Consider the following 72,089-nt stretch of genomic DNA (forward strand, 5'->3'; position numbering starts at 1 on the left):
TGCTTGGTCTTTCTCATTTGTAAACTTATTTAGGATACCTCAGTGCTCTCCTGAAATAGAACCCAATTTTGCAACTGTTGTGTACATAGTAATCCTCACTCACCATAGTAGTTCCTTTGACTTCAGTTCAAATTTCATAGTAATCAGAAAGTGCCGAGCAGAAGTCTTCCATTTTTCGTATATGACAAATGTTCTCCTGCTAACTGCTCATCCTTCAAATATAGATGACTAAATGGCAACATGGAAATTGCTGCCAAACTCACTTTTTTCTGTTTCTTGTAAGTTTTATTTTGTTCAGGATGATTCACTGTTTCAGTAAGCAGCAGGTTGCATAATTTTGGGTACCTGATCTGTATGCTCATATTACTGAAGAGTCATCTTTATACATGGAGGCTGTACTAATTTATTATCTAGTGGTGAGAAATGGGGACTGGCACCCTGAGTTCTGCTTTGGACTCTGCCCCTAACCTGTAATAACCTTAGTCCCAGATTTGGACCTTAGCGTCCAAAATATGGGGGTTAGCATGAAAACCTCCAAGCTTAGTTACCAGCTTGGACCTGGTACCTGCTGCCACCACCCAAAAAATTAGAGTGTTTTGGGGCACTCTGGTCCCCCGGAAAAACCTTCCCTGGGGACCCCAAGACCCAAATCCCTTGAGTCTCACAACAAAGGGAAATAATCCTTTTTCCCTTCCCCCCTCCAGGTGCTCCTGGAGAGATACACAGACACAAGCTCTGTGAATCCAAACAGAGTGAATCTCCCTCTCTGTTCCCAATCCTGGAAACAAAAAGTACTTTCCTCTTCACCCAGAGGGAATGCAAAATCAGGCTAGCCACTTCAACACACACAGATCTCCCCTGATTTCTTCCTCCCACCAATTCCCTGGTGAGTACAGACTCAATTTCCCTGCAGTAAAGAAAAACTCCAACAGGTCTTAAAAGAAAGCTTTATATAAAAAAAGAAAGAAAAAATACAAATAGTCTCTCTGTATTAAGATGACACAATACAGGGCAATTTCTTAAAAGAATATTGAATAAACAGCCTTATTCAAAAAGAATACAAATCAAAGCACTCCAGCACTTATATTCATGCAAATACCAAAGAAAAGAAACCATATAACTTACTATCTGATTTCTTTGTCCTTACACTTAGAAACAGAAGACTAGAAAGTAGAACTACTTCTCCAGAGCTCAGAGAAAGCAGGCAGACAGAAAAACAAAGACACAGACACTCAATTCCCTCCACCCAAAGTTGAAAAAATCCAGTTTCCTGATTGGTCCTCTGGTCAGGTGCTTCAGGTGAAAGAGACATTAACCCTTAGCTATCTGTTTATGACATAACCCCATGCTTTACCTTGGTTACCTAACTAATTAGTGTCTCACTTTTCTCATCCGTAGTAACAGCCCCACTTACAAAGTGCTTTGAGATCACATATGAAAGTTTCAAGGGAAAAGTAATACATTATTACTGTTGATCTACTTATACACCATTAGAGTCACATACATACTAGAAGCAATAGATCATTTATACTGCTTAAGACACTGAAATAATCGGGGTGTACATTTCTTTTGTGACTAAAAAATCAGGGCCCAGCAGAATATTACTATGTATTCATCATGGATAGGGACTATTATTATTATTATTGATTTACTTACTTACACCCAGATGTATCAATCAAAATCAGAGCCCCACTATCCTAAATGCTATAGAAAGCTCAAACCAGCCAGACCTGCTCTCTCCTACAAAAAGCTTACAAACAAATACTGCTATTTAATGAGTCACTGAATAGTCTCTGTATCAGAGGGATAGCCATATTAGTCTGGATCTGTAAAAGCAGCAAAGAGTCCTGTGGCACCTTATAGACTAACAGACGTTTTGGAGCATGAGCTTTCGTGGGTGAATACCCACTTCGTCAGATGCATGAATAGTCTCTAATTGATCTCCCATTTCATCCAGTCACCTGAGATACCCCAGCCTTGAGTATCTATCTTCCCTGATCAGGATGACTAGACAAGAATCCCTTTGTAGCACATCAGTGCTGTCTGTAACTTGGACGTAGGCAATCAGCACTGTAGTTACAGCACATGTCAATAGTCAGGAATCAGATCCCTGGATTAGAATAAGATGCCAAGACACAGTCTTGTCAAGGGTCAGGACCAGGTTACCTGGCACAAAACAAGTCAGGAGCAGAACTAAGAACAAAAACGCCTGTCACAACCATGAACAAATGATCTGGACAACCATTGACCTGCTTCTGGGCTTAAGAGCTGGTCTGCTGACTCTTCTAACCAATTAGATGGCATAACCAACCAAGCAGCCTACTGAAGTCAGTTGCACTTGTTAGGTTGCTCAGAGACTATCTCTGCTGAAGGCCCTGCTATCTGACACATGCTACTCCTTATTCATGTCATGGTGGAATGGCATAAGGCATTTTCATCCAGAACTTGATCATGAAGTATGTTTCATTTGTAAAAGCAGCAAAGAATCCTGTGGCACCTTATAGACTAACACATTTTGGAGCATGAGCTTTCGTGAGTGAATACCCACTTCGTCAGATGCATGCATGGATGTATTCACCCACGAAAGCTCATGCTCCAAAGCGTCCGTTAGTCTATAAGGTGCCACGGGATTCTTGGCTGCTTTTACAGATCCAGACTAACACGGCTACCCCTCTGATACTGTGTTTCATTTCCATGAGATAAGAAGATACTCATCTGGAAAAAATACAGAAAGCTTGAAATGACATTGGTCTCCTAAAAATTCTCAAGGAATATGAGCCCATATAAAGGGAAAAGATCCATACATTACACTGAAAAGAATATTATCTCTGGAGGAAAATATGACAATCCATAATGTTTCAGAAGCAGATTTGTACCTGCCAGATTCAGATGAATCTGTGCAGCCTGAAAGATGGTAGAGTTTTTCACAGCAATCAGGAGACCACAATTAATAATAATTTCTTTTTTATTTTAATGTATTTTTTATTATAAAGGCAGTCATGTACAAGACAGAATAACTATGATACATATGGATTTTTTTTTATGTGAGGCCAGGAATTCAATTGAGTAACAAGCTGATCATATTTGGGAAAGCTGTCAGCCTGAACAACCACGGCAGATAGGCTCTGAGTAATGGTGTCAGATGTCCTAGTGTAGGTCCATATCAAAGGTTTGCAGGAACTCCTGTAACTGACTGGGCAAACAGTAGAGTTGATCAAAGGAGCCATATGCTAGTAAAACTGGTTACCTGATTGCTTGTGTAGAGTGTAGAGGCCAGGATTTCTGACTGAGGTATTAGCCTCTGGGAGCTTATTGTTGAAGTCAGTTCGGTATCTCAAACATCAAAATATAATTTAGCTATTATTGGAAAATCTGAGTTTATGATGTCAGTCAGCAAGCCAAAGCTGAGAGGTTGATCTCTATGTGAAACTGTACAGTGAGAGAAACTTACAGTAAACAGAAATCGTGTATGGTGAAATACATGGGCTCTTTTAAGAAAGGCTCGAGGAAAACTGAGTCTGAATGTAGAGAGGGGGAATGACTTAAGTATACTGGCCAAGACTTTCAAAATGTGGATGCCTGAAGTTAGTCTATGGGAGTTGTGAATGCTCAACGCACTTGAAAATCCAGATCACCTGTTTAGGGGCCTAACTTTAGGAACTCATTTCAGAAAACCTGAGTTCGCATGTTTACCTGGGTAAACTATTATTTTCTTGTTGTTTTTTTTTAACCTGTTGTGTGGTCTATTCCTGTATTTGCATTGTATCTTGTAAATAAATCCAGTTTTTATTAAAATGTGAACAACTGGAATAACTGTATGTAGTTTAACCTCACCTAATTATTTTATGCATTTTTAGTGCCTGACACTGTACTATCTTGGTGCCCTGCACACAGGTTAAAAAACAAAAGTCATCTGAGAAGATCTGAGTTTCCCCAATGACTTTTATGTACAGCGTCTGATGCTGCAAGATGCTGAATGCTTTACTGTGGTGCTCAGCACCCTCAACTCCCATATCATTTAAATAGGAGTTCAGAATGCTCAGCACCTTTCAAGGTGCTCAATGCTAGGATCAAGCACTAAATGGGGCTTTCTCGTTTATTTGTTCCGTAGGCTGCCATGATACTTTGTTTTATCTACTGAAGTCTCCATCTGTCTACAGTGATTGCCTCCCTCAAAAGCTGAGAATACAAAGTACCGGTAAGTGTTTTCTCAAACTGTCAAGGCCGTAATTTAAGTGGAGAGGTCAGCTGATAATTGTATTTGCAGGTACATAAAGTGTTTCCAATATAGTGTTTCCTGCACAATAGAGATGAGTGTAGTGGAATACCAAGGAGAGATCAAGAAGAGAGGGTATTTGTGACAAAGGCACAAGCATAATTCAACATACATTTTGTGTAGAAATTTATAATTTAAAAGACAGCTTTTCATTTTGGGACTTGTTTCAGGGGCATAGTGTTCCAGCAGCCATCTTGGGAAAGGTAAGAAATAGTTTCATAGCTTCACAAATGGGATCAATATGATCATTGAATGTGACCTGCTCCATAACACAGTCCATAGAACCTTACCCAGTAATTTCTACGTCAAGCCCATAGTTACTGGATAGCTATGATAGGGTTGCCAGGCGTATGTTTTTTGACTGGAATGCCCAGTCGAAAAGGGACCCTGGCGGCTCTGGTCAGCACCATTGACGGGGTCGTTAAAATTCCAGTCAGCAATGCAGTGGGCTAAGGCAGACTCCTTGCTGCCCTGGCTCCACGCAGCTCCCGGAAGTGGCCAGAACGTCCCTGTATCCTCCAAGCACAGGGGCAGTCAAGGAAGCCCCCACCTCAAACACCAGCTCCACAGCTCCCACTGGCCAGTAACTGTGGCCAATGGGAACTGTGGGGGCAGTGTCTGCAGGTGCAGGCACCTTGCAGAGCCGCCTGGCCACGCCTCTGACTAGGGGCAAAAGGGACATGCCAGCTGCGTCCAGGAACTGCATGGAGCCATGGCAGGAAAGGAGCCTGCTTTAGCCCCACTGTGCTACCGAGCAGGAGCTGCCTGAGGTAAGTGCCACCCAGCCGGAACCCCTTCCTGCACCCTGACTCCCTCCCAGACCCCACACCTCCACCATAACCCCCGTCCCTGAGCCCAGTCCCCACCCCCAAGTTCCTACCCCAATCCTGAGACCCCTTCCATGCCCAAACTCCCTCCCAGAGCCTGCACCCCAACCCCCTGTCCCAGCCCTGGGCCCCCTCCCACACTCCAAACCCCTCAGCCCCAGCCCAGAGCCCCCTCTTGTATCCCAAACCCCTCATCCCCAGCCTCACTCCAGAGCCCACAGATTCCATATCTTCTTCTTTTTCAAGATGGATTTGCAATAAGAACTGAGCTATCACACTTGATGGACAAACTTTGGAAGAATTGCCATCAAAGGCCAAATTTTCAAAAGTGATTTTGGGTACCTCAGTTTTTGGGTATGCAGGCCTGGTCTACACTATGCGTTTATATCGATTTTAACAGCGTTAAACCGATTTAACGCTGCACCCATCCACACAACGAGGCCCTTTATATCGATATAAAGGGCTCTTTAAACAGGTTTCTGTACTCCTCCCCGATGAGAGAAGTAGCACTGAAATCAATATTACCATATAGGATTAGGGTTAGTGTGGCCGCAAATTGACGGTATTGGCCTCCGGGCGGTATCCCACAGCGCACCATTGTGACCGCTCTGGAAGGCAATCTGAACTCCGATGCACTGGCCAGGTAGACAGGAAAAGCCCTACGAACTTTTGAATTTCATTTCCTGTTTGCCCAGCGTGGAGCTCTGATCAGCATGGGTGGCGATGCAGTCCCAAATCCAAAAAGAGTTCCAGCATGGACCGTACGGGAGATACTGGATCTGATCGCTATATGGGGAGACAAATCTGTTCTATCAGAGCCCCGTTACAGAAGACGAAATGCCAAAGCATTTGAAAAAAATCTCCAGGCTATGATACAAAGTCCACAGCACAGTGCTATGTGACAAGCGTAACGGAAAACCAAAGAATCAAATGGATGCTCATGGAGGAAGGGAGGGGGGACTGAGGACTCCAGCTATCCCACAGTCCCCGCAGTCTCTGAAAAGCATTTGCATTCTTGGCTGAGCTCCCAATGCCTGTAGGGTCAAACACATTGTCCGGGGTGGTTCAGGGTATATCTCGTCAATTTACTCCCCTCCCCCGGTGAAAGAAAAGGAAAAAAATCGTTTCTTGACTTTTTTCAGTGTCACTGTATGTCTACTGCATGCTGCTGGTAGACACGGTGCTGGGGCAGTGAACAGCAGCATCCTCTCCCCTCCCTTCCCTGGTGGCAGATAGTACAGTGCAGTAGGACTGGTAGCCGTCCTCGTCATCATCCCATGAGTGCTCCTGGCTGGCCTCAGGTGAGGTCAGCCGGGGGCACCTGTATATTACTTCATCACACAAATGGGGGGACCTTGCAATGGTAGCCCAGAAGGGTTGGAGGAGGAGGGAATCAACGGGTGGGGTTGTTGCAGGGACACCCCCTAGAATGGCACGCAGTTCATCATTTCTGTGGGATCTGACATGGAGTGGCTGTCCTCTCTGGTTTTCTGATACACTGGTTCTCTAGCACACTTGCCTCATATTCTAGGCAGGACTGACTCTATTTTTAGATACAACATAAAGGAGAGAATGACCCGAGGGGTCATTCCCATTTTTGTCTTTGCGCCCCCGGCCAACCTCAGCGAAGGTCAGCCAGGAGCACCCATGACAGCAGCAGACGGTACAGAACAACTGATAACCGTCATCTCATCGCCAATTTACAATGGCACAGCAGACGGTACAGAATGACTGGTAACCATCTCTGCTCTCATGCAAAGGCAAATGAATGCTGCTGTGTAGCGCTGCAGTACTGCCTCAGTCAGTGGCATCCAGTACACATATGGTGACAGAGACAAAAGGCAAAACGGGCTCCATGGTTGCCATGCTATTGCGTCTGCCAGTGCAATCCAGGGAAAAAGGGCACGAAATGATTGTCTGCCGTTGCTTTCACAGAGGAAGGAATGAGTGACGACATTTACCCAGATTCACCCGCGACACTGTTTTTGCACCGTCATACATTGGGATCTCAACCCAGAATTCCAATGGGCAGGGGCAACTGCAGGAACTATGGGATATCTACGGGATAGCTACTCACAGTGCAACGCTCCAGAAATCGACGCTAGCCTCAGTAGATGGACGCACACCACCGAATTATTGTGCTTTGTGTGGCCACGTGCACTCGACTTTATACAAATCTGTTTTACAAAACCGTTTTATGTAAAATCGGAATAATCCTGTAGTGTAGACGAACCTGCAATCTGATGCACTCAAAGCCTCATATGCTTGAGATACTGAGCACCTGCAGTTCTTTGTGATTATGATCTCTTGACTTAGAGCCTATCCTGTAGGGTACTGAACACTTCTTTGAGATGCTGATGACTCTCAACTCTCACGTAAATCAATGGGAGTTAAGGGCACTCAGCACGCCACAGGAGTGCTCAGTGCCTTGCAGGATGAAGCCCATAATGCCTATTGTTTTTGTAATAATTCTGTTTTTTCTCTGCCTAAGCCTCTCTGGCACAATGGTTCTAATGCTCTTCAACCTGCCTAGAAAGGTTTCCCCTAACCACACCAAGCTAGCAAAGTGATTATTTGTCAGTAATATACAAGATATTAAAGGTTTTAATTATGACATGACTAATAGAAACATAGGTCTTATTGTTATACACTGTTAATTTGGCAAGGCACTTCTGAAGACTGTTGTTTCAAGAAAGGGATTCCTGAACAAATACCTGGGAGCATGCAAACTGTATCCAAGGTCCAATCATCCACAGCCTACTATCAACTTGGAAGAGAAGTTCAGTCACCTGTGCTAATGGTGTTTGAATTGTGATTGATGATTACAGCTGGCCTTTTAATTGTAGAGCGTGAGTCCCTGAACAGTGATATGAGCCTGTGAGCTGATCTTACTACATCAGATGAGGGCAAAGCATTGGTTACATTTGACAAAACCAAAACAGATGGTGGAATTGTTGCTTGGAATGGAGAAATGTAGTGGCTTTGAACAACAGCTAAACCTGAACATTGGCCTCTCACAGACTCTGGCACACAGCTGCACAGCACATACCACAGTGACAAGCAGAGGGTGTGAAGCCTTTAATGAGCTAAACTATTCATGCCTTATCTTTAGCATGTTAATTAAACACTCATGCCCATTAATGTGATTGAACTGATTGAAATGTGAAGCTTTGAAGGAACTGTCATGTCATAAATCACTTGCAAATTACTAATCATCACTTTAATAACCAGTCAGACCTACTGACATGGATCAACTGTTCCTCTTTTCCATGGTGCACTGGCAATGGCATAATATATACTGGAGAACATGTAGCTGCAAAACAGCTGCTCAATATTATGCTTAATGGGCCAGATTTTCAGCTGGCCTTAAGCATTCATAGTTACAGCTAGGTTATTTGCTGTATTTCTTTGCCTAATAACAGAATTTGCAAGCACAAATATAGCAACTGTGCATGCAAATTTGTGCGGTTGTGATTAGGGACCATGTTTTGAAAAAGTATTGCACTGTGTCTACCATATTAATATAAACTAAAAGAACAAAATTGTGTTCTCTCTCTCTAACTAGGTCTTATATGTCCTCCCATGTGAGCACCCACCGAACAACAGAAATTTCTCTCTCTTTTCTCCTTCCCGGCCTGGAGGAGAAATGATTTCATTAATATATAGGCATATTTGTTTGTTGATACTTGCAAAAGTAGGTGTAGTATGTGTATTTGTAGAATTCATGGGTATGTGTTTACTGCAGAGTTAACTCAGGTTATCTACGCTCAAGTTACTTCTGTCCAGTAGCCTAGCTTGACTGAGATTCAAGCTGCTGTGTCCACACTGACACTCACTTGTGTGTATCATACAGAGTAATCATGTGAACAGCTGATGAGTTGTGCTAACTTGAGCTTAGTCATTCACCCTGGATGGGCCAGTCAACTTAATTAAAACATCAATGGTTTTTGTGTGTGGACAGGACTCAAGTTAATTTTGCAGTGAAAATAGTTCTTCCTCACAGGATTTAAGTCAAAGAAAGATGCTTTTGCATTTAGAGTCCTATGTTCATTCCTATTTCTTCTTTCATAGTCTAGATCCAGATCCTGTGAAAATTCTTCTCCATTCATGAGCCTTCCCTATTGGTTGACATTTTCATGGTTCCCATGGAACATAGCTGTTGCGGGATGTCATGCTCATGGCAGGAATAGCAAACGCTCAGGTAGTTAGGGCCAACCCTATGGAAGGTTCTGAATATCACGATAGAAGCACTGAACTGAACTCTGTATTGAATGGGGAGCCAGTGTAAAGAGCAGACCACCAGAGTGATGAGTTCAAATGATCTATGTTGTTAAGCAGATGTGCTTTTATGTTATGTACCATTTGGAACTTTATACCCAGGAACGAAATCTGTGGCTTCATTCCTGGATATAAGGTCTCTATCTCCCCCTCCTATGTGAACATGTTGGAAGAGAGGAAACTAATCAATAAATTATGCAGCTCTAAGACAGTCATTGTTTGGAAGACATACTACCACTTTCACAGCAGGACTAGATGCGGTAGGGCAGAGGCAGTGGGCAGCCTGAAAAAAGCTTTGAGAAGGGATCCACTGGAAACCCTCACATATGCTCTGCAGTATCTGGCCAGATGCATGCAGATACTCTCCCACTGTACTCCTCTAAAACAACCCAAGCACTGATAACATAGCTAGAGCTAGGGCCATGCTGCTCTTAGCTTCCAGGCCACAGCTGTGCTCTGTGACCCTCGGGGTTGGTCTACACTAGGGGAGGAGATCGATCTAAGATACACAACTTCAGCTACGTGAATAACGTAGCTGAAGTCAAAGTATCCTATATCGAGTTACCTACCATCCTCACGGCGCAGGATCGACATCCGTGGCTCCCCCTATCGACTCTGCTACCGCTGTTCACATTGGTGGAGTTCCGGAGTCGACAGGAGCGCGTTCGGGGATCGATATATCGCGTCTAGTTGAGAAGCGATATATCGATCCTCGAGAAATCGATTGCTACCTGCCGATATGGTCAGTAGTGAAGATGTGCCCTCGGTGTGGGAAGGGTCACAGAGCGCAGCAAGGAACTTAATGCTGTTCTATACAGCATGCAACTCTTTTAACATGGTCTTTATGCCGCATAGCCACAGGACTATGCCACATGGAGCAGCTAGCTATCCCCTGACCTCACCCCATGCTGCCTGGCCAAAGCCCTTTTCCTGTGTGTCCAGACTGCCACGGAGGGCCAGATACCATTTATGCAGAGGGCAGAGAGAGGGTAAATCATATGGTGATCCAACCTTTCTGCTCCACATAGGGAAATGGGTGTTGTTGCTAACAAGGGTTGTTGATGTGGCAAAGTGATGTGAGGGCAGTCATTTGGAGCTACAGGGCTTGATAAAAAATATATTCTCATTTTTAAGCCTCTTGTGTGACTTTGTACTTTTCTGAGCCTTTTCACATGTGAATTCTCTAATGGAAGCCTTGTGTACTTGGAAAGCTTATTCTGGTTACAAGTATACAGGGTGACAGGTAAATGATTACTTTTCCTCTATCACCACCTCTGAGCTGGGGATTTTCCACTACAGTGTCATTGCTTAGGGAAAGTTTTAAAATGGCAGCAGAATCTCAAACTGTCTGATTCTAGTGCTGATATAGTGCTGCTTGATTTGCTTGACTAAGGAAGTGCTGGCAAAAAATGCTACAGCTGGCAATTTGCTTGTCTCCCTGCATATTTTGGCTCCATATCAATGTTTTAAAGTTTTTTCCAGAGGTGTGCAGAATAATCTGAACAGCTGTCATGTGACCAAATGTGAATGTGATGAGAACATTTTACATATACAGCGTGATGCCACAACTTAGTGTGATATGTTATAAATAACTATCAATGTTAATGCACTAATAAAAACTATAATCTCATTTAAGAATAAAGAAGTATTTGATTCTTCATTCACACTGTATTAATATTTTATCCTGATATAGGGATCTGATCCAACAAACCCTTACATGAATAGTTCCAGCATTAGGATTGTAGGAAGGACCACTGGCATGAGTAAGTGGTTTCAGAGTTCAGCACCTAATTATCATCAAATATATAATATGAACTATTAACTTCACAACCAGTCACTGGCCTCAGGAGCTGATGTTCTCATGAAAAGCTAAATTGATGTAACTTACACATACTGCTTGCCTCATCAGTTCATAAATTACATCTCTTTAAACTTCCTTAGATTCACCTCTAAATTTGGCCTTGTAACCTCCATAGAGCTTGAAAAAAACTGCAGAAGAGACTTGTGCCTCACCTGTAATTTGTTTACTGTTACAGAAAGATAACATTAGTGACAGTAAGAGAAAGTAATGAAACCTAACAGTTTTCATTAACTGAAAACTTCAGTATATGAAGAAGAATCATTGTCATGAGAAAATGAGTGTGTTGAATCACTGAAGGATATATCAGACTGCATCTCCTTAAATCCATGATATTTCAGTTATAAATTTTCAAACCAAGTATTTTTTCTAAAAGCTCCACTTACTTTCTACTGTAAGGTGCAGGGAAGACTGAAATGGTATGCAGTGTTTGTTTATCTGTCTGCATTATCAGAAGAACATTTCTCAAAGGCATTGCAGGATCTTCAGCTTCAGCGTTGCTCCATTGGAGTCAATTTACACTAGCTGATGATCTGGCACATGATGTGTTATAATACACAGGCAACTTTGCAGCTGTGGAAAATTTGCTTTATTTTCTTAGGGCCATGTCTTGCCAGCATGCCACATGTGGAACTCCCACAAAAGCTAATGGGATTTCTGCATAACAACTGATAGCAAGATAGAACCCAACATTTGTAATAACTATGCAAGAATTTTAAAGGTAGTAATAAATATCCATATATGTTTTTGAACATTTTATTTACATAAATCTATTGTGCATTTATTTTCTATTTAGATTTTTAAAGATCACATTTTTATTTGTTCACTTTCTGAAGGTCTTCTGTTTTTAATTTTTTATTCTAATTTTTTTAATTAGCACTCAGTCTGTGTTTTTAACGTGTAGGTCTCAAAGTACTTTACACAGGTAAGCAAGAGTTATTATACTCTATTTACATATGAAGAAATGGAAGCACAGAGAAGTTTAAGCACATACATCTGAAAATGTTGGTCTAAAGGTAGAATCTTTAACTTAAAGGTAGAACCTATATCTAGTTGTCTGATTTTAAGAGGTGCTGTGCACCTGCACCTACCATTGAAGTTAATATAAATTTAAGAATCTAATTGTAGGATCCCAAGTTTCTAATAATGGACTAAATGACTTGCCCAGTATCACAGAGTAAGTCAATAGCAGAGCCAAGAATACAATTTCCATCTCATGACTATCAATCTAGTGCTCTATGACTTGACCACACTTCCTCCCTTTCTAGGCCCTTCTGTGAAACCATCATCCCTGTCTCCTAGAATTGACAGAAAATGAACAAAACTTTCTCTTGCAGCTGCAAAACTAAAAGAAAACAAATATACTGCCTAGTCCACCTTAGAAAACTATTTCTTACTTTTTAAAATATACCTATTACTAAAGAAAAAAGTTATAGATGATGTAATACTGTATTTACTATTATAGATACACTAGGCAGCCGGTGTATTTGACCTTTCACATCTTCTGAAGTTTGCTAGGGGATTCAGAGTGGGTTCGTTTTATTTTTACTTCCACTTTGTTTCTCTAAGAGGTTCAAAATAAATTACTCATATACTCTTTTGTGTCAACTTGTTCTCATTAAGTCATATTGTGCCATACGTTTTTAGATTAAAACTCCTCTTTGAAATCAGTGGTGAGTTCTGCCTAACAGTTGAGGGCACAGTTTGGACCAAGTTGCTCCATTTGGTCCTGAGCTGTTTGTTGTATTGGATATTCAAAACCCAAAATTCAAGCTGTGTTTGTGAATTCTCATTGGACACATAGATCTCATGCTAGTATTTCTGTTCCCTGATTGGACGAATGTAGCGTCAAGTTTTTCAATCAAGCTATTGTTCACAGAACCATCATGATAAACTCACCCACCTATAATCATTTTTCCACCCACTCTCAACCTATAACGAAGATGTAATCTGCACTCATGCATGTGTATAGTTTCAAATGTGTTATTCCCATCAAGCACTGTATTAAAATGAATATTTGGGCTGTAAAAATATCTTTATTTTCAGTTTAGGGGGATTTTGTACAACTTTCTTTGTTGTGGTTCATCCCCTGAGGTTTGCTTTAACGTTGGGGGTTGAAGTACATTTTATTAAGATGCTACATTGCTCAAAGATTTTTCTAGACATAAGGTACCATTCATAACCCAAAAGAGACTCAATTAACAAGGACACTGGTATATGTCACAAAACCTTTTTCATCTGTGTTAAAGTTAACTGTTTAGGTCATGTTGCTGCTGAATTGTCTCTTTCTATAGAATGAATAAAAGATATCTAGATAATAATTTCTTTGACCTTTCAAAGATAAGCATTTTGACCTTTAATTCATTAAATAGTTTTTCCCATTGCAAGAATGTCCCTAATACAATGGAAACAGTACATTTATGTCACAGACATAGTGTCTCCACCTTATGACTGCATAAGACTGCAGGATGGCTGTCAAACAGTAAGTGATTGGTTCATAATTTTCATTCTGTACAATTTGTCCTTTGTGCTCTGACGTCCAAGAATATCCATGCACCAATAGAACCAACAGTAGTTGTGCATCATTTAGCCCCTCTGTCTCTGCCATTTAGAGTAACAGTGCTACTTTTGATTTGTTTATTTTTGCATGAGGGTAAAAGTCCCATACAAACTGAAATACAGCACATTTGAGTTCAGCCTGGGAGTAAATTTCTCTGTCTTTCCCAGACAAATCAGAAAAAAAAAAATCTGATTTAACTGTCAGTTTCTCTCTCTCATCTGAAAACAAACCAAAGTCACCCAAGATAAAGTGGAAAATGAGGCAGTGATCAAAGTCAGGGAAACAGAAGAAAAGAGACTTCGGGGTGGTAGATAGAGCCACCTGTGGGGGATAGATGGCAGAAGAGCCAGATACAGTGGATTTCAGAGGGGATGAAGGAGCAGGAAGATGAGGAGGCTGGAGATAGCAGCAACAAATGAAGAGGAGCCCAACAATACTGAGGCAGCTATCAAATTGTGGGAAATGAGACCAGGAGGAGACAATGACAAATGTAAAGTCAAAGTCTCGTGGCTTCAACATGTCTAAGGAGATCATGGAGCGGGAGATAAAAGGTTGTAGATCAGGGTTGAGTCTTTAGGAGCTACAGCAGAGGGAGCAGATGAAATGAAACAGGGTGGGGGATAGCTAAAAGGTTGGCAAGAGTAAATCCTGAAATAAGAATATCACTGCTTCTGCTTCATGGCCTCCTTGTGCGCAGCATCCTGGAGCAGCTGGGTATCAACCTCATCTGCCTGCAGCTGGACATAGCAGACAATGGAGCCCTAGATTAAGTAGTTCTTGACAGACAGCATGTGGGGTACTTCTCCAGGTCAGTCACTCCAATGTCAGTATGATATTCAAGTACTGATCCACAGAGTGGAGGGCCCTGTATGCGTACACAGCAACTAGACACCCGTGACTGGCCTGTGCCAACTGACTTGGGCCCGCAGGGCTGTGAGGCTGTTTAATTGCTGTATAGACTTCCAGGCTGAGTCTGAAGCCCTAGCTGTCGGACCCTCCTACCCCACGAGCATGAGTCGACTGGCATGAGCCGGTTGCAGATTTTTCTTTGCTGCAGAGACATACCCACAGATACTCAGATCATTCTTTAGTTCTACTACCACATCCTTTCCAACCAAGAATTTGAAGAATGCATAGAAAAGTATCCCACCAGCTGGAAGTAGGAAGATGCATGGGGGAACTCTGAGAAAGGAAGAATGTGTGGGCCAGAAGAGCACAGAAGAGGAGAGGTTGGATGTAAAGGATGAGCCTAAATTGGGAGATATGGCCAGAGGCAAGAAAAAGAAGATAAAGATGAGTTTAGGATTTCTGATGATAGGAAAGGGGTGTAGTTCTATATTTACATTTATAAACACAGAATGGCTTTTTATAAAGTTTCTTATTCTTTAGAAAGAAAAAGTGCAGTAATGTAATTTCCATTCATGCAAAACAATCAGCATTTGGTATTTGTATGAATAACAAGTATGGAACAATTCTGAAAGACAATTAGAATTTACTAAGAAATGGCACTAGTTCAAAATGAAGCAGGTGACCCAATTCACTAACTCCTCCTCAACTTCCTGAAATTTTGCACATTTGATTTTATTCTGAAATAGAGTTTTTCTGGGAAGCAATGTAAATATCAGAAAAAGAGCTTTTAAATTATAATGTTTTGAAAATGGACCTTTTAAAAATATTTTTAACTTGTTTTGGCTCCTCATATCTAAAAAATCGTTTGGCCTAGAAACACCAGATTTGTTTTGCTTTCATGGCCTCGCTGAGGAGAAGTTTTTTTAGTCCTGCTGCAGGAGAGACGTCTTGCTTTGTTGGGACACATAAGATATGTGAGAGCAGGTCTGCCATGAACCTTATATGCCAGCCCATTTTTAAATTTTTGGCACTCATTAAAAAGCAGGAAAATTCCTACATCACATATTTTGCTAAAAAAAGAATTAAGAATGAAAATGTGTTTTAGTGGAGTCTATTTCTTTACAAAAATCCTACACCTTTCAAAAAAACTTAGACTGTCTAGAAATGAATGGCTAAGGGATCCCTGTAAGCCTTCACTGCCCAGTGTCACCTGACCTGATTTACACTGCCCACCCAGTGTTAATCTTGCAAGTACACACAAAAGTCAAAATAACAAATTGCTAGAAGATGATAAAATTCCATTTTTTATACAAGAGATCAATTTCCAGTAATCTCCTTCTGCATGTATTTTTTCAAATGTTAGGACAAAGTTAAGGTTGGGTGGCAATGTAAATCGTGAGCAAGGAGGATTTATGTAGTGGTGTGGAACTGATTGAATTCTGTAACTAGTCAATAAAAGTCTAATTTGGGGGATTCTTTTGAAAACATGCAGTTTTTATAAAGAGCATAATATTGCTGGACTTCACTGAAACACTTAACAATTGTTTCTATTTGTTTATGAATAATGTATGGCATTGAAAATATCTTCTTGTACAATTTCTCTTCACAGGGCCTAGTTCAAAGCTGATTATGTCTTTCCATTGGCTTCACTGAGATTTATATCACGCTCAGAGGCAAGGATTATCCTGCAAATCATGGGACCAAACAAGCTGCTGGACCACTTCTAAGAAGGCTTGAGACAAAACATCAGAGTACAATAATAATTTCATCATATATTCCTTTTCAACTGAGACAATTAAAAAAAGATTGTCTCTGACTCCAATTGATATACATTTTATTTGCTATTGTTAGTATTCAGAATATATATCATTCTTTCAAACGAGTGAGTTCTATTGGAATGTCTCCTAAAACATAATTAAAAGGCTTTTGATTAGAACATAGGGATATTAAAATTGCCATACTGGATCAGAAATAGATTCATCTAGTCCAGTATCTTGACTCACAGTGCCAAGAACCAGATGTTTCAGGAAAAGTGCAAGAAAACACAAGGTGGACAGTTATGGAATGATATCTTTACAGAGATCTTTGAGCTAGAGGATGTCTTCTGTCATGCAGCATAAGGGTTGGTATGCATTCTAATATATGTCAATCTTATCTAATGCAACGGTGGATATTCTCACAGTTGCACTATACATATCAATACCTAATTCTTGCTTGAATCCAACCAAACTCTTGGTCCACAAAACATCTAGTGCCCAGAGTTTCCACCAGCTAAATATGCATTCTTTTTACTGGTATTAAACGATACTTGAAATGTATTTGCTATGATTTAGGACAGGGGTTGCAACGTTTCAGAAGTGGTGTGCCAAGTCTTCATTTATTACTCTAATGTAAGGTTTCGCATGCCAGTAACACATTTTAACGTTTTTAGAAGGTCTCTTTCTATAAGTCTATAATATATAAGTAAACTATTGTTGTATGTAAAGTAAGTAAGGTTTTTAAAATGGTTAAGAAACTTCATTTAAAATTAAATTAAAATGCAGAGCCCCCCCGGACCAGTGGCCAGGACTCGGGCAGTGTGAGTGCCACTGAAAATCAGCTTGTGTGCAGCCTTTGGCATGTCTGCCATAGGTTGCCTATCCCTAATTTAGGATTTAATACAACCCCAACATTAGATGCAACCAAAAGATGTGTAGTTGGTTTACTATTTGCCCATATCCTCTCTAAGAGAGATTTGAGCATTCTGGTTATTGTACATTCAATATAGGCTATTATTCAAAGAGTATAAGAAAATGGGCTATAATTTCCATAGACATAAAGGCCATAGTAGCATATGAACTGAACATTTGTCTGATTAAGTCTCATTTGGGATATTTGTATTGATTTCTTAATATTCAACAATTTCTCCATTATATTGCAATGTAGGTTCTAGTCCCCTGGACTCTAGCAAATGCAGCACAGCAGCTCCTTTGAGCAGCCTCAATAATAGTTTAGCAACGTAACACAGCAGTGGTAGAAGTTCCTTCTGCTTTCATAGCAAAGGTCCCCAAACTATGAACATTTGATAGAACAACTTCCTGAAAAAATTGTCCTTCTGTTGGAAAGAGGGAGAGAAGGGAAAACTCAAGTCTAGTGGCAGACTTCAAGTTAGAATTTAATATATCTGTTTGTAAAGTGATCAGATGCCATTGTGTAAAAACTTGGACAGATAAGAAGGCAGACAAACAGATATTAACTGTATAAATTTATTTTACATTTAGTGTGAGGTTGGATTTGTTACTTAGCACTTTGGAGGACAGGATTAGAATTCAAAACAATCTTGACAAATTAGAGAATTGGTCTGAAATCAACAAGATAAAATTCAATAAAGACAAATGCAAAATTCTACACTTAGGAAGGAAAAGCCAAATGCACAACCACAAAATGGGGAATAACAGTCTAGGTGGTAGCACTGCTGAAAAGGATCAGGGGATTACAGTGGATCACTGCAAAAAATGCAAATATCAATTTTGGGTATATTAGCAGGAGTGTCATATGTAAGACACAGGAGGTAATTGTTATGTTGTACTTGGCATTGGTGAGCCCTCAGCTGGAGCCAATTCTGGGCCCCGCACTTTAGGAGCAATATGGAAAAGTTAGAGAGAATCCAGAGGAAAGCAACAAAAATGAGAAAAGGTTTAGAAAACCTGATTTATGAGGAAAGGTTAAAAAAAACTGGACATGTTTAGTCTTGATAAAAGAAAACTGAGGGGGGACCTGATAGTCTTCAAATACGTGAAGGACTGTGATCAATTGTTTTCCATGTCCATTGAAGGTACGACAAGAAGTCATGGGCTTAATCTGCAGCACAGATTTAGGTTAGATATTAGGAAAAAAATTCTAACTACAAGAGTAATCAAACTCTGGACTAGACTTCCAGCAGAGGATGTGGAATCCTGTCATTGGGAGTTTTTAATAACAGGTTGGACAAGCAACCTATACTATTCCTGACATGCTACTTGGTCCTTTCACAGCACAGGGTGCTGGACTAGATGACCTCTCAAGATCCCTTCCAGCCCTACGTTTCTGATTCAAGGCTTTATTTGCTCCCACTGAATCCAATGTGAGTTTTGCTAATAATGTCAAAGGGAACAGGTTGGGGCCCATTTGGTGTATTACCCCATATGAGTATCATTATGATGATGATGACTATGACATTTTGAAATATACAGCTTTTCTAAAGATCCTGAGTGTCTTAAGCTTGAATCAGTGTGAGCTGACATTCCTAACAATGTGTTTTAGACAAGTCTTACAGGACACGCAGGAAAGAAGCAAGTGTGAAACGAGAGTCCCATTCTTTCCAATGTGTTTGTCCCCCAGTGCCTGCAAAATTCTATTTGAAAAAAATGAGGAAGTGCTTTTAATTAGAGCTGTCAAAAAAAATTAAACTGTCATCAAACTATCCGTTACATTTCTAAAACTAACAAAACAGTTCAATAGGTTTTGTTTGGAATTTGTCTTTGGGTTCACAGAGTATCCACTCAGATGTGCTTCTTCAGCCAGGGTAAAATTTCAGCCCTTGCCTTCCCTCTGCTCTGCACTGGATGCTTCCACCCTTTCCAAAGGTGTCTGTGATTCACTGGTATTGTGTGTACTTAATGAGTGAATCTCCTTGGGATGAATTATAAATGTAATAATTTTATGATTAGTTAAAGCTTCTGACCACTTGTGGAGCTTTGTTCTTTAGCGAGACCAGAGGAACACACCCTCAGCACAGAGACCATGAGTGGGCCAAATTCTGCACCCTTGCTCGGGGAGAAAATTAGTGACTGACTATCCTTAGGATCTGACTCATCTCTGTAGTGGTAATATCAGGCTGAGCATGCAGCTCTTGCTGGCTCTGTTCCACAAATATTGGTCCATTATTTTCAAATGAGGGAACAATAATATTTTTAGAGTTTTTCGAAACATTCATGATTAAATCTGAACCAGACAATGTTCACTTGGTTTTGTGACTAACAGATTTATTTGGGCATAAGCTTTCATGGGTAACCCCCCTACACTTTTTCAGATGCATGGAGTGAAAATTACAGAACTTTAATTTTCATTCCATGCATCTGAAGAAGTGGGTTTTTTACCCATGAAAGCTTATGCCCAAATAAATGTTAGTCTCTAAGGTGCCACTGGACTCCTCATTGTTTTTGTGGATATAGACTAGCACGGCTACCCCTCTGATACTTGGTTTTGTATTTCATTACAAACTCAAATTTGGGACTACTCTTCACTGGGAGGGATCGCTCAGATTTTCAAACCTTTTAACACTCCTGGATCAAGGTGTGAGTGAACCTTGGCCAAGTTATGATTTTGAGTAGGAATTTGGCTGAGTTTCCCTTTGAGGTTTTGTTTTAATACTCAGTGGGGTGCGAACCCCGCACAAACTGAAGTCAGAACAAATCTGGAACCCCTGCCAACCAAAACTGCTGAGTTTCACATAGCTCTAAATATTTTACAAGGACTGAAGCTTTGTTTGCTCTTGTTTGAAAGAACTGTTAGGATACTGCTCATAGTTTGCCTGACCTCTGCCTGTAATTGGGAAGATTTACTCCGAAGCATACCTGTAATTTTCCACTTCACACTCCATCTCAGCTATCCATTCAGTACAAACCATCCTTGTGAGTGTTGAGTATGCAAAGCCAAATCGTAGAAAAGGTTAGATTACAGCAGACCTGCGGGACAAATGCTGGTATTCTGCCATTTGGCCATTAATCAAAATGGTTACAAACAAACGCTACAACAGACCAACAGTAGCATTGATTTGTGCCCATATTCCACCCGACTATAGCATGGCTACATGCATGATCTCTTTATTCATATTACTCCCTCTAGAAGCAGGAATCATCTGCCTAGAGGGAAGGGATGTGTATGGTTGCCATTGCAAGGTATGGGGCACCAATGCACCACAGGCCTGCTGGAATATTGGCCATGCCTTGGTATCTCTCCTGTCCTGAGGCCACAGATCAGCTTCTCCACATTTTTTGGAAGGAATAGCAGAGTTACAAAAAGCTTTGAAGGTGGTGTCAAAAAGCTTGAATGTTATGCAATAACAGGTGGGGAACCAATGGAGGGATTCAGGAGAGGGAACATCATGATCAAATCAATGGATAAGAAAGATGACTTTTGGAGCTATATTTTGCATGGATGGTGGGAGGCAGTGGTATTCAGAATCAAAAAGGAGGCTGTTGCAGCAGTCAATGCAAGATCTAAGGAGGTGCTAAACAAGAGATCTGGATGTAAGAATGGAAAGAAAATAATGTATCTTGGAAATGCTGAGAAGGAAGAACAGATATGGGTTGGACGTGTTGGGCAAGAGAGAGGGAGGAGTACAGCCTTCCAGATCGCAGGCCTGAGTGCCAGGAAGGCTGATAATGTTCTCCACAGTGATAAAAAAGGGGAGAAGTGAGAAAATTTTGGAGGCACAATCGGGATTGGACTCATAGTTTCATCTCAATTAACAGGGATTTCCAAACACAGCCCCTACTCGTGTTAATGCGTGGATGAACAAATTAAAACAACAGACATTTTGACTATGGCAGTGGAGTATGCCGATTAGAAGGGGGGGATGTGATGGTGACTTTTCACTTTCCTGATCCTAAACCCTCTCTGTGCTGACATAACTGAATGCTGTTCTTCATTATGCCTGGTGTCAGTGTTTCCCAGGGGCCAGCACACTAGCCAGGGAGCAGGGCATAGGAATGCCACCTTAGCCAAATCCCCTTGTGGCCCCTGCACTGGCACCAGTCAGAGGGTAGGTAGTGTGGAAGCCACAATGCAGTCTCACCCAAAACCACATGATCTTCCCAGTGCCAGTTATGCAGGCTTGGGGGTCACACTAGTGGACCCAGATCCACTGCAGCAGTGGATCTGGGCCCACTAGTGTCGTTTGCAGAAAGGAGTTTGGATGAAGGTGGTGAAGGAGGGGTTTATGGTTTGACTGTTATATATTAGAACAATGTTTTTATTCTGTTCCTCTTCCAAATTTCTCCTTAAAAGGCACTTTCCCCAGGAATCCTTCCTGCCTTGGTCTCTTTACCTTCCCCTACCGGAACCATTTTCCCATGACTTGTCTAGTCCTATCTAGTTTAGATCATAAGTTCTTGGGGGCAGGGATTGGGTTTGACTCAATTGCTGCAATCCCGCAATCTGATCCACATGGACAGATCCTTGTGCCCAAGCAGAGCTGCAGCCCCACATACTTCCAACCGTGGAACTGGGCTGATGTTTGTAAAGTGCCATGTAAACATACAGGGCTTGTGGCATGTAGATGGTTTTATAAATAAATAAATACTATACTCACATGTATTAATAAACTCTTTCAGAAATATTCATGTTTGATATAGATGGAATTGCCAATTTTATCTGCACTGCTTATGGTAATTTTAATTTAAAATATAAATTTATAATTTCAGTAAAAAGGAGCCACTTGGTTCACATTATTAAAGCTAAAGACTTCTCATTAGAACTGTAATTTTTTTAGATTAAACTAGAAAGATTAGATTAGATTAAAAAAACAGATTACAATACTTATCTTTACTAAAGTAAAGGTTATACATTTCAGCTACCACAAACAATTGTGAAACTTCAGTATGTGTAGGGTTAAAGGCTGGAAATGGACTATAACTTGCAGTGGAAATTTCCACAGCATGCTTTATTGGCAGTGGAATGAGCCAGACCCAGCTGAAGGTGTGCACGTGTGTGGTCTCTTCATAAACACATCGGAATGCTGTGTCACATTATTTTTCCTTTCAGCTTTCTGACCAGCTTTTGTTTTCGGTCTTCCAGAGTTTTATGGGGTCACAGAGTACATAGCTACCCTGAAGTCTGCTGAAGTTGTGCTTGAATGAGGGCTGCAGGTTCACACTTCAGCCTGCTCTGATTTTTTCCTTATTGTTCTGATTCCACTGTCCTACAGCTCTTTGTCATTCATTCATTCATGGATTATTTTGGGGCTCTTGTTTTTGTACTGAGTATCACAGTTTGCACATGTCAAATTCCATACAAGTATAGATGTTAGATTGTAAATACTTTGGGGCAATTATTATGTCTGTATAAGCACCAAGCATAGTATTTTCACTAACTTATTATAATAATCATCCCAAAAATAAGGCCAAAAAAAGTAAAGCCAAGACACATCTGTCAGAGGCAGTTTAGAGCTTATAAGGTGTTGTTAGTGGTGTTAAATATGCAGGGTGGGATTTTCAGAAGTCCTGAGTTTTCAACAGGAGTATACTTAGCTCAGGTCAGAGGGAGTTTTACCATTGACTTCATGGAGAGTGCAGGTAAGCCCATGTTGGGTGCTTTTGAAAATCCCATTTAACTACCCATGTCCCCTCCAGGTCTGAGTTTCAATGGTTATTCTTCTCTGAGTGTGTGTATGTAACCAGGTCTACGTTGGTGTAATGGTGGAATAATGGTTTTGTTTATTTTGAAGAGAAATTTGAGTCAAAAATAAAATAATATAATATAAAGTGTGGAGACTCATACTAAACACAAATTTAATATAATACATTTCTATTTAGGTGAGAGTGTTGCTTTTTCTTATTTTTGTGCTGTTTTAAATTCATCATTTTTGTCCAGGAGATGGTCGAATGGCAAACCCTTATTCACTTTGATATGTCTATTGATGATGATCTTCACCCAGGGGAAATAATGGAATGATACCAATGATTCAAAGGGAAAAGAAAATGTGTATATTTAAGAGTTTAAATCTGTGTTTGGTCAGGGTTTAATTTTATGTAACAGCTGTAGGCTTTGGTTTACTATAACTAGTCGATAGAAGAAATAGTTTAAAGCAAAGTGGAATTTTAGGAAGCCATTCCCACTGTATTACAACACAGTTTAGTCGTAGATTCCTTCTCAGGCGCTGATCTTTCAAAGAGCTCTGTGCAAATGGACTCCTGCACCCGCACAGTTTGAGAGTCTAGGTAGCAAGAGGAGAGAGGAACTAAAACAAGACCTGTGGTTTATGGACAATATTTTTCTTTTGTGCCACCTGTTGATACATAATAATACTAAAATGCTGCTTTGAGCTTTTCACCTGGATATATAACATCTTAAGCAAAGAATTCAGAGGTAGGAGTAAACTGATTTTAAAAACAAAAAGGACAGCAAAAAAAAGATTACTTATCTGTGCAATAAGTGTTGTTCTTTACGATGTGCATGTATACATTCCGTTGTAGGGGTGTGTGTGCACTCAATACACTGGAGTTGAAGGCTTTTTGCTAGGAGTACCATTAGGTAGTGCATGCACCCCTGCCATCCTCATGCACTGACTCAAGGGCATAAATAGGGCATGACTACCAACTAATTATGCCCAAAATAGTGGGGAAGGTGGGAAGGTCATGGAATGCATACGTGCATAACATGTCAAAGAACAATAGTTACAGTACAAATTTCTCTTGTACATTTTTTCTCCTTTGAATGATTGTGTACATACATATTCCACTGTAGGAGATTCACCAGCAATTTTCTTACAGATGGTAGGACTTCAGACTGCAGCTCTGACTCACTGAAGTTGGCATCATCCTGGGGGCTTGAGTAACAGAGTTGTATCGGGAAAAAGTACATACAGACAACCACGTTGCTGCTTTACAAATGCCTACTATTGATATCAGAGTAGCAGCCGTGTTAGTCTGTATCCGCAAAAAGAACAGGAGTACTTGTAGCACCTTAGAGACTCACAATTTATTTGAGCATAAGCTTTCATGGGCTACAGCCCACTTCATCAGATGCGCAGAACGGAACATATAGTAAAAGGATATATACACACACAGAGAGAACATGAAAAGGTAGAAGTTGCCATACCAACTCTAACAGGCTAATTAATTAAGATGAGCTATTATCAGCAGGAGAAAAAAAACTTTTGTAGTGATAATCACGATGGCCTATTTCAGACAGTTGACAAGAAGGTGTGAGGATACTTAACATGGGAAAAGAGATTCAATTTGTATAACGACCCAGCCACTCCCAGTCTCTATTCAAGCCCAAGTTAATTGTATCTACTTTGCAAATTAATTCTAGTTCGGCAGTTTCTTGTTGGAATCTGTTTTTGAAGCTTTTCTGTTGCAAAATTGCCATCTTTAAGTCTGTTACTGAGTGACCAGAGAGGTTGAAGTGTTCTGCTACTGGTTTTTGAATGTTATGATTTCTGATGTCAGATTTGTGTGCATTTATTCTTTTGCATACAGACTGTACGGTTTGGCCAATGTACATGGCAGAGGGGCATTGCTGGCACATGAAGGCATATATCACATTGGTAGATGTGCAGGTGAACGAGCCCCTGATGGCTTGGCTGATGTGATTAGATCCTATGATGATGTCACTTGAATAGATATGTGGACAGAGTTGGCATCGTGCTTTGTTGCAAGGATAGGATCCTGGGTTAGTGTTTTTGTTGTGTGGTTTCTGGTGTGTATTTACTTCAGGTATGTTGCTCAAGAAGGCTGAGGAAGTGGAAAGAGCTGTAAGGGAATGGGCTGTTATTCCCAGAGGAGGAGAAACCTTTGCTAGAGAATAGCAGAGCTTGATATAGTCAGAAATCGAATATGATACATACTGGGCTATAACCAGTTGCTCTTTAATCCTTTCACAGAAGGCAAGAAAAAGCCTAGGAGATGACCTGAAAGACTGTGTGCAGTCCTGGTAAAAGAACTGAGCTTTCTGAATATCTAAAGTGCAGGAGTGGATAGGCGCCGACTCCGTGGGTGCTCCAGGGTGGGAGCACCCATGGGAAAAAATTAGTGGGTGCTCTGCATCCACCGGCAGCCAAGCATCTCCCTCCCTTCCTCTCCCCAAGCACACTGCATCTCTGCTCCTCCACCTACCTCCCAGCATTTCCTGCCCAGCTGCCACCATACAGCAGTTTGCACACTCGGAGAGTAGTGTGGGAGAAGGAGCAGGAACATGGCATGATCGGGGAGATGGCAGGGAAGAGGTGGGGCCAGGGTGGGGATTTGGGGAAGGAGTTGGAATGGGAGTGGGGAAGGGTTGGGAAGAGGCAGGGTAGGAGTGGGGCCTCATGGAAGGGGTGGAGTGGAGGCAGGGCCGGAGGGTCGAGCATCCAGGGGAAAATAGGGGAAGTTGGCGCCTATGCAGGAGTGGATTTACCATGAAACAAACCATGCACTGGCACTGGGCCCTCCAGTGATGAGAGCTCCAAAATGCAGGGGAACCTGCCCCCGAGTCCTGGCCCGTGGCGCAGCATGCCCCTGGCTGGGTGGGGAGGCAGCTCCCTGTGCTGCCCTTGCCCTGGGCAGTGCATGGACACCTGCTGCCCCCCTCCCCACAAGGGGTGCACAGAGATGTGCCAGCAGCAGGGCTACAGCAGCTCTCTGCCCGCTCTGCCTCTCTCCCTCTGTGCTGCTTCATTCCCAGAAGTGGCCGGCATGTCCCGAGGCCGGGGACGGGGGTGCGTGTTTACATGTGCTGCCCCCGCCCTGAGCACTGACTCCACAGCTCCCATTAGCTGGGAACTAAAGCCAATGGAAGCTGCAAGGACAATGACCGTGGGCAGCAGCACACGGAGACCCCTGCCCTTTCCCACATAGGAGCTGCTGCCAGAGGGGGGTGGTGTGCCGGTCACTTTGGGAGCCGTGCCTCCTGAGGAAAGTGCTGCCCCTGTCCCACCTCCCACACCCCAAACCCCTGCCCCAGCCCAGAGCCTGCACCCCTCACCCCACATCCTTCCAGAGCCCACACCCCTCACCCAGCACCAAACTTCCTTCCAGAGCCTGCCCCCTACACCTCCTCCTGCACCCCAACCCTCTTCCCCAATCAAGGTACCTCACTTTATTTTCATTTACTTCCCATTACTTATGATCTAGGAGGCAGATGAATAAAAAAAGAATGAAAAACAAGGAGGGGGAGGAGGATAAGAGAGAATGTTCTTTTTCTTGGCTGAGTCCCGAAGGGGTGAGGGCTAAAAATGAAGCTGCGCACAGGGCCCAACTAACTCTAAATCTGCCATTGCTAAAGTGTGAAGCTTCTTTTCAGCTTTTTTACAATGAGGTTTTGGAAAAAAAAACTCAAGAAAATGAATGGTCTGATTGAGGTGATATGCAGACACAATCTTAGGCATAAACTTAGGATGTGGCTAGGAAAGAAACTGTCTTTCTGAAATGTCATGGAGTATGGGTCAGCTAACAGTGCCTGGAGAGTGGACACCATTCACACAGAATTAACTGTTACCAAAAATGCTGTTTTAATTGATAGTGATAAGGAAGTTACTGCTAAAGATTTGAAGGAGGAACCTATTGAATATAGTTTTGTCCTGTTCAGGTACCAAGAGGGTACTGGATTGGAGACAGGAGGGTACATACAAATGAGACCCTTCAAAAATTAGTGCCAAGGAATGCAAAAAAGATAGAAAACCCATCTGCTGGCAGATGTTTTGTAGAGATTAGGCTAACTGCACTCTTATAGTTGATGTAGGTTAGGGTACCAGTACTGCCTCAGCCAGGCTGGGGATCTGAGAATTAAATTTGCTTTGTCTCTTTTTAGCTTCCTCAACTACCTCAAAATTAGAGGGACAGGCAGAAAAGCATACATCAGAAGACCTGATCAACAGAGGATGAAAGTATCTGTCAAAGAATCCAGTCTGTGACCTGCTCTGCATTTGTTGGTCAGGTTGGTTGCAAAGAGGTCTATTATAGGGTAACCCCACCGATGAAAGATCTGGTGGGGGGAGAGAGAGAGAGAGAGAGAGAGGGTGAGGGTGTGTACACACCACTTTTGATGGTCTACAATGTTCCTACTAAGAAAATCTGCAGTAGAATTCTTCACCCCTGGAGGTGAAACCTCTTTAGAAAGCCATTGTCCTTTATGCAGAAATTCCACAGATTTGTCAAAACTGAGTCAACCTTGCACCTTCCTGCTTGTTCAAATAAAACAGTGGTAGTGGTAGTGAGTGTTTGAACCATCTGGTTCCTGATGGTGAAAATGAATGTCTCACAAACTCTTTGAATGGCTCAAAACTCCAGTATGTTTAGATGGAATGAAACCTCCTGGGCATCCAAAGTGCCTGAGGTTGACCCAAGTGGGTTCCCCAACTGTGGTAGAGGCATCTGTTACCAGGATCATAACTGACTGTGGCGGCAAGAAGGGAACTTCCTTGCATACATTTTGAGGGGCCATCCACCAGTTCAGAGACTGAAGCACTAGGGCAGGCACACAAATGAGCACGGCCATAGAATGCCTGTTTGGACAATATGCCATGTGGAACCAAGCCTGAAGACACCTGAGGTGAAATCTGGCATTCTAAGTTACATATGCACACAAGAGCATTTGTCTTAACATCTGCAGACACAAGTGCACAGTTGTCCTTGGATTAGACTGGTGGGTTTTGGACAGAGAGACTATGGACTAGCATCTGTCTGTCAGAAGATAAGCCAGGGCAGTTGTACAGTCTATATTCGCTGCATGACATGACATTTATTCTTTGTAATATAAATCTGTCTACATTTAATTTTAGACAGACGAGGAAAGAGATGTCTGATGATTGGGATGTTTTGGATGTGGGACTTTGATCTTCCCCGAACCAGCCAATTGTCTAGGTAAGGAAATATTTATATCCCTGAATGGCATACATGAACTACTCTCAGGGTATGGCTACATTTGGAATTCCAAAGCGCTGCCCAGGCAGCGCTTTGAAGTGTGAGTGTAGTCAGAGCGGCAGCGCTGGGAGAGAGCTCTCCCAGCGCTGCATGTAAACCACATCCCTTACGGGTGTAGCGTGCAGCGCTGGGAGCCGCGCTCCCAGCACTGCTGCCCTGATTACACTGACGCTTTACAGCGCTGTATCTTGCAGCACTCAGGGGGGTGTTTTTTCACACCCCAGTTGCAGCGCTGTAAAGTGTGAGTGTAGCCAAGGCCTCTGAATACATTTAGTAACCACACTGATGGCAGAGGTTAAGACAAAAGGCAATACAGCATAGTGGTGGTGCACATTGCCTACTATGAATTACAGTTACTTTCTGTGGCCGGGATGGATTGCCTCATGCAAGTATGTGTCCTGCAGATCAAGGCAGCATACCAATCCCCCATCTCCAAAGAAAGGATAATAGATGCATTTATGACCATCCTGAACTGGATTGTCTTGATAAATCTGTTCAACTGTCTAAGTTGTGAATGGGTCAAAGATCACCTTTCTTTTTGGAAATCAGGAACTTGTGGGAATAGAAGCCTATCCTGTGTTGGTAAGAAACTTCCTCTATTGTTCTTCCATTAAAGACTGGAGAGGCTGTATTAATACAGCCTCATAGGGCAAGTCCCTGAAAAAGGACAGGGAATGTGGGTTGGGGAAGGGGAGGGAAGAGAACTAGATAACATATTCCTCTTCATCACCCAGCAGTCCAAAGAAATTTCTGTCCATGCACCGTAAAAGAAAAATAAGTGGTTTCCAAAGGGGATGTATGTCTAAAATTTGTAAATGATTTACAGTCGGTATGCAGTCCTTGGTTGTGATATCAAAACAACTGTTTTGAAGCCGTGGGCTGGTAAGAAGGGTCTGCTGTAGATGAAGCTGATGGAGGTGATGTCTAGGAGACTTAGATAGCCTTCTGGAGCGGTGGTTCCTAAACTTGTTCCACTGCTTGTTCACGGAAAGCCCATGGTGGGCCAGGCCAGTTTGTTTACCTGCTGCATCCATAGGTTTGGCTGATCGTGGCTTCCAGTGGCCATGGTTCACTGCTCCAGGCCAATGGGAGCTACTGGAAGCAGCAGCAGCAGCAGCAGCAGCAAGTACGTCCCTTGGCCTGCACTGCTTCCAGCAGCTCCCATTGGCCTGAAGCAGCAAATGGCCACGGGGAGCTGCGATCGGCCAAATCTGTGGACACGGCAGGTAAACAAACCAGCCCAGACTGCCAGGGGCTTTCCCTGCATAAGCGGCAGAACAAGTTTGGGAACCACTGTTCTAGAGACATGCTAAGGTCTCAAGAGTTAGAAAGGCCTGTACTGCACCTGTGGTTAGAACAGTTTCCTCTGTCACTAGTGGTGTAGACACCCAGCAAGCGAAGTGTTGCATAGGAATCTTTTAATGTGTGCATGGCATCATCAATCTTCTTGAAATAAGTGTAGCTCCCTCAACTGGCAAGTCTTCCATTGTATTTTGTAGTTCCCTTGGGATGCCAGTGGCTATGCTTGAAGAATGTCTTATCGAGATGGCTATCACCACTGAACGTGAAGTCATTTAAAATATGTCAATCACTGCATGGAGAGATATCCAGGCAGCATGATGTTAATGTCACTGAAGAATTATAGCATAAAGTACAATTTATAATGCCAGAGTAGAAAAGATTAACTAAGTTGTACCATAGTACCTATTATCCTAATCAGATTTTTAATATGAGAGGAAGGGTAGGTTTGCTTCAAGGGGACTGAGGCTGAGTATCTTTTTGAGAGGAGTTACCCATTATTTTATTATCCTTTAGAAACAGGAATATTATACATGCTGCAGGGAAAAATGTATTTCTTTTTTCCTAGTGAAACAAAGCTTAGCGAGATGCATTATTGCTTCACAGGAATCAGTGCGTGCACTCAGATAATTTCTCCATATTCCAGAATTAGTGCCTGGTCTTGGTTCAGGACTGAAATTATGAAACAAATGGATCCCATTATCATCAAATGTGACTTCTCCCACATTTCAAGTCTTTGGAATGTGGAAGAGAGGCCCTGGCTGGTAACAGTTACTAGATAGACTTATTAGCATTTGGTGTTATTTTAATAAATCTGCTGTGGTCTTCTGTGCTAAAGAGGTGTTTACGTGAACCACATACTCTTCCTCAGAATGATCAGGGAGCCCAATTTTCTATATATTCAATTTTCTGAACCTGTTTTCCATCAAAAAGTCAATGTGTCATCATGCATTTTGTTCAGAAAAGAAGAGTGGTGATTAATCTCTATTGCATCAATTCAATTGTCATTGTTGAAACTCATGCAGGAAGATCAGAAATATGTATTTAGATTTTGTAGCTCTTGAGAGAATTGCTATATAGAGTTACTGGTACTATTGCAGACATCAGTAAACAGCATTTGAATGACTTTCCCCTCATGTGCCTGTTGAGTGGGTTAATAACCTGCCTGGCTCAGGGTTTTTTCTCTCTCTTGTTTTTTTTTTTTTTTTTTTTTTTTTAAAAGGACAACAGGTATGGAGTGAAGCTAGGTCTGTTTGGCATTTTAATTTGGTTTGCTGCTTTTTTGAGCTTTCCAGCCTCAGATTATCTTAAGGCCATTCAAACCCCTTGATACAGCTTCTGATTAAGTTGTTTAATATGGTGGGATCCAAAATAGTACTGATAAACATATGGAGATACACCTATCTCAGAACTGGAAGGGACCCTGAATGGTCATTGAGTCCAGCCCCCTGCCTTCACTAGCAGGACCAAGTACTGATTTTTGCCCCAGATCCCTTAGCGGCCCCCTCAAGGATTAAACTCACAACCCTGGGGTTTAGCAGGCTAATGCTCAAACCACTGAGCTATCCTTCCCCCCTGATCCTGATTTTCAGAGGTGCTGAGCACCCATAACTTTCCACTAAAGTTAATTGAGGCTGCAAGTGCACAGCACCACTCAAAAAATCAAGTCCATAGTTTAAAGTCTTTAGAACAGCTATGCCTGGGAGCTCAGTTTCAGAACATGCTTTTAGGTTGGTATTATCTTTGACTGCTTATTTAAAGATCTGCTCCTATTAGCCATATATTGATGAAAAAGCAATATAGTCTAGGTAGGATGCTTAAAAAGTGAAGTTAATAACTATACAATACTTGAACTCTTAGGCCATGAAAACTTCAGTTAATATATAGTCTTAGCCCAAGAGTATTTTTTCAAATCTCAAAAGTCATTTAACGATTTGTGATGGGTAAGAGAGGACTAGGTGCTGCTTTGCATCTCTTGAGCTCAAAAATAGAATTTGTAGGGAGGAAGATGGGAAAGAGGCCTTTCTAGCATGAGGAAAAGAGAGAGTAGGTCTCAGGGAAGCACCTACCTAATTATTCTGGATAAAACTCCTTAAAATAGCATTTTTATTTACAGACTTACACATAGACTTTCTTGATTATCTGATTCTTTGCTACCTCCTTTGAAAATGCCTAAAAGGGAAATCTCAGCCCAAGAACTTTATTAGCAAAATTACAGATTTAAAAAGAAAAACAATGTTTTTACCCAGAAAAGCCACAAAATACACACCTCCCTCAAAACCAACTGAAAGGATGTGTTTTCTTAACACTCACTTTCAAAGACAGAATTGATGCAATGGAACAACTCATGGAGGCTGTAAGCCATGTTCTGTTCTTGGTTACACCCTCATAGCTCTACTGACATTAACAGGGTTGTGTAGTTGCAACTGAAGATGGATTTTAGCCCAGGGTAAATAAGGAGTAAGAAATATGAAGGACACCTTGCAGAACAAATCAGGACTTCTAAATGCATGGCATAAGAAACACTACTAAGCAACCCAAACATACACTAGATCAAAACCAGAGGCTAAAACCTCATCCTTATTCCATTATGCTGCTCTGGCAGCCTAAAAGAGGAGTAGAGGAGGAGGGCAGGGACTTGTCCTTTACACATCCTTCTCCCAACAAACTGATAGTCCTTACCATGTGGCCTAAGTTGCACCCATAAAGAGGTGTAGCAGCAGATATAAGCAGCAGAGGAGGCATTCTAATGCTCCCCCTGGGGAGTGCTGCTTCATACTGCCCTTCATGATGGACTTGGAGCAAATTGCACAATCTAGCTTACAAGGATTGTGTTGAGAAATGACAAGACCACAATTATACAGACAAGGTGGGTGAGGTAATATCTTATTGGATCAACTTCTTGACAAGCTGTCACCTACTGAAGCTAGTTCAATAAAAGGTATTACCTCACTCACCTTGTCTTTCTAATATCCTGGGACCAAATAGGGCTACAAAACTGCATAAGACCACCATTTTAAAATTTTTTTATTATATTATTATTATTATTATTATTAACGTAAAAGTTACTTTGCCCTGACTCAAGATTTTAATAGAAATTTACTATGGCAAAATGTCAATTCATGTAGTTCTGCATTCTTCAAACTGCTTAGATTTGATTTTAAATATAATTAAAAGCATATGAATAAATCCCCAAAGATAGGGTAACATTTTTGCATGAGATAACACATCTGTATTAATTTTGCATGCTATTACTAAATCACAGTAGGAATTTATACAAACTGATGAAGATAGAGAAACATCCTTTGCAGTAATCTAAAATGTGAAATAGCCTTACCATGAACAAACAAACAGTCTCCCATGGAAAGACCTGGATATTTTAAAACAGCAGCAGTATTGACTTCAGTATGAAAAGAAGCTTTAAAACATGGATAACAGCTTAGGCATTTAAATTGTAGAAGCATCCATAAATAATATGCTAGTCCCATAGAAGTAAGTGGGCAATTTACTTTGGGAAATGTTTTCATTAACTCTAGATAGTAAGAAGTGCAAGTGTGACACCTTCTGGTTACTGAGGTGCTGCAACATCAGTTTTCATACCACATTGTTGATACTGTGGGAAAAGATTGGAACTGATCATTAGAAACAATATTGTTGATAAAATAAATTTCAATTTACATCACAGCTGAAACATCTGTTACTATTATTGGGGACTGATAAGGAACAACAGCTTTCTAAGTTTTCCACTAGCCCCTGGAATCTAAAACCATTATATACATTGTTTTTAACATACATTTTAGCTCTCATGCAGTGGACTATTGTGCTGCCCAATGAGACTTAGCACTTAAGATGTTTTGGTATTTTCGTAAATCCAGATAGGCACCTATCTGCATCTAAGTCAGTGTTGCCAACTCTTATGATTTTGTAATGAGTCTCATGATAATTATCATTTTCCTTACAGCCCCAGATCCTAGGGTCAGTCAAGTGGATATATGATGATTTCAGCCTTCGTTCTTGAAGAAAAAAGTAAGTTCCTAGTCCTCGTGGCTGTGGAAAAAGCTTCAAAATGTGACCCCAGTGTACCCTAAAGGCTCAAAAAGCAGAAGACAAATAAAAAGAATACCACATCTATTAATTTTACATAATTTCATGATTTTAAAGCCAAACTCATGATATCTGGGGGGCCTGAACTCGGGATTTTGAACATCTAGGGTTGGCAATACTGCTAAGTGACTATATGCTTAAAAAAAATCTGGTTCTCACATACCAGTAACATGATTCTCCAAGTCTTAAGGGGAGGATGGGTAGTAATTGCATCATATTCCTGTTTCTGATTACAGAGTACACTCCCATTAACCCTGTATATGAAAAACCCTACAGATGGTGTTTAGTGTCACCTTTTTGTGACTAAAGGTGGTATGGCATGATTTATTGATATGAGGGATCACAGGCCTTGAATCCAAGGCAGTGCTTACACAACCCAGCAGCTCACTTGAATAATCAGGGAAGGATCTGGAGAAGGATTAGCTTGTGGAGGACCCAGCCCCCAAAGCTCCACATTGAGGGAAACATCCAGCCCCCTAATTGGCTGAGGGACTCTATGTAAACCAGGAAGTAACAGGAAGTTGCCTGAGCAACAGGAATCCCTGGCTGGCTGCTACTATGGTCCCCCTCTGCTTACCTGACTCCAAACCCTGGCATTCCTGCCTGCTTCTGGTTCCTGTCCTCCTATTCCAGACTCCAGTCTACTTCTGCTTCCTGCTGTCCTGTCCTGCTCCAGATCCCTGCTCCTCTGCCTTACCCATCTCTCTGGCTCTGGCTTGGCACTGCACTATTTTTGGTTTTGACCCTTGGCTCAAACCAGTCCACAGACTGTCCACAGCCTGGTCATTGCAGCCTCCCACACATCATTACTCAGTTCCCACCCTGATCTGTTATTAGCCATTGATTTGTCTGGCTAAATTAGAGTGTAAGTTCCTTTGGGAAGTCATCTTACTTTCTTACATTGCATGACACTATCAATATAACACTATATAATATAGAAGTGTCTGATACAATTAATTTCTACATGGATCTAGAATCTTTTAATATTTCTGATAGGACAATATCTACTGAAGAGAAAAGTATACCAGAGAAAAGAAGGTTCTTTTACTCTTTGCACACCCACTTCCTTCAAAATCTGAACTACTACCACCTGCAAAACATTAACTGAATAAACAGCATCCAGTAACTGAAAACATCTGCTCTTTGTTTTAGAAAGCTTTCAGATTTGCTTGCAATGTTCTCTAGCAATATAATCTTTGAAGCAGGCTGCTCAGTTGCCCAATTCTTTCATGGCTGATGTCTTTTAAAACTACTCCCTGTTGCGTAGCTGTTTGATGTAATTTTTAAAGCCTGTTTTGTCCTGCCAATTGCCCTGTCCTTGTCCATACTTCAAAGCCCGTGCCATGCAGAGCACAGCATTTTCATTATAAAAATAATTATAGTTTATTTTGTAGTGCCCCTAAACATGCTCAACATTTCACAGAATATATGCTTTCCCTCCGTCCAATTTACAATCTTTGTAAAGAACATGGCATGCCTATCACTTCCCTGGCTGAATATATCTAACTGCAAAGAAATGTGAAGGTTACTGACAGGGGCACCTCCAGGCCCCAGCATGCCAAGGGCACGCTCTGCTGGCGCCGCAAGGGCGGCAGGCAGGCTGCTGCGCTTAGGGTGGCAAAATCCCTAGAGCCACCCCTGGTTGCTGACTCTGTGAATGTTGGTGGGATCACTTTTTTTCTTCTGAAAGCCTCAGATCAGCCTTGTTTTATGCCATCAAATAATTATCAGCCCCAAGCAGAACTGTGTAGCACCTCAGTCAGTTTTTGGCACTGCTTTGCTTACTTCTGATTTTTTATATCTACAAATAAACAAAATGTTTTTTGGGTGCTGACATTATTTATAAACATGTTGGTACCTGTCACAGGCTGGCTGGTCCTTTAAGGGGAGTCAGACTCAGCATTGTCTGTGACCTAGCAGTTATAACCCAGTAGATCCTGATACGGACTCAATTACAATTAGTGATCCCAGCTGTGGCAGGGTCAGGATAAGCTACACAGAGAGGAACAAGAACTCACTCAGGAGCAGGAGGAGACCTGGAGAGAGAAGCAAAGGGAATTCCTGCCCTCTGGCAAGGCGGCCTGATGAAGACAGGCTGGAAAGAACCACAGGGCACAGATTAGACTCCTGTGGGGGGCCCTGAGATTGGGATCTCCCTACTTTCTCACAGGCCTTAAGGGAAGCAGCTTTTGTCTTGGGGAGGGGAGGAGAGGTAGAAGAGAAACTTGTTGAGAAGCAACAGCATAGGAAAACTGCAGGGTCCAGAAGGAAGGAGAAAGAACAGAACTTCAGCATAGCCCAAGAGGGCCAGAAGAATTATTGGTTTGACTATTTGGATTTACATTTGGAATGGTTACCACAGAAGGGGACTGAATTTAGGAGACCTGGCTGGAGGGCCAGGCCACAAAAGACCCAGACAGAGATAGGCCATGACAGGGCCAAAGAAGTGATCAATAGGGGGCATTAGAGATTAAGTCTCCTCAGGGCCGGCTCTAGCCATTTTGCCACCCCAAGCACAGCGACATGCCGCTGGAGGCGCTCTGCCGCTCACCGGTCCCGCGGCTCCAATGGACCTCTTGCAGGCGTCCCTGCGGGAGGTCCACCAGAGCCGCCTGCCACCCTCCCAGCAACCGGAAGAGCACCCCCTGCAGCATGCCGCCCCAAGCACATGCTTGGCGCGGGGGCCTGGAGCCGACCCTGAATCTCCTGCAAAGCCATCCTCCAGTGCCACAGGGTGCTACAAAAGTGAGGGCAACTACTTACATACCCAAGAGACCTCTGTCATAGCTGTAACCTTTATCCCACTCAGTGATGCTTATATGAGGAGCATGGGTATTTTAGATGGTATGGTACTGACGTAGTGGTAATATTTGTTCAGTGGTAACAGGTTTGTATATCAATTGGTGGTTTTTGTACAGTCCTTCCCACTCTCATGGACATGACCTAGCATAGGAGAATACATTCAGTATGTATGAGAGGAGTCATATGAACCAGTCACAATATATGCAACATGTATGCAAAGTACTACGAGGTGATATTTACTTAAAGGAAAAAAGAACGGGAAGCAGCAATAAAGTAAACAAAATACAAAGACTATCAAGGAGACAAAACCATTCCCTCACCTCGCACATCAGGTAGCTTTTCCACTCAGCAGAGTCCCTGAACCCTGAGGCTGTAAGCTTTTGCATAAATGTAGATACCTGTGTAGCTAACAGGGCCGCCCAGAGGATTCAGGGGGCCTGGGGCAAAGCAATTTCGGGGGCTCTTTTTTTTTTTTTTTAAAATGGAAGTTGCAATACTATAGAATACTATATTCTTGTGAGGGCCCCAGGGAAAATTGCCCCACTCCCCGCGCCCCCCCAGCAGCTCTGGGAAAAAAACAAACATTTAAAAACCTTCTGCATCTCGGCACAAACCCAGTTTTGAGAGAACTTCTTTTCAAGTCACGTTTATAAGTTATTGCATCAGCTAGTGCTAAAAAGGCACTAAAGCTCATTAAAAGGGTTGGACAAATATTTTCTGTCAAAACTTTTTTTGGATCGAAAACTAGGAGTTTTTAAAAAGCAGGAAAAAAAATCACGGACAATGTCTGCTTTCCTTCAAAATTTGTTGTGGTTTTTTAATTGAAGAGCTGAAATTAGTCTGCCAAAACCTGAACATGGTTTGGGGTTTCAGAAGCATGTGGCCAGATATTTGCTGCTTGCTGTGTTTGATTGTTTAAACAAACAAAAAAAATTCTGCTTAAAAAAAATATCCAAAAAGACTTTTGAACCATCTCAGCTTGTGACCAAATGCCTGAGCCAATCCAGTCAGATTTTTCCAGGTTTCTGATACTCTGCTGGCTTCCTTGACTCATATCTGTCTCCATAACTTTGGGTTCATTTAGGCCTTTATCAAATCAATGAAAGCCATGTACAGGTCCTGATTTTGCTCTTGAGATTTTTCATAGATTTGGTGGGCAACAAAGATCATTTCAGTTATCCTGCGGGATGGTCTAAAAACCACACTCAGATTCTGGCAATATTTCCTCAAAGGGAAGTAATTGGTTTGAGAAGATACAGGCAAGAATTTTCCCTGCTGTAGACTGAGGTATTGCCTTGCTGTTTCCACACTGACTTATCTCCTTCCTTAAAGATTGTTACAATGTTAGCGTTTCTCAAGTCTTCTGGATTTTTCTCATTATAACCAGATATGAAGAAAAAAAAATTTGTGGAGCTTCCCTATCAGTTCTTCACCTCCAAACTTTTAGACTTCAGCCGGTATGCCATCTGGCCCTGCTGCCTTATTGTTCTTAGTTTGCATAATGGCTTGTGTTACTTCTAAGGGTGGCATGGGGTCATCAAGAGATTCTTTTCAATGTCGTTGAGGTATAGACTCTATAGTGGCATCAGAAACAGTTGACTCATGGTTCAGGAGTAACTTCAAATGCTCCTTTCATCTGGCTTTGATGGCTTCGCTGTCCTTACAATATGTTGACCGGTCTTGGGCTCAGAGTGGTGTGGGTCCATGGGAGCATGGACTGCAAATGGCCCTTATTGCCTGAAAGGAACTCCTTATGTCATGTTTATCAGCATAAAGCTCAATCTCCTTGGCCTTTTCTTGCCACCACTTATTTTTGATGTCACAGAATTTCCTTTGGGCTTCAGCCTTGAGTTGCTTGTATGACTTTCTTCTGCTGATGTGATATATTGTTTTGCCGCATGCAATGAGCTTATCTTTTCTGGTCAAGCAGGTCCTGAATCTCAGCATCGTTTTCATCAAATCAGTCTTGGTGATGGCAGATGACAGACAATGGACTTGGCACACTGAGAGAACGGCACTCTAATTCCTTCCAGAAATCAGCATCATCAGCTGTACGCATAGCGGCAAATTTCTCTTTGAGACACTGCTGAAGTTTCTCCCAAGTCACTATATCTTCAAAGGCTTTGATGTTGAATTTCTTTTGCACTGATTTTGTCTGCTCACAATGCCTTGAGGTGATCTGGAAATTCGTGATTGATCTAACAAGGCAAGGGTCTGTCCAACAGTCATCTGTTCCATGCATGGCCCTTGTGATGTGGACATCCTTCCGATCTCAATCTCTAACAATAACAGTCAATAAGTCAATGCCTGGAGTGAAGGTGTCTTCAGGTGGTCTTTTACTTCTCACTTTGTCTAAAAGTGTGCTTGTGATGACCAGGCCATGTTCTATGCATTTGCACAGGAGGAAGAAAACTACTCTTTTTCCAATAGTGCCATTCCAGATATCTGATCCTGTCCAACTCTAGCATTAAAATCTGAGGAGAATGATCTTGTCCTCCTTGGAGATGTTGTTCAAGACTCTGTCAAGATCTGTATAGAATTGTTCCTTGATATCCTCAATAGAATCAAGCATTGGGGCATACACACTGATGAGGGCATCAGACTGGTTGTTGCTGAGCTCAAGACAAAGAGACATAAGATGTTCATTGATTCCTACAGGAAATCCTGTAAACTGACTGACAAAAGCTTATTCCTAATTGCAAAACTGACACCATGAGCGAGACTGTCCTCTGCAGATTTTCCTTTCCAGAAAAAGGTGTAGCCTCCAACTTCTTCTCTCAGTTGACCTTCATCTGGGCACCTTGTCTCACTCAGGGCAGTGATGATGTTATATCTGAAGTTCCCTGGTGATGATAGCAGTTCTTTCTGGCCATACATTATCTTTGTTCTCCATCAGGATGTGAACATTCCATGAAGCTAAAGTCACTGTCTTCTTATAGTTTCAACCACAGGCAGAGTGATCCCACTGGATGTGGTAATCCAGCCAGGAATTTGAGACAGCCTAGGTTTCAGGCACCTCTCCCCAAGCAGGGTGAGCAGAGGGTACCCCAAAGAGGACTACTCAGTTGCAATAGTAGCTGCCAAATTGCTCCTCTGTCTCAGTCCAGGTGCCAGACAGACAACCATCTAACTACCGCTGCCTACGTGCGGATTCATGGCTAGGGACTGCCAGATTCACTAATCCTGTCCCTATCACCACTAGTCCATTGCCACAGGGCTGAGAAGGTTGGAAAGTTGTTATTTCCGGTGGTAGATGCCTGCACATGATTTCTTTTAATGTGGGGAAGCTGGTGCGCCTACAGTGACCACACGGTCATGACAAGTTGGAGGTCTGGGGCCCAGTAGCAAGTAAAATTCAAGATGACTGGAGATCTCCACTTGCTGCAGCCTTCATCCTCTTTCACAGCCATTGAGATCCAAGAACCCTCTTCTACCTGATCCACTACTGAGGACTTGGGGGATTGGACTGAGCTTTGTCTGGGACCTCCCCTCAGACCTGTTTGCCTTGGAAGACCCTACCAGGAACATGAAGCTCCTGATAACTTGCTCCGAGGATCATTGGAACATGCAAGCCCCTTCACCTCAGCAAGGTGATGGTCCCCACAGAGGACTTACCTGTTTAGTCAACATTCAAATCTCCAAAAATATTCCCCCAAATGAAACTTTATATGACTGGCCTGGACTAATAAAAAGTTGTAGACATAGCAGCTCTAATCTTATCTGAACAGCCTATCCTTTTTTCCCCCCCCAAACTTGGATGCCATTTTAGATTGGTTAGCGCAAACACTATTTTATAAAGAGACTGTCCTACTCTTCCCAGCCTTGCTGGAATTTTCCATATTAGAAGAGTAGCTGAATCATGATTTTCTGAGCTCTGCCTTCCTAATATGGAAAAAGTCAGCAAGTGGCCCTTTCTTGTAACATTCTTCTCTAATACCTTAGCACCATGTGACCTCCAAATATATCTACTCCAGAAGAACACTTTGATAGAACAAAGATCCAAGTATGGCACAGGAAACAAAGTAAACATTTCATGTCAGTATTTTGATTTAATTAACCACAATTAATGGCAGCAAATTTAAATGAATTTTACATAATAATTCTTCAAGTGAAAAATAAATGTTTCACCAATGAGAGCTTAGCGCATAGCTTCCATTTTCAAATACAAAAATTCCTATAATCCTATTAATACCAAGTTTCCATAAAAAAAGATGTTGCCTTCTTGAATCAAAGGAAAAAATTTAAAGGGGACAGGTGTCATAAACAGATAGCTAAGGGTTAATGTCTCTTACACCTGGAAAGAAGTAATCTGAAACACCTGACCAGAGGACCAATCAGGAAACAAGACTTTTTCAAATCTGGGTGGAGGGTTTTTTGTGTCTGGGTCCTTTGTTCTTGGGTCTTCTGTCTGATTCTCTCTCGGCTATGAGAAGTGATTTCTGTTTCCTGCTTTCTAATCTTCTGTTTCCAAGTTGTGAGTACAAATATAGTAAGGCAGTAAGGTTTCTATTGTTTTTCTTTTGTATTTACATGGATATAGTTGCTGGAGTGCTTTGAATTGTATTCTTTTTGAATAAGGCTGTTTATTCATATTTCTTTTAAGCAATTGACCCTGTATTTGTCACCTTAATACAAAGAGACCATTTTTATGTATTTTTTCTTTTTTATATAAAGCTTTCTTTTAAGACCTGTTGGAGTTTTTCTTTAGTGGGGAACTCCAGGGAATTGAGTCTGCAGCTCACCAGGGAATTGGTGGGAGGAAGAAGTCAGGGGAAAATCTGTGTGTGTTAGATTTACTAGCCTGACTTTGCATTCCCTCTGGGTGAAGAGGGAAGTAATTCTGTTTTCCAGGACTGGGAACGGGGAGGGTGGAGTCCCTCTGTTTAGATTCACGGAGCTTGCTTCTGTGTCTCTCTCCAGGAACACCTGGAGGGGGGAAGGGAAAAGGTTTATTTCCCTTTGTTGTGAGACTCAAGGGATTTGGGTCTTGGGGTCCTCAGGGAAGGTTTTTGGGGGGACCAGAGTGCCCCAAAACACTCTAATTTTTTGGGTGGTGGCAGCAGTACCAGGTCCAAGCTGGTAACTAAGCTTGGAGGTTTTCATACTAACCCCCATATTTTGGATGCTAAGGTCCAAATCTGGGACTAGGTTATGATAACAGGGCTAAAAGACCCACTGCAAATTAGAGCAATAGAGATAGTTAATTATACACTAATTAGATGTCTGTAAGCAACAAACTAATAGCATCACCAATATTTTTACATTAGAGGAGTACTAGTTCTTACCTGAAGGTGGTGCTTATGTGCCATTAAATAAACCATTCATTCGTTTGAAAAAGAGTTACCAGATGGTGAAACATAATAAATCCATCACATAATTCCAGCTTCTCTCTTTAAAAGACAGACCATGGATGGAACTATGACAAGGGCCAAATCACATCTTTCTTCTATAGGAGGTGAGTTTCCCAGGTCATGTTCATAGCTATTTGTGAAACTGGGGACTGCATCTTATTTTGCATGCAGATTAATGGTGAAACGCTCTTCCAGCGTGGCCAAACATTAGTCTTTATAAAACACAACAAAAGAGTATTCATAAGGAATACTTAAAAAGGAAGAGGATATATGCAGATGAAATGCCGGAACAAACATTTGGCTATCCAAACCTGCAGGACTAAGTACCTGCCAGAAGCTGTAGTTTTGCAAACTGGCCTCTTAATTCAGATTGAGAAGCAGTTTAATTGCAGAAAGAGCAAACTAAAGTATATTTCCAACAAATAAACCAAAAGGTCCACTTTTAGATGAAACCCTGACGTGTTTGGATTTAACTGACTTCCCCTAAAGTTGTTTGCAGTGTTGTTGTAGCTACATTGGTCTCAAGACATTAGAGAGACAAGGTGGGTGAGGTAATATCTTATTGGACCAACTTCTGCTGGTGAAAGTTTTCCAGCTATACAGAGTTCAACCCTGACGCAAAAGACCTGAAAAAGAGTTCGGTGTAGCTAGAAAGCTTGTCTCTCCCACCAACAGAAGTTGGTCCTATAAAAGATATTACCTCTCTACACTTGCCACTTAAAAGCCAATAAGACTTTTAGAATTAATACATTTATATAGTACCTTTCATCCTACAGGATCCCAGGATGCTTCACAAACTATTTTTGAAGCTGCTAGCAACCAATATAGTTAAGGATGCAGAAGAGTTTTCCTTATAAGCCCTCTTCTTGTTACAGTCACTCATAACTTTCTGAATGGTTCTCCTGTTGGTCCAAAACTTTCCATGCTTGGTCTCTGTCTGAAAGTAACTGCTCTGATTCTTAGATGTCAGATATAGGACCCAAAAGGTGAAGGTGTAAAGGTACCTTTATGCTGCAACCTGTGAGACTTCCTAGTTTTATCCAAGCATATACTAGAGCACCCACCAGAACTGCCCTAATGTGTATCACAAAGGCCATTCTGACACCCCAAAGAGCAAAAACACAGTAGTGCTCTGGCCATATGCCCTTTCCCCAGGAAAAATGAGGGTGGAGGCATACAGCCTCTACCACAGCTCTGTTCCAGGCATGGATCTTTCCTTAGGGCAAGTGAATTCACCAGGCCTGGTTCCATTAATTTTATAGCCCCTTTTGTCAGAGTAAAAGGGTCATAGCCTCACAAGGAGTCAGATGCATGCTTCCACAGTCTCTGCTAGGGTGTTCTCCCTTCAAATCTTTTCTACCATATGTAGCATCAAGCCTCAATTCAGCTAATAATGTAATTATAGCATGAAAATCTAATCTCATTTCCTAGTGTGTGCTGTAAAATAAAATTTGGTAAATTGTCTGTGTGAGTTTAGCTTTTTCAGAAAGCTCTTATAAATAACAGGATTTTTCTTCTTCAGGTTCCCCCCATACCCTATTTGAAATAGCACTTTCAGTATCTTTTAACTAAAGGGGAGTTGGAGTAGTCAGGCACACTCTAATAGAGGCAGAAGTATTCAGATATCACAGTGGCAGATACTACATACAAAATAGTTTCCTGCATCTTCTCTATCGCTGTTGTAGTCTGTATCAAGGGGAGGAAGAATGGTGTGAGATTGAAAGGGAATAGAAGGGAGGAGTTCTTGTGGATGATTCCCATCAGTGGTAACATCTAAAAAGAGGAGACAGACAGTCTCATTATGTCTCAGTAGTTTCTACCTTTCAGAAATGCCAGCTTTGTTATTGTGCAGGACAATCATGCCTTCCACTGACATCAGTGGGAGAGCATATTTAGAGTCTTATGAGTTCAATAAGCTTTGGATCCACTCCTTAAACACTTAAATGAACATTCATACACTCCAATACCACCTGCACTGACAGAACACAATATCTATTCATCCACTACACTATTCGGCACTCATACCTAACAAAACCTTAACACCACATAATTTCACAGTAAACACTTCAATTTCATTAAGACGGCTCTGGCTCTAATTCAGCTCTACATATATAACCTCATGGTGTGCAGAAAAACAGCCTCAAGCCCCCTCCTCTTCCCACACCAAGGTCAGATACAAAGATGACCCTTTAAAAAAAAGAAAAGAAGAAGAAGTTGATAGACAAATTGGAAAATCCATTACCAGGAAAGTAATAAAAGGCAAAACCATAAATCATTATCCATCCTACCCCTATTCCCCTCCCCCCGTGTTCTGCGGGGGTAGGGGTGGATAAGACCATGTCCTCCAGGGGACTGTTCTTGCTTCTTAATGGTGAGCCCCTCTTTCTTATATCCTGCAGATCTTTTCCCAGTACATATCTGAAAAAAAATGTTGCTATTCCTCATGAATTTTGCCTCATCGTCTGTGGATGCTGTGAAGCTTCTTGCTCCACACAAGATGTAAACAAAAGCTCTTATATCAAGAAATAGACCAACAGTATGGGTCAAAAATAAGCTCAGAAACCCTGAGTGCCAGACCCAGCTAGCTAACCTATTTCCTGTTTATTTCTTGTCAAGTCATTGATATGGCAGTTGCTCCAGATGGTAAATGTATCACCTTTCAAGAGCGAAGTGAAACAAAGGGGCTCAATGTGGTGTATGGTGATCTAACAACTGAGATGACTTTGAGCAATTTTTGTGCCTTGAAGACCCAGAACATTCTCAATGCAGAGTTAAATGAGACTTGGTATTTGCAAGCTGTTGCAGCTAACGTTAAATGCAGAATGAATCTAAGAATGGAGGGCAGCTGGATGTAACTTTTAAACAAGGACTCTTTCATGGTGCAAATTCATTCATTTTAGTGTTATTTCTTTTTTTGTCAAGCCTGAAACTCTCTCAAATTAAAAAGGTGAGATTGGATTTTGGTAGATAGCCCAGTAACAACTAAATTATTATTAATTAAAGACCCATGGCATTATTCATCAGTGTAGGGATATTTACCTGTGTCCTGACAGGATTCTTTCTTCAATGTTGTTGTCCCTTTAGCCTGAGTGGCTAGCCAAAGATCTATGGCCTTGCTGAGTTGTTGCCATTAGGATGAGAAATCAGTAATACGAGTCAGGTATATTCTTGAGGTAATCTTATTTATTTACAGAAAATGTACAAAATCCTTTTTTCCTGAACACAGCACAAACAAACAATAGCAGGCAGCTTCCTGGCTCAGAGATCCCCAAGTCTGCCTGTACAGTGAGTTCTGTCCCCAATAAGCCCTCTTTCTCTACTTTCTCTCAGGGTCAGCTCACAATTCCTCCTCCGGGCTTTCTGCCACCAACACACATACAACCTACAACAGATATCCTAGCCCCTCTGATTGCAACCAGGGAAACTCCCTCAGTCCACATGGCTTACTTCTGACCTGACATGCTGGTGTGCTTTGAGCAGTAGCCCCACAGTCCCCAGCTGTTTTCAGTACATAAGGGGGCTTAATTGCTCCTTCTGTAGAGCATGAAAGAATGCTGGACAGACCCATTGGCTTTAATAGGTGATTGCCTTTGGACCTGAGACTCCCTTAATGGCAGCCTAACAATATTTACAGAAACCCTTGTCAGCAAAACAGTATTTACATTCTATTCACCTAAATCTCACCTGTAGATTCAACCAGAAAGTGATTTTCTGTTCACTTCAGTAAATTTTTGTGTAGCTCTTGCTTTAGGGCTTGTCTTCACTGGAAAATTGACCAGTATAGCTATAGTGGAATAAGCAATTCTGCTATAGTTATTCCAGAATAGTTTCCAGTGTAGACACTCTGGGTAGGATCCACAAAGGCAGTTAAGCACCTAAGTCCTGTTTTTAGACATCACTGCAACCCACAAAACTCCTGCTTGGCTGCTGCCTAAGCTTATACTGTAGGTGCTAAAGTCACTCAGTGCCTACATTTTTGCAGTAAAAGTTCCCTAAACTTCTATGTTTCTGCCTCTGGCATATGCATTGCTGCTTCACTCTAGGCACCCAGGCACCTATCTCCCACTTAAACCCCAGTGCAATTCATAGGCACTGACTCTGTGAGTGCTCAAGGGCTGGGGGAAAATTAGTGGGTGTGCACTCACTGGCAGCAAAGCTCTCCCCTCCTCACTTCCTTCTCTTCCCCATGCTTCCTGCCCCCCTCACACTTAACAGCTGTTTGGCGGGTGGTTAGGACTTTCTGGGAGGGAGGGGGAGGAGCAGGGACGTGACATACTCAGGGGAGGAGGCGGACAAGAGGCAGGGCTGGAGTGGGGGACTTGGGGCAAGTGGTTGAATGGGGGCAGGAAGGGGGTGGGGACTTTGAGGAAGGGGTGGAATGGTGGTGGGGCAAGAGCCGTGCAGAGGTGGTACAAGGGTGGGGCCGGGGTGGGGGAGGTCGAGCACCCACCCCGCAGAGGGGAAGTCGGCATCTATGGTGCAATTCCTGAACTAGGGAAAAGAGGTATTCAGCCATCTAAGTCATGAGTGAGGCTTGACTGGTAGGTTGGTCAGAGACCACCCTAACCTCACAAAATGGGGGGTGGAGGGAGGGCGTGGACCTTCCTTATAGTCCTTAGCCTATAATCACTTTTATTTCAGAATAGTGTGTCCATATGGAGAGCAACTCCAGAATAGCTATAGAAAAATCTCATTTTGCTGCAGCTTTACCCATGCAGACAAGCCCTATTTCTGTTAAACCACTGCCACATTTCACACCGAAGTGGCTGCAATTCCATACAAGCCAAAGAGATCACTGTGTATAATTTATACATCAGTTACACGTGCAAAGAGCTTGGGATTCTTTGGGATGAAAGGCTCTGTATCAATGTAAGCTCTTTATCACAGGACATGTTCTAAATTCATTATTTTCTGGATAAAAATATTTTGTTTGAAAATAGTTTTGTCCAGTGTATCCTTAATTGTAGGCATTTCCCAAAACTAGTTTAAAGCAGCTAGCTATTTCTATATACCCATGATCCCATGTCACAGCATCCTGACGATTACAAGAATATTCTGTCCTACAGCTGTATTTGCCAAACATCTCTTCTATGTTTACATAATGTTTTATATATTTGTGCCTGCCATTTAACTACTAATAATACCAATCCCTGTAGCAAACCTCGTTGCCTACTCTGTCCCCATATCTACTCTGGCGACACCATCAGAGGACCCAGCCACATCAGCCACACCCATCAAGGGCTCATTCACCTGCACATCTACTAATGTTAGTTATGCCATCATGTGCTAGCAATGCCCCATCTGCCATGTACATTGGCCAAACCAGACAGTCCCTACATAAAATAATAAATGGACACAAATCAGACATCAGGAATGGTAACATACAAAAGCCAGTAGGTGAACACTTCAATCTCCCTGGTCATTCTATAACAGATTTAGAAGTCACTATTCTTGAACAAAAAAACTACAGAAACAACTTCAAAGAAAAACAGAACTAAAATTCATTTGCAAATTTAACACCATTAATTTGGGCTTTAATAGGGACTGGGAGTGGCTGGCTCATTACAGAAGCAGCTTTGCCTCTCCTGGAATTGACATCTCCTCATCTATTATTGGGAGTGGACCACATCCATCCTGATTGAATTGGCTCTGTCAACACGGGTTCTCCACTTATGAGATAACTCCCTTCTCTTCATGTGTCATATAATGCCTGCATCTGTAACTTTCACTCCACACATCTGAAGTGAGGTTTTTTTTTTGTTTTTTTTTAAACACACAAAAGCTTATGCCCAAATAAATCTGTTAGTTTTTTTGTGGATACAGACTACCATGGCTACCCCCGATACATTTGCTTAGCATTTCTACAGCTCTCTCTCATCTTCAAACACTTTACATACATTAACAAATATAATCCCCTTAATCCTTTTAATTAATCATTTAAGTACTTCTTGCTATTTCTGCTCCTCCCCTCCCTGAACAGCAAGGATGTAACTGAAAGGACCAGTGGCCAGCACAACATTAGCTCCACCTCATATGAAAATTACTAAGAGCCTCTTTTGCATGCATCTCAACCAATCTCCAGACTGCTGTGGAAACACCAATTTTAAGCAGGTGGTTTTACAGGTGAGTGTACTAGAAGTGTACAATTTACAGCAAAAAAGGTTTTAAAATATCTTCTTTACTGCCTGCAAAACAACAAGAGATTTTCAAAGTATTTTTAACCATTGTGAAAGAGAAATAAAGACGCTTTAGTTGTTTCTGAAACAGCCCTATTCCCTTTTCCTATCTAGCTAGGGTACTTATTAGGCACTTATGATCTTAGCTATCCAAACGCTAAAGAAAATTAAGCAGCAAAAGAATCCAGAACAAATGTTTTTTTCTTTATTCCATTACAGGGAAGTATAAATGTATATGTTCAAGAATTTATTTACTTAACAAGTGTTCTTCCTGGGGAATGGTTTACTGAAAATGCATTTCATACTTTAATCTGATGTGGGATGAGTGTGATCTCTTCCAGCAAGGAGTTCCCTAATCAGGGTTGTGCAGATAAAAATGCCTAGCACCTGATAGTCTAAACTTGGGTGTCTCCATCTGCATGATCCCCAAAGAGCACAGCTGATATGGATGGTCCTAATCTGCAATGACCTGTTACTTGAATTCTGTCCTGAAGTGAATGGATAGCCCATGGAGTTTGTGAAGCACAGGTATAATGTAAAAGCAGCAAAGAGATCTGTGGCACCTTATAGATTAACAGATGTATTGGAGCATGAGCTTTCGTGGGCGAATACCCACTTCATCGGTATAATGTGTTGGCATTGGCCTTTGCAGCTTGTGAACTAAACTGCTGCATGTTGTACCACTTAAGCCTTTCTGTGATGGTTACAAATAGCTCAAGAGTGAACTGTAGTAGTCTAATTTGGAGGAGACAAAAGTGTACATCAAAATGTTAAGACCCTTCTCCAAGTGTTGCACATAACTATGGCAATCTGTGATTGTGTGTGGAGCAGCGATGAGACCAGTATGACCAGGACTCACACCACTTAAGCACTGTTACCAACCTCTGCAATTACCTTAGTGTGGTGTACTTAACCAGAATTTGGTTACCACAACATTGTTTAGCTTAAGAACTGACAGGACCACAGTACAAAGTTATAGGACAGTAAGCACAATCCAAACCCCTCCTAAAGCTCCAGTAACCTCGAGTGCTGTCATCTGTGATTATTCTGCACACAAATTTCTATCAGACTGTATTCTGCATCCTCCCTTGTAGGCAGAGAATCTCTTCAGTTACATTTGCTCTGAAGATTCTCAATGTCACAGAGTTTAATCAGAAACAAACACTGTCTGGCAGGCAAGGGTGAAAGTAACATAAAAAAGACTTACCGGTACAGGGGCCTGGCTCCAGGCCCCTGGAAGGGGCAGAGCTGGGTGTCCACCTTCCCCAGCCAGCCCTTCCATGCTGCCCGGCCCACAGGGCTCCAGCAGTGATTTAAAGGGCCCAGGGCTCCAGCTGCCTTTTAAATCAGTGGCCCTGGGGAGGAGAAGGAAGGGGAGGGCAAAAAGGGCACTGATGTTAGAGTGCTGCTGTGGCAGTGTTTTAACTCAGGCTGTGTATGGGTCGGTATTGGTGGCCACTTCTTACTGGTATGCCATACCAGCCCACTTTCACCTCTGCTGGCAGAATAGCATTTGTTTATAGTGAAGCAGCCTTTTAGGAAAGCTATTCTGTCTTGGCCACACAGTAACCTTTACTAATGTCAGAAGATTTGTTTATATAATTCACAGTATACTACAAAAGTATAATTTCTCCATACACCTTTTCCTTTCCCTAATAATTACAAGTGTTAGGGAGGGATATTGGTGAACATGCAGGACTCCGGTGGGAAAAATGTAGCCACCCATAATAGAGTGGACAAAAGCTTGAGGACCCTTGTTCTCTGTTACTCAGTATTCCTCTTTTTTCTTTACAGAGTTTTGCCTTCATAATGATTATTTTATAAGTTTGGGATTGATTCTTCTAGTCAAAATGTTTGCATTTGTAATTGGGACATGCATTTAACCTGCTACTTGCCAATTTACCTAATTGATACAAAGACCGATTGGGTGGGGGAAGGTGAGTTCCTCCACATGAGCCTTCTGAAGTAAGGCTCAGACCCTCAGAAGAGACAGACACCGAAAGGTTTAGGTGCTACTATGATCCATAAAACCCCTACTCAGCCACTACCTACCCCTGTAAGCACCTAAACTCACTAGGCACCTAAATTTCTATGTAAAAGTTTCCTAGACACTCAAGTTTATGCCTCTGGACTGGCAAACTGCTGCCCAGCTTAGGCAATTTCCCAGACTTCTATTTCATGCTTAAGCCTCAGCATGATCTTCACACCAGGTGAAGATATGTATTTCCCTACCAATCATGCCTGTGGGGCCTGTACCCATGCTCTGAACATGTCTAACTGTACGCAAAATGGCTGGGGTCATGTTGATTCAATTCCCTCTGTCTGATAAGGAGAAAGGATCTGAACAGGGGTTTCTAACCTCTCAGATGAGTGTCCTAGCCTCTGGGACAGTCTGATGTTGGTCTCTCTCTCTCTCAATCTTTCCTGTAGAAGCTGCTCCACTTCACTTATTGGGATACACACACACACACCCCTCTAGAGAGAAACTATACACTCCAGTGTTGAGGGCACTCACCTGAGAAGTGGGAGAACCACTTTTCCTCCTCAGGCAGAGGGGGGAATTGAACCAGAGTTTCCCACATCCTGGGTGAGTATCTTAATCACTGTGTTAAAAGTTCCCTAGCTGCCTGAATTTCTGCCTCTGGGTGTGCTCACTGCTGTCTCAGCTCACACAGGTACCTTTCTACAAACCTAAGCCTCAGCTCCCTCCCACTTTGTCAGGAGTTGGGTGTACACTGCTGTTCTCACAAAAAGGGTTAGGTACCTAATTCCGGAAGAGGGTTCCAAGCTGTAGATCACAAACAGATAGGTGCCTCCTTGCAGCCAGGACTTAGATGCTGAACTCTGCGAGAGGGGAGGGGCTTAGGACAGATCCCTCTCATCAGCATATGCTGTTGCCTAGCTTAGGCATACACTCTGCCTAGTGTGCTGGATTATATGGATCTCAGTCTTAGGCAACTATCTCTCCTCATGCATTGTACAGGTAGCCTACATACTTAACCCAGGATTTGTGGATTCCATTGGATGGCTAGGGACCAGATTTTGAAAGGTGTTTAGACACTTATGTCCCATTGAAATCAACAGGAATTAAGCACCTAAATAGCTTAAAAGTCAAGCCCTGGGTGCCTAGAAGTTACAACACCCAAGTCTCTTTGCAGATTTGGGCCTAAAGGCTTAGCATAAAAGGGGGAGGTAGCAGTGTACATCTGATGAAAAAATTGTGAGTAAACTGAAAGCACCACAGTGTTGTGTGACTGGTAAAAGTTGAGAGAAATCCTAAGCAAGAGGTTACAAGGGAGTATAAAGTAGCTATGTATGGCAGTTTAATAGATAAAGATTTTTTTCAGACTTTCAAACGAGCTCAGGATAGAAGCAGAAAGAGGTTTATAAAAAAACCAAACAAAACAAGAAGTTTGTGATCGGGCAAAGTTTCCTACTAAGGACAAATGGGTTTGGGGAAAATCACTAGTGTTTGGGGGTAGAAAATGAGAGTTTAGGAAGTCAGGCAAAAGTAGATCCTAAGATCTCCAAAAGGCTGAGAAAGGAAACTTGTTATTGTAGAAACATAAGCACTCAAGCCAATAGGCTCTCAATGAGATCTTTAAATATCCTTTGTCATAAAACTTCGGCCTTTCATCATCATGTAAAAGGAAACAACGAGGGCTTCCAAGTTTAGAGAGTTGAGTTTACGAAAGTATCAGAGGGGTAGCCGTGTTAGTCCGGATCTGTAAAAGCAGCAAAGAGTCTGTGGCACCTTATAGACTAACAGACGTATTGGAGCATGAGCTTTCGTCTGTTAGTCTAAAAGGTGCCACGGGACTCTTTGCTGAGTTAATAAACATTTTTCTAATTAGGCTATCACTATGAGTCCTCACTGAACATCTCCCACCCCTACCCCCACCCCCAATGCTCTCCCAAAACATCTTCAGCAAGCCAACACCTCTGCCTAATTTGATCACTCCTAAAGACTCATTTCTGCCATTAAGTCTATGAGAAGTGAACCAATTAGAATAGCAAATTGCAGAAAATTCACCACAGATCATGATTCCACCACATTCTCATGATTGCCTTTTGATCTTGCCTATGACTGTCTGTGGGCATGAAAACTCATGGCTGTTTCTCTTTTAGTTTGTTATGCAGATTTTACTAGGGGGCAAGGAAATTGCAAATTCAAGTCTCATGCAAGGATTTAAACACCACACAGTTCAATATTTTGAGGTATAATACAACCCTTTTGTCTCCTCTATATGTTCCATTCTATGTGTCTGATGAAGTTGGCTGTAGCCCACGAAAGCTTATGCTCAAATAAATTTGTGGCACCTTAGAGACTAACAAGTACTCTTGTTCTTTTTACCTTTTAGTGCTTCTCAAGGTACTTCATAAGCCTACATTTATTTTAAAAACCCTGAAAAGCAAAACCCTGTCTGAACTAAGTGAGCCATAGAAAACAAATAGTCTTAAGCTTAACCTTAAAAGCTTAACCAGGGCCAGATTCTGCCCCTTATGAAGTTAAATATACAACTGTATTGAGTTCAGTGGTGGGAGATGGAGATCCCGAGTTAGTATTTGTTTCTTGGAATAAACTGAGAGAATTTCAGGCCCAAGGAGCACCATAATCACAACCATCAAATCTAAACTACTTTCCTAGGCCTGATAGTGAGATGATATAAACTGGCCCTAGGGCCACTGAAATCAGTACAGCTAAACTGACTTACACCAGTTGAGAATTTGCCCCTTTGGGTTTAAATGCAAAATGCCAGCTGCACTGCTAAACCAGAAAACACTCCCATAAAACCACAGAGTTTGATCCAACACATAAGGAGTCAGGAGATCACTAAGAGATTACACATTGACAAATGGAAAGATTTCTCACAGACTGACAGATTAGGTAATGATTTCAAAGATGATGGTTTAGAAAGTGTCACATTGCATAAAGTTAATTTGAAAAGCTGAAAAAGAATCTTTCACACTGAAAGATTTTACTTGCTCGAGCTAAAACCTTCATTCCTTAAAAAGCTATTTCTAGAACCCGGTGGAGTATCCTTGTCTGGTAAATGAAAAGGATTTAGGCCTAGTCTACACTAGAAAATTAGGTTAGTTTAACTACATTGGTCAGTGGTGTGAAAAATCCACAACCCTGAGAGGTGTAGTTAAGCCCCTCTCTTCCATCAGTCTAGTTACTGCCTCATAGAGAGGTGGATTACCTACACCAATGAGAGAATCTTCCTGTCCACAGGGCCGGCGCAACCCATTAGGCGACCTAGGCGGCAGCCGCCCCAGTCATCAGCAGTATTTCAGGGGCAGGACCATCTGCTGCCTCTGTCAGAGGTGCCATTTCAGGGGTGGGACCTTCTGCCGCCTAGAGCTCCAAAAAAGCTGGCTGCGCGCCTGCCTGTCCATATAAGTATTGTCTACACTGAAGCACTACAGCGGCACAAGGATACTGCTGTAATGTTTTAAGTGTAGACAAGCCCTTACTATCTGGAAGAAATTATCTGGACTCAATTTACTTCATTGCTGAGTTCTGAAAAAATTCTCCAAATGTAACTTCCAGTATTAATCTCCCTCTCCTCCCAAATCCAGAAAAGCGTTTGGATGGGTTCATACGACCACAAAGTTGATTAGCATAACTGTACAAGGATGAAGGATAGTTAGGATGCTAGAAGCTACATTATTTTATAGTGCCTGGTTTCTGAATGGCACTTTAAAGTCAGCTGATCAAATAACTTACACGGCTAGCTTCACAAGGGAGACTTGGACACCTGGCTACCCATTTAGGCACCTAGGTCCCAACATCTGGGCACCACTGGCATCAAAACTCCCACTTAGCAGTTGCGTAATATTAGGTGCCTAAAATTCCTACATTCCTCACTTTCATAGATATTTAAATGCCAAGGCCAGAAGGGACCACTGATCATTTAGTCTAACCTGTATAACAGGCATAAAACTTCCCCAAAATAATTCCTAGGATATATTTTTTAGAAGAACATCCAATCTTGATTTAAAAATTGTCAGTGATGGAGAATCCACCATGATCTTTGGTAAATTGTTCCAATGGTGATTTACTCTCACCATTAAAAACTTAGACCTTATTTCAAGTCCAGTAAAGTCTTTAGGTGCCTGTGTTTCTGCCAGCAGTGTGGGTGTATGCACAGCCATCTAAATCTTGACACTGCCAGGTAGCTTGGCACCTAACTCGCATCTAAGCCCTACTGGGATTCACACACTAGACATTCCACTGCCTGTCTCGCCTGCATCCCCCAATCCAGTAGGCATGCTCTGTGCCTTGTTCTCAGAAATGACTAAATGGTTTTGGTTTAAATTTTCCAAGAAAATTCAGCCTGAGGCTGAGGAAAATTCCAGCCCAAAGGGCTACAGTTTGCAAAGTTGTAAGCAACTGAAAATAAGGTCTTCTAATGGGAAGTGTTGGACAACCTTCAACATGGGTGCAGATTCTCATTTACACGAAGACCACTTCACACCACTCTGGACTTAAAGTGGGGGTAAATGTAATTGGAGCAAAAGTACATGTAAACATGCAGACACTGCATCATCTACAGCACCCATTTCATAAACTATTGAAACTTTTGGCTGGAATAGATGGTCTTTCCCTCAGTCTTTTTACTGAAATTTACCTCCCCTTTCTCAGACCGGGTTCTATTCTCCCTGAATTATTTACAAGTATCGAAGAAATGCTGCACCTTGTTACTGACTCTAAACCATTCCAAGCTTCCACCTTTCCAGTTTTGTGCTGTCTCTCATTGTGGAGTTTTTGTTCTGCGTCTGGTGCAGAGAGGGATGACAGTTACTGTGTGTTACATTTTTTTTAAATGATCCACATTTGTCATCTGTCTACGCGAAAAGGGAAGATCCAAATATAAGTTACCGAGCAGTTATCTCCCAAAAAAATGGGATCTTTTTCTGTTTCAGATATGAAAACAGGCTGTCTCCATTTGCAGTCAACAATAATTGAATGGAACAGAAGGGCTCATTTGAAGTTTAATCCATGAGAATCACAGTTACAATGCTGGTTCCAATGTGTTGTATTGTTTCTGTCCTCAGAGTGACCCTTCAGGGTTCATATCCCATGACTCACTATCAATGCAGGTAGCCCCCTGAGAATGAGCACTCTCTAATCTACCTTCAGAAGTTTAGAAAGATTAAATAATAGATGCAAGATTTACTTACAGGCAACTGGAATGCTGCAGTGTTACATTTCTGTGTTACCTAGTTCAAAAAGTCCCAGAGAACAGGTGATAGGGCAGGAGTTAGAATGATGCAATTTAAATCATTTTTCTAAAAAAAATGAATCTACCAGGAAGGAAACTTGTTCATTTGGAGCTAAATCACAATTTCATTGAAGTCAATGGCTTTATGATAAACTCCATTGTCTGCAAAGGCATCTCTAACATTTTCAGTTTTAAGATGTATAACGGCAGTTAACATTCTATTCTTTAGGAAACCAATTTATTTTTCAGCTGTATGACATCACGCTTTTCAACAACAAACTTCACTTTATTCGTTAAATACAAATCTTTAAGGAGGAAAGGAAGGACTGCATTTTAGCAAAATGACAGTGATATAGTCACAATAAATACAACACTACACTGCAGTGCCCCATCCATTTCCCCACACTCCTTTTATGAAAACTTAGAAGGCTTAGTTAAACCACTGAACAAACATTACTTCCTGACCATGTCTCTCTTTGGAAAATAATGAAATTATCAGAAAGCTAAACGCAAAGCCAGCTTTTGGAATGTCCAAAACCATAAGGTGGGACTTGCACTGGAGCACAATCTGACCAGTAGTTTATCTTTGGTGTCTGTCACCAGGTACACCACTCACCGCTAGTCTGGCACCTCCTCTTGGTCACTCTGGGAATTAGCTCTTGAGGTCAATACTCTCTTCTGCAGCTTGTATGCCTCACAGGCCTTCAACTCCTCTCTCATTCCACAATCTGCAGCATCCTCTTAGTGACTCAGCCCTCCAGCTGGGTCACTCAGTGCTCTCCCCTTCAGGGTAGTAAGTCCCTTCTCTCTAGCAGTCCTGGGCAGTATTCCCCCTCAGTCCCCCATTGCGCCACTGCCTCAGTGTCTAGTAGGGGGAAACAGGCTCTGGGTTCCAGTCCAGAGACCCTCAGCTCAGCAGTTCTGGGCTCTCAGTACTCACTCCTCCATCCCTGTACTGCTTCCTACCACATCTAGTTCCCCTTCTCACTTTGGGTGTACCAACTCCAAACCCACCTCCCTCTTCCCAGGGAGTGACTGCTGTCTGCCCTCTTGCAGCCTTTCCCAGCAATCCCCTCTACTGCTCACAACTCCTGCCTTATTAGAGGCCCCTCCTGTTCCTGCACAGCTAAACCTCTTCCAAATAGTTCCCTGCTCCCTGAGTTCTTCTCCAGATGTGGCCTGTGGAGTTAATTGGCCTGCCTGGCCTGCTTAACCCCTTCCAATCCTGGGTGGGTTGGGTACCCCATCACAGTGCTTTACTATCCAGTAGTGATTGTGTCTGCTATAGCGAGTTTAACATTTGTAGCAAATTCTGATTTTAGTTACTGGGGTAAATTCAGAGTGCTTGGACATTAACGTGGATAAACGTAAAGTAATGCACATTGGAAAAAATAACCCCAGCTACACATACAATATGATGGGGGCTAATTTAGCAACAACTAATCAGGAAAGATCTTGGAGTCATCGTGGATAGTTCTCTGAAGACGTCCACACAGTGTGCAGCAGCAGCAGTCTAAAAAGCAAACAGGATGTTAGGAACCATTCAAAAAAGGATAGACAATAAGATGGAGAATATCTTATTGCCCTTATATAAATCCATGGTACGCCCACATCTTGAATACTGGGTACAGATGTGGTCTCCTCACCTCGAAAAAGATATACTGGCACTAGAAAAATTTCAGAAAAGGGCAACTAAAACGATTAGGGGTTTGGAATGGGTCCCATATGAGGAGAGATTAAAGAGGCTAGGACTTTTCAGCTTGGAAAAGAGGAGACTAAGGGAGGATATGATAGAGGTATATAAAATCATTAGAGGCGTGGAGAAAATGAATAAGGAACAGTTGTTTACTTTTTCCCATAATATAAGAAATAGGGGCCACCAAATGAAATTAATGGGCAGCAGGTTTAAAACAAATAAAAGTAAGTTCTTCTTCACACAGCGCACAACCTGTGGAACTCCTTGCCTGAGGAGGTTGTGAAGGGTAGGACTATAACAGGGTTTAAAAGATCAGAGGGGTAGCCGTGTTAGTCTGGATCTGTAAAAGCAGCAAAGAATCCAGTGGCACCTTATAGACTAACAGACGTTTTGGAGCATGAGCTTTTGTGGGTGAATACCCACTTCGTCAGGTGCATCTGACGAAGTGGGTATTCACCCACGAAAGCTCATGCTCCAAAACGTCTGTTAGTCTATAAGGTGCCACTGGATTCTTTGCTGCTTTTACAGGGTTTAAAAGAGAACAGGATAAATTCATGGAGGTTAAGTCCATTAATGGCTGTTAGCCAGGATGAGTAAGGAATGATGTCCCTAGTCTCTGTTTGTCAGAGGGTGGAGATGGATGGCAGCAGAGTGATCACTTGATCATTATCATTAGGTTCACTCCCTCCGGGGCACCTAGCATTGGCCACTGTCAGTGGACAGGATACTGGGCTGGATGGACCTTTGGTCTGACCCAGTATGTCCATTCTTATGTGTGGCTGTCAATTATAGTTAACACAAGCGATTAACATAAAACAAATTAACTAGATTAAAAAATAGTCATGATTAATCGCAGTTTTAATCACACTTAAATAATAATACCAATTTAAATTTATTATAAATATTTTTGGATGTTTTCTAAATTTTCAAATATATTGTTTAATTATAACAGAACACAAAGTGTACAGTGCTCATTGTATATTATTTTTATTACAAATATTTGCACTGTAAAAATTATAAAGAAATAGTATAGATAAACAAGTACTGTAGTGCAATCTCTATCATGAAAGGGCAACTTACAAATGTAGAATATTTTTACATAACAGCACTCAAACAAAACAATGTAAAACTTTAGAGCCTACAAGTCCACTCCGTCCTACTTCTTGCTCAGTCAATCGTTAAGGCTAAACTAGTTTGTTTACATTTACAGGAAGATAATACTGCCTGCTTCTTATTTACAATGACACCTGAAAGTGAGAACAGGTGTTCACAGGCTCTGTTGTAGCCTGTGTTGCAAGGTATTTACATGCCAGATATGCTAAACATTCATATGCCCCTTTATGCTTCACCTTGTATCCTGTTATAATGGTTATCAATATTTGAAAATGTAGAAAAATATCGAAATTATTAATAAATTTAAACTGATATTCTATTGTTTAACATTGTGATTAAAACAGTGATCAATCGTGACCTTTTTTAGTCTCACAATTAATTGCAACTATTAAAAATTGTTTGACAGCCCTAATATTTTACTATTAAAAGGAATGGACTTTCATATTTAAGTATTGTAGGTTGTGTTGCTCTGAAACTCTCTGGCAAATGTGGGCATATGTGAATGGTGCAACTTCACCAACATCAAGTATTATCATTCACACAGTAGTGCTATCAAAGCACTCCCCAGCCATGCAATTGGAGTGACCTGAAATTATACTGTGATAGAATAAAGCAAATAGTATGTACCTCATAATAGCACCCCAGAACTCCCGTATTCACCACTGAGATATCATTATGATACATTTCGTACTAAATATGAATTGTGAGGTATCATCTAAAAAGTCTTCATCCGTTGAACATTAATATCCTGTTAAATTGTATGTACTATATTGTATGTGAAATTATGAAGTAGTGCTGTATATTAGTTACTGAAATATATAGTAAGTGGAAATGCCCACAGCTAGCTGTTCATTGGCAACAAAGGAGAAACATTAACAAGACAGATTTACATCAGGACCAGTGTGACAGGCCTGGCACCACAGTGCCCCTTTGTGGCAGGCGTGGGATGGGGTGTCGGCACCTCACCACTCTCAAGTTCCAGTGCCCACCTCTCTATGGGTGGCCGGTTGTGGCCTATTGGCCTCCTTCCACACCATCACTCCTGTCTGGTGGGGTAGCGCGGCCTGGTGGCTGGAGTCCACACGATCCCCCTCGCAAACGGGATAGCGTGGCCTGGCGGCAGGAGTCCACATGACTCACTCTCCCACATGGGAGACAATGGCCACAATCTATACAATCCCCCCCGCAAGCGGAGTAGCGAGCCCTAGCAGCTGGAGTCCCTAGGATTCCTCACAGTTTGGGGGTGGAATGGTAGGGGGACCCAGACCGTCCCTCTCCACCGAGTCCTGTGACACACCCAGCTAAGTTGCATAAATGCTCTATAAGCCACTCACGAAGTATACCGAGAGAGACACCAGCAAATCTCCCCAGCCTTGCACCCCAGTGATGTCCTGTCTGACACTGCTCAAGGCCTTCTCTTGAACAGTGGAAGCTCATTAATTAGTTCACCACTTTGTCAAAGGAAAATGCACATGTGCCAGCCTTTGTAGTCTGAGCAGATTCCCCAAGCACTTTAGACAAAGTCACTGGTAAGGATATAACATAAAAATAAGCTTAACTACAGAAAGCTAGGTTTTAAGTGATTATAAAGTGTGAGGCATGGAGGTCAAAGTTGGTTACATAAGAAATAAAAATAGAATTTAGACCATGATCCTAACTTTAACAGACTAAGCAAGATTTGAATCAAACAGCTTTCCTCACCCCACTGGATGTTGCAGGCAGTTTACAGTTAATACACAGGCTGAGTTCCCTTCTCAGCCTGGGCTCAATCTCCTCACTTCAAAGTCTTTGTCTACCAAACAATTCAAGGTGTTGAGGTGCGGGAGGAGAAAGGACAAGTGTTGATGTCATCAACCCTCATTTATCTCAAAGTTCTAGAAAGATCCTTGTGATATGGGGCTAGGTAGCCCCCACTATGTACATGCCCTCTCTGAGGAGTCTCTGGGAGAGTAAATTCTTCTTGATGGGCCATCAGTACATGTCTGTCTGGTTGTGACAGGGCAGAGTGGCCCTGCACTGGGACCACAGGGGTTAACCCCTCTTTTCTGCCAGAGGAAGCCACACCCCAGAAGCTCTGCTGGGCATGCTCCAACTGGAGAACAGGTATAAAAGCCTGCAGAACAGCTCAGTCAGGGCTGACTGCCGGAGAAGAAGGAGATGTACTGCTAGCTCCTGAGGAGGGAGAGACTGCGCACCAGGATCCAGAGGCCACCAAGCCGGCACACTCTCTGGTACCGCAAAGGAGGACGTCACAGGAGAACAGACTGGATGACTCCCTGCAGCAGAGAACCTGGCATTTACGGTAGGAAGTGACCCAGGTGAACTATAGAGGCAAACGGCGTTAGAGCCGCACAGGCGCTCAGCATGTTGTGGGCAGATCCCTGCTGAGCGGGTGGCAAGGGGAGCTTGCCACTAATAGGGCCCGCCTGTTGTTGGCTGAGTGATCACAGAACCTGGGGGGGGGGGGTTTGTTGCTTGTCACTAGCACAGCAGTGCAAGAGACAGCCCAGGGAGGAGAATAAAGGGGGCAAAGCAGACCCATAGTCACACACATGCAATGAGGCTATTGAATTTGGTGAAAATGGTGTATGTCACATAAGAAAGATCTCTGAATGGAAAAAAATTCCATTTTAATTTAGGGGACACTCTTATAGTTTCTTCTGTCACCACATGGCAACTCTTAAAAGTTCATCTAAGGAGACTGTAATGCAATGCACAGAATGACCAGAAGGAATAGGATACAATCTAGTGGTTAGGCCATTGAACAGGGATGTAGGAAATGTGTGTTTGACTCAAATTTACTGTGTAACCTTAGGCAAGTCACTTAATCTGCCCTCAGTTCTCTGTCTGTAAAATGTGGCTAATACTTCCCTGTCTCACAGAGGTGTTGTGAGTCATCAATGATTGTGAGATGCTTAGCTATTATGCTGATGGGGCCATAGAAGTACCTAGCTAGATACATGATACTGAGAAGACCGTTGGGCCCAACTAAGGTTCTGTAGTGCACACAAGAGTGGTGACTCTTTACTCCTGATACCGGTAAAATCATGTCACCTTATAACACATGTATTTATGCTGCACAGCACAAGGCAGAAATGTATCTGTACTTAAAAAGATAGGTGAAGCATCTGAGAATAACTATGTCCTTAATCCAAGCAAAAACACCTGGAAAATACTCTTTGCACATGGCTCATGTAATCCAACCATTTTTAACTGATTGGCCTTTGGCCTGATATTTGCTCCATTCAACTATCTGTTCTCCACAATCATCTGGGTACATGCCTTTATACTCACAAAGCTATTAGCAGTAGCATACAGTACATTGTCTGAAATCAGCTGTGTCTATCAGAAATAATTTAATCATAGATTTTCAGGGTTGGAAAGGACCTCAGGAAGTCATCCAGTTGAACTTCCTGCTCAAAGCAGGACCAATACCAACTAAACCATCCCAGCCAGGGCTCTGTCAAGCCTGACCTTAAAAACCTCTACGGAAGGAGATTCTACCACCTCCCTAGGTAACCTATTCCAATGTTTCACCACCCTCCTAGTGAAAAAGTTTTTCCTAATAGCCAGCCTAAACCTCCCCCACTGCAACTTGAGACCATTATTCCTTGTTCTGTCATCTGGTACCACTGAAAACAGTCTAGATCCATCCCCTTTGGAAACCCCTTTCAGATAGTTGAAAGTAGCTATCAAATCCCCCCTCATTCTTCTCTTCTGCAGACTAAATAATCTCAGTTCCCTCAGTGGTTTGAGCATTGGTGTGCTAAACCCAGGGTTGTGAGTTCAGCCCTTGAGGGGGCCACTTAGGGATCTGGAGCAAAAAATCTGTCTGGGGATAGGTCCTGCTTTGAGCAGGGGGTTGGACTAGATGACCTCCCAAGGTCCTTTCCAACCCTATTCTATGAAATCATGTGCTCCAGCCCTCTAATCATTTTTGTTGCCCTCTGCTGGGCTCTTTCCAATTTTTCCACATCCTTCTTGTAGTGTGAGGCCCAAAACTGGACACACAACTCCAGATAAGGCCTCACCAATGCCGAATAAAGGGGAATGATCATGTACCTCAATCTGCTGGCAATGCTCCTACTTATACAACCCAAAATGCCTTTAGCCTTCTTGGCAACAAGGATACACTTGACTCAGATCCAGCTTCTTGTCAGATCCAGCTCCTTGAAAGACAGGAGACTACTAATTGGAAACTCTTCTTTTCAACTACTGTACAAACTGTATACGGTCACACTGCATATGAATAACTGGTAGGTTTAGGAAGATGTTCTGTATTGCAGAGGTAGCTTAATGTTCCATCCACTGAGTAGGATGTATGCAACTTCCCATTCTGTAGAAATAATGGGCAATATCCAAAGGGTCTTGCAACAGGGCAGAAGCCCCAGTCTTTGTTTGTCTTACATCACTGGTGTGAAACTTCAAATAAATGATAGAACAGTGCACTTGAATTGCTTCTATTGCTACCATTTGCTGCCTCCACAGGAGTCAACAGTTCAGTTCCCATGGTGCTGTGTACTTTCTTAAAAAGGTTGCATACATACAGTACCACATGTTTCTGTGGTTGCTAAGGTAATGAAAGTACTTGTTTTTTTACAAAATGGTTGAGACTGAAAAATAGGGACATAAAGCAAAGAGAAAAAGCTGCAGAATAAGGACTGTTAAATTTTTATCTTTTTAAATAAGTAGGGACATTTTGTAACTGATTTTTCATTTGATGTACTTCTTTTCTGTTCAAATATTATTGACTTCTATACACACTATTGTTGGTATAGAGGCAATGTACTGTACACAACACCTTTGTCTAACACAGAGAGGTTTTATATGTTCAAGTAGTGCCAGTTAAATACATAACAAATCAGTGGCATATCAAAGTAAATGTAATATTATATTTTTCACTATATTATTGTTATGCATCATATTGAATATTCACCCCATTCTCCATGTATCCCTTTGTTTATTAAAACAAGTATCTGCTTTGGCCTGTGCAAGAGAAAGACAAAAGTTCAGTCACTGCACCAAAGAGCTAACAATTTAAAGACCAAATGCTTCCTTCACTTTCATGAGAGATGAGGAGCATAAAGATTCTTATGACTGGAATGCCATTTACAGAGGGCAAAACCTATATAGAAGAGAGAGAGAAGGACAAAGGGCTGGAAAGGTTTTGATATATCAACAGTTACAAGTGCTAACAATGGTGAGGAGCTATTGTCTGACAAGGAAGAAATGAGAAGTTCTTTAGATAGAGTTACAAGGAATGAAAACCAAAGTAGAAACAATTATGGGCACCTCCTACTGACCACAAGGGAAAGAAGAGAATACAAGTGACAGCTTACTGGACCTATTTCCAGGGTGCTCTGAGCCACAAGATACTGAAGTTATTGATCATTTGAACTATTTATATGTATATTTAGTAATAAATACTAGTGAAAAAGCAACTTCTAAAATTTAGACATTACCTATAAAGTAATTTATGTTCCAGAAAGCAGAGAAACCTCAACCAAAAAGAATTCATCTTGGATCAGCTTCTAACAGATAGGAAAGCTCTTACTGTGGATGTGAGAATAATGGGGAAACTTGGAACAAATGACTACAAGCTATTGGTATTTAGCATACTCAGAAATGGCAATATAGAATGCTGCAGTGAAAGGAGGTTATAATTCAATAAAGCTAGTTTGGGGACTAATTAAACCTATTAGTGGGGGGTTAATAGGAGAAGTATTAAAATCTATCAATGTAAAAGAAGGTTTGGGAGTCAGAAAAAGAAAACACTGGGGCAGGTTCTTATTTTTTTCTCTGGCTACTTTGTGCCATTCAATCACTGAAAATTATTTTGGACAGGTCTATGACAAGTGAGTATCTACTAGCAGACTGGAAGAAAGCAAAACTCATACTGATCTTCAGAAAAGAAAAGAGTGATCCTGCCCATTATATCCCATAAAATCACATTAAGAGATGACCACTGTTGTTTCTCCTGTGGTTTTCATTCTTTGTAACCTCTCTGCCTCTCCAGCTCCCAGAGCTTTGCAGCAGCTTGGGAGTGGAGCACCAGGATCAAATGATGGGAGTAGTCTCCTTGCTCACAATTCCAAGCCTGCCTTTCCAGCCAGCATTCTGACCATAAAGCCCTCTCTCAGGGCCATACTACAAGTGCTTCGCGTGCTTTCTGGTTCATTTTTTACCTACACACAGACAGATGCAACAAAAATCTAGAAAATTATATTGACCTAATTTACGTTGGCATAGAGTCACTACAGTTATTAAATTGCTTGTGTGTGTGCACAACTGGTTCCTTGTGTTGGCAGTGCATGTCCTCACTAGGAGCACTTGTACTGATCATATTGTCAGTATGGGTCATAGTGAGATGGTTCTTGAAAACCAGCAACAGTCAATGTAAGCAACGCAGTGTCTACACTGACACTGCATCAATCTAATTACATCGACCGTGATTCTGTGCCACTCGGAGATTACTGAATCAGCACAGAGAGGCACTTACATTGACGGCAGCCAGATTTAAGCGAAGAAAATTTCACAGCTAAGTTGACACAAGGCAGCTTACATCAACCTAACCCTGTAGTGTAGACCAGGCCTCAACCCCCAGCTCCTGCACTTGCATTCAATCCACACTTGCTGACTTTCCAAACTGCTGGGGGATGCTTGACCCCTAGCTTTATCCCAGGCCCTGCCTCCACTCCATCCCTTCCCCCAGGGCCCCCCCCAGCCCTGCCTCTTCCTGCCCCCATCCCACCTCTGCCCCACCTCTTCCCATCCAGTTCCATCCCACCCCACAACATACTGCATATTCGCTCCTCCATCCTCCCTCCCAGCCTCCTGCATGCTGCAAAACAGCTGATTGCAGGGGGCAGAAGGCGCTCATCTGCGGGGCCTGCCAGCAGCTGGGAGGTAGTGGGGAGAAAAAGAAGGAGCTCATAAGGGGATATTTTCCAGCCCCAGAGCACCCACAGAGTTAGTGCCTATGATTCAATCTATTCTTTGGACAGAGGCTTCCATTGGTTCAGCTATCACTAAACAAATGACTGAATGGAAAGTGGCTAGCACCTACATCCCTCTGCTTTATAAACGTCTGTGCATGCCTATAGATCAAAGATAACATCCAAATTTCAGCATAACAAGCTTAATGCCACTCATGAGCTACAGATATCACTGATCTCCAAATGAGAGGCTGTGCCTTGCTATGTTTGAACAGATGGAAGTAACATGGACACTGAAACAGTCATGTTTACCCAAACAATTACATTTCCCGGCCAGACTCAAGAATCTGCTTTGGGGCAGGTTGCCTATTGAGAGGTATATAGAATATTTTGGCAGAAAAGTGCTATAAAACTTTTGAAATAAACCAGCAGCTCTCAAACTTTAGTAACCTGAGGACCCCCGTTTTGATTTAAAATGGAGGACACCCCAAGCTCCCCGCTCAGTCCTAGCCTCTGCCCCCACTCCACCTCTTCCCACTCCCGCTGCACCCCTGCCTCTTTTCTCCCTTTCCGCTAAGTGCTCCGTTCCCCCTCCTCCCTGCACCTCCTGCACACTGGGGAACAGCTGTTCTACTATGTGTAAGAGGCACTGGGAGGGAGGGCCAAGAGTTGATCAGTGCGGCTGGTGGCCCCGGACATGATTCTGTCCCCTCTCCTGAGGGCGCCTCATCCTGACTCCTCTCCCTCCCTCTCAGCGCCTCCTGCACACGAGATGCTGGGAGGGAGGGAGAGGAGTTGATCAGCATGGCCCACAGACCCCCCCCGGAGTACCCTCAGGGACCTCCAGAGTTGTAGCCCACAGTTTGAGAAATTCTGAAATAAACGCATCTAGGTCTATTCAAGTACTTCATGTCTGATGAGAGATTTCTCCTATGCATGGAGATTGAGTTGCATGAGCATTAATAAGCCAAAAGACTAGTGAACATACCAAAATATTATAAGCTGCTAAATATGTTTTCCATACTTCTCTGTATAGGATTTGTATCTTTGTACAAGCATTTTGCTAATGGAAAGTTCTCCATAAATTAAAAATATATTGATATCCTTTCCACTGATTCTAAGCAAGCCCTGGATGATTATAAGAACATAAGAATGGCCATACTGGGTCAGACTAAAGGTCCACCTGTACCACTATCCTATCTTCTGACAATGCTTGTTGTCAGATGCTTCAGAGGGAATAAACACCACAATTTATCAAGTGATCCATTCCCTGTCATCCAGTCCCAGCTTCTGTCTGTCAGAGGCTTAGGGATACCCAGAGCATGGGGTTGTATCCCTGACCATCTTGGCTACCCATTGATGGACTTCTCCTTCATGAACTTATCTAAGGCCATGTCTATACTACCATTTATGATGGCAAAACTTATGTGGCTTAGGGGGTGGAAACATACATATGAGAGACCTCACAGCAGAGCAGCTGCAACAGTACAGCAGTGCCAGTGTAAATTCTCTAGTGTAGACGTAGGCTAATTCTTTTTTTAACCCAATTATACTTTTAGTCTTCACAACATCTCTGGCAACAAGTTCCATAGGTTGACTGTTTGTTGCATGAAGAAGTACTTCCTTAAACAGTTTCTTTTAAACCTGCTGGCTCTTAATTTCATTTGGTGACCCCTAGTTCATGTGTTACACGAAGAGGAAAATAATACTTCCATATTTACTTTTGCCACACAATTCATGATTTTATAGACATCTATCATATCTCCCTTTAGTCATTTCTTTTCTAAGTGAATGAGTCACAGTCTTTTGAACCTCTCCTCATATGGAAGATGTTTCCTATCCCTAATAATTTTTGTTGCCTATCTCTGTCCTTTTTCCAATTCTAATATAACTTTTTGAGAAGAGGTGACCAGAACTGCACACAGTACTCAAGGTTTGGGCATGCTATTGGTTTATATAGTGGCATTATGATATTTTCTGTCTGATTATCTATCCTTTTCCTAATGGTTCCTAACACCGATAGCTTTTTTGAATGCTGCTGCATGGTGAGTGGATGTTTTCTGAGATCTATCTACAATGTTTTCATGATCTTTTTCTTGAATGGTAACAGCTAATTTAGACCTCATGATTGTGTATGTATAGTTGGGATTACGTTTTTTCATATTCATTACTTTGCATTAGCGTGACCAGATGTCCTGATTTTACAGAGACAGTCTCAATTTTTGGGTCTGTTTCTTGTATAGGCTCCTATTACCCCTCACCCTTGTCCGGATTTTTCACAGTTGCTGTCTGGTCATCCTACTTTGCATTTATCAACACTGAATTTCATCTGCCTTTTTGTTGCCCAGTCACCCAATTGTGAGAGATCCCTTTGTAACTCTTTGCAGTCAGCTTTGGACTTGATCTTGGTAATTTTGCATCATCTGCAAACTTTGCCACCTCACTGTTTACCCCTTTTTCCAGATCATTTATGAATAGGTTTAACAAAACAGGTCTCCATTACAATCCCTAAGGGACCTTGCTATTTACCTCTGTCCACTGTGAAAACTGACCATTTATTCTTACCCTTTGTTTCCTGTCTTTTAACTAATTACCGATTCATGAGAGGACCTTCTCTGTCCATGCTGTGGGACCATGTCAAAGGTTTTCTGCCTTATAACATTTTGTAATAGTAGTCAAGAGATAATATTGGCACTGAAAGTGTTTTTCAAAGATCACTTGGACTGTGCTAAAGCCCAAGATGTTCCATATATTAGTATAATAGTGAAGTGTTATGTACCATAAATGCTGATGTGTATATATAAGTGGTTTGGGACGTGACTATATCTAGAAGACTGCATCTCTTCCAACACAATACTGGCACAGTTGTGATCAGCTAAGGAACTTGGGCTAATAGACTCCACACCCCCCAGCCCCGGTTTAAAAGGAAGGCAACAGATGGCATGGCATTTTCCATAAAGGGTCTTAGATTCTGGAAATGGCTCTCCATCTTGGTCCAGCAGATTAGGGCATTCACCTCAATTTCTCTGAAAGTGCATGTACTCATGTAATTACAAGCTGTCCTACCATGTGTAAGTGTAAGGGAGTGGACTCACCCCTGTGGCACCTCCTGCTGGTCATCCATGGGAATTAGCTCTTCCAGCATCCTGGAGCACCCCCTGCACGCTGGTGATCCACCTTACCATTGGCCCCCATGTCCCTCCCAGGACTCCAGTGCCCATTTATCTGGGGTGCTACCTCCTAGCAGTAACCCCTCAGTCTTAAGGTCTCCCTCCCTGGAGAACCCCCACCCACTATCCCCACCTCACCTCAGTAGACAGCTACTACCAGTCATTGTCTAGCCCCCACACCTTGGGGCAGACTGAAGCATCAGCCTACTCATCACTAGCAAGGTTGGGTTTGGACCTGCTGCCTTTGCTTACCCCTGGGCTGCCCTCTGTAACCCCTACTACCTATTTGCCTTGTGCTAGGCCGCAGCCTGGGGCTTTCCAGGCTGGAGTTCCTCTGCCTTTCCCCAGCCCTGCTTCACTCACGTACCCTGTCTTTAAGCTCCCTGCAGCCAGACCATTCTCCCTCTACAGGCAGAGAGAGACTACCTAGGCTTCTGGCTCACAGCCTCTTATAGGGGCCAGCTGGGCCTGATTGGGGCATGGCTACAGCTAAGCCTACTTTCCCCAATAAACCCAGGCTTCTTGCCCCAGCCACAGCCCTCTCCTGGGCTGTTTTAAGCCCTTCAGGGCAGGAGTGGGGTAAGTACCCCGCTACAATAAGAAAGCAGAATTTAATGCTGTAAGTGGAAAAATCATTTTGGTGTTTTTTTTACTTCTGAGTAATTAACCAGGCAACATTAATATTTTTCTTAAAGTAGTTAGTTTGATATTCAATTTTTTTTTGCACATGCAAAATACAAAAGTGTACATTTGGAGCTCTGTGAGTTTATGTGTAGAACTTACATTGACAAGTTATTCTAACATAGAATTCTAGATAAAAAAAAATCAGGTAGGTTTACTTATTTTGAAAGATTTTGTTTGAAATGTTTGATAATCTTTAAAATGCAGATGATTGGTTTTTAAACTTTGAGGAGGAACCCTGGCCCAATCAGTTAAAATGTTTGTTTCCTCCTTATTTTCCTTTGTCTGGCGCTGAGCCTGGTGAAAGTGAAGAGAAATCACAAACAATTATAAAGTTGTGTGTTGGCTTTGAGGGACCCTACACTTATACCTTCCATCATCCATCCTGATGTTCCTCCGTCTAAGGTGAATATTGTTGTGACAATTTTCCATTGTATCATAGTAATGGCTTAGGATCAGGCCCTATGGAATTCAAAGTGAATAAAACAATCTCTGCAAAATTTGATGTGATGGCTACTGAAGTTTTGAAAGGAATTTTTAGCAGTGAGCTCATTGTTTTGTAGATTTATGCCAGGTTACTTCTTAAACTTCTAAGAAGTATTTCATGATCTTCTCTGACTGATTCAGCACCACAAAATCCTATCCTATTCCCTATTACTATGTCCTTTCCATTTATTTCTTTTCTGCACTAAATGTGTTTAAATTACTATCGGTTTCTTTACATTTTCTGTTTCCTTTGGTTTTTTTAGTGCCATCAATTAAAGCTTGCCAAACCCATGTACATTGATAAAATACAAACAATGGGGGAAGAACGGTTATGTGGTTAAGGCACGGGACTGTGAGTCAGGAGACCTGATCTTGAGCAAGTCACTCAAGCTGAAATTTTCAAGTGTGCTTGCATAATACAAGTTTGTGATTTGCGCTCGCACGTTGAAAATTGGCAACCTATTATAGAAGGCCCCTGCATATCACGTTCCTGTATAATCAGCAGATGTTCAGCAGTAAGAATACAGGCATAATATCTACTGATTAATTTACTAATGGTTTATCTTAAAAATTGTGAAATTCCTTAATTCCAGCACAAACATCTTCATAATATTACTCCTGCTATCAACAGTAAATACATTAAATAAATAAATAAATGTTGAATTTTTCTGGTAATGTGTTATGAAACTAATAGTTCCATGCTTCTTATTTAACACACACACACACACACACACACACACACATAATATGTCAAAATATTAATATCACAATAAAATGTACTAAAGATGAGGCTGAGTTGGGGTGGCAGTTTTCAAATAGACCTGACAATAATAATTTTTAAATGGAATTAATTAAATATATTTTCGAAATTGATATTTCTTCACTGTTTTTTAGTTTAATATATATGTATTAATTATTCACCCTGTTACAAAATGTTGAAAAATATATTGTACTAAGCCAAAATGATTTTTTTCTTTTAATTTGTTATGTTATTGTAAGGTGTATGAAAACCTTGTGTTGAAAGCCAAAAAATCGTTGGTAATAAATTGTGATTCTTGTCTCAAAAAGATTAACAGGGAAAACTCCAAGGACTAAAATTCAAAGGCAGACTCTGTACTTCCTGTCTTTTAGATCTTCTAACATGTAAATTGACCGTTACAAACAGGATTAACTATTAGAATTGTATGAGTGAACTCCAACATTCAACCCTGTTCTTTATCCACAGCAAGAGAAGACCAGGTGTCCAGAATCCTAATGCCCATCTTTTCAGTTTAGGTTTATATGATTCGCATACTAAGCACAAGTCACCATTGTTTTCTAACTTTAATTTATCGGTGGCCTTAAGAACTGGCTATTTTACTGCTAATTGTACTTTAAATTGTTAGCACAAAGCCCAAGAGCAATTGGAACTCTAAACACGCACTTTCATGAAGTACAGTTATTTAAAAAGACTTAAGTTACTTTAATTTTATTTTGCTTTTCAACAGTTTATTTTATCATTAGGGTGTTGGATTTATACTGAGAACATTTCATTTATGAAAAATGCAACAATTTTTATTACACAATTAAAACACTGAAATAATTATCTTAATGGTTTAAGTTCATCATTATTTTCTGAAATAAACTTTAGAGGCTGAACTAGAATTGGGCTAGAGGTGTGAGAATGTAGATTCCAAAAGTAACAGTGTTTGTACCACAGGAATGAAATCATTTAAACAATTAAATAAAGAATCCTCCTGTAAGAAAATATGCAAATCAAACCATCATGTGGTATTTTAGTATATCTCTCTATAAATAAAATGCACATTGATGTAATTGTTCTATTAGGCAGCCATTCTGTCGTAAGCTGTGATCTCATCAGATATCATGGGCTTAGGAAAGACAAGGTCGGTCAGTACTTGGTACAGATTTGCCTACAGTGAAAACTCAGGTGCTGATGAAAGTGATATTTATGATTCAGTATGCAGCTCTCTTCTCTAGGAGTCAATACTGAACTTGTAGCCCCAGCATGGTGCATTTGTAAATAGTCCACATAGTTCTTGTAAGATTAGGCCCAAACATTCTGGCCAAATTCCATTTTGTATAGTTATATTTTACCTACTTAAAATTCCCCATATGGTTTCAGTTGGAAAAATATGGAAAGTATTCTCACTCTCCATCCTGGACTGTTGTGTTCTGGACTGTTGATATCTGCTGGATTTCTCCCAAGATGTATTTTCGTGGTGGGTGAAGTAATCTTTGCAAGTAATGTAGCTTGCAAAGTGCTTTAGGATCTACCTAGTGCAGTGGTTCCCAAACTTGTTCCACTGATAGTGCAGGGAAAGCCCCTGGCAGGCCGGGCCAGGCCAGTTTGTTTACCTGCCGCATCTGCAGGTTTGGCTGATCGCGGCTCCCAGTGGCAGCGGTTCGCTGTTCCAGGTCAATGGGAGCTGCTGGAAGCGGTGCAGGCGAAGGGACATACTGGCCGCCGCTTCCAGCACTCCCATCGGTCTGGAGCAGCGAACCACGGCCACTGGGAGCCACGATCAGCTGAACCTGGGGACGCGGCAGGTAAACAAACCAGCCGGCCTACCAGGGGTTTTCCCTGCACAAGCGGCGGAAGAAGTTTGGGAACCACTGACCTAGTGGAAAGACAATATATAATAATAATAATAGTTTGCACTTCTAGCTCACCTTGGAACTCAAAGCATTGTATAAATGTGACCAAAGTGGAAAACTAGTATTAGTCCCATTTTATGGGTGAGGAAACCGAA

The 72,089-nt window shown here is 41.9% G+C and overlaps 1 pseudogene; it reads right to left on the reverse strand.

Annotated features, from left to right (window-relative positions):
• Window positions 1–14,461: 14,461 nt before the first annotated feature.
• LOC127046573 (U6 snRNA-associated Sm-like protein LSm2) lies at window positions 14,462–38,741 on the reverse strand (annotated as a pseudogene).
• Between the last annotated feature and the right edge of the window lie 33,348 nt (window positions 38,742–72,089).

The sequence above is a fragment of the Gopherus flavomarginatus genome, chromosome 3 (genome assembly GCF_025201925.1).
Source record: "Gopherus flavomarginatus isolate rGopFla2 chromosome 3, rGopFla2.mat.asm, whole genome shotgun sequence".
NCBI lineage: Eukaryota > Metazoa > Chordata > Testudines > Testudinidae > Gopherus > Gopherus flavomarginatus.